The sequence below is a fragment of the Panthera tigris genome, chromosome A3, assembly GCF_018350195.1.
Source record: "Panthera tigris isolate Pti1 chromosome A3, P.tigris_Pti1_mat1.1, whole genome shotgun sequence".
Taxonomy (NCBI): Eukaryota; Metazoa; Chordata; class Mammalia; order Carnivora; family Felidae; genus Panthera; species Panthera tigris.
In genome coordinates, this window is record NC_056662.1 from 7709182 (window position 1) to 7781270 (window position 72089).

General features: G+C 41.5%; 1 long non-coding RNA gene across 2 annotated transcripts; it reads left to right on the forward strand.

Annotated features, from left to right (window-relative positions):
- Window positions 1-26932: 26932 nt before the first annotated feature.
- LOC122236944 lies at window positions 26933-32091 on the forward strand. 2 transcript variants are annotated; one of them, XR_006215122.1, is made up of 4 exons: window positions 26933-26997; window positions 27874-28054; window positions 30480-30641; window positions 31894-32091. It is a non-coding gene; the product is annotated as an uncharacterized LOC122236944 (long non-coding RNA). The 2 variants fall into 2 exon arrangements; XR_006215121.1 differs by lacking the exon at window positions 26933-26997 and having other exon boundaries at window positions 27818-28054.
- The last annotated feature ends 39998 nt before the right edge of the window (window positions 32092-72089 follow it).

Consider the following 72089-nt stretch of genomic DNA (forward strand, 5'->3'; position numbering starts at 1 on the left):
GGCTTGTCATGGGGGTCCCAATGGAGGCGATCTCCCCACCACCTGCCAGAATCTTACAGTTCCTAGAGAGGCGTCAATGGGGTTTAGTCAAATCTACGGTCCGGTCCAGAGCAGTGCTCACTATTGCTCTCTCAAGGCTGAGAACTTAAAAATGGCTCCAGGGCTAGGAAGCAGGAAAGGGTGGGCTTAGCGCACAACCCAAGGACAGGGGAGGGGCCAGCTTTCAGATCAGCCAGCAGGTGAGGAGTTCCCCTCTATGACCTCCTCTAACACTCCCTTCATCCGGCACCAGGGTACAGTGCTAAAAAATGTTACAGCAAAGGGTCTTCTGGGGTATAATCAACTGAGAGTCCCAGAGTTTCCATGAGGTCACCCAAGGGCCACTAAAGGGTTGGAAACCATGTTGGAGAAAAGTAACAGAAGTGAGATAGATAGATAGATAGATAGATAGATAGATAGATAAAATCCAGAAAGGGCAATTTTTAAAAGAACAAGGCAATTTTAGATAGAGGAAGCTAGGCTATGATATTTGAGCACGCTGAGCATTTTTTGTTCTGAGTCCATGTGAAGCCAAAATGGCTAGTCAGTTGCAAGTGTCACCTATAACAATAACAAAACAGGAGCAGTCATGACCTTCTCCTCAGCTTCTTGTTCCCACTAGTCCTGTGGACACAGTGCGGGCACTGTATGTGCTACCCATTCAAACAAGCATACACATAAAATGAAAACAGGTGAAGGCACTTGACACGAGAATGACCCTGAAACACCTCTCCTTCTGTCTAGTGCTTTCCATTTCCATTTTGACACACTCTCAAATAGTTTCTCCCGCTGCTTTCCTTCTTCTAGAACGAAGGAGAATTCTGACCTATGCTTCTCCCTGAAGAATCCAGGTGGCTCTCAAGGGAAAACCATCACAGCTTTCTCAACTCCATTTTCTGAAAGGATCAACACTCAATCTAGGTCAGCAATGACACAAGGAGGGGAAAAAGTGTTTATTTGCTACTTTGTCAGCTTGGCCTCTTGTCCTTGAAGAAATAAAAGCCCACTCTGGAGAAACACTTCAGAAAACCTCTATTCAAGGAACAATCGTGTACTTTTTCTTCTTCTTTCTTTTTTGAATTTTGTTTGTGCTTTGGTACTTGTCCACATATGTATTACTGTTGTTGTTGTTGTTGTTGTTGTTGTTGTTGTTTTAATATATGTGGAAAACAAAATAATGGAGCAAAGTTTTGAGATCTGGGCCGGACAAGAATTGGGATTAAAGCTTTGAGAAACAGATGCTAATGTTGTGTGAACACTGATCTGTTGAGGAATTTTATTTAATTAAATGGTTGGATTGGTTACAACTCGGGGCTTTTTAAATGTTTAGTAGTCAGATAGTTTTCCCCTTTCTCTAAATGCCTGCGATGGAGAAGAATGGTATGGAGCAGACAAAGGAGAGCCCATATGGCAAGACAAGCAGGTAGTTGGCAGAAGAGGAGGGGGCCATTGGTATAGAGCCTTTCCTACCTCCACCTGCCCTCCCTAGGGTGAAGAGCCAACCCACAGAGGAAATTTCTCGGAGCACCTAACATCCCTGGTGTGATGCTGTCTGGGATGAAATTGCCTTTTCTGGATTAGCTCATATTCCACATGCAGTTCAGCCAAGGGAAGAGAGAATCTAAGGGCTGTGGACCCTGGCACAAAGCCATCCATGAACTGGGGCAGCATAAAGGGCTCAGAAAAATATGCGCCTGTGGCTTTCCAGAAAGAAAATCCCTCATCATCAAAAAAGAGGGGGAAAAAAAATCAGAGAAAGTTGACTCTGGCTTTGTTTGAGGAGTGTGGAAGCAATAATTTGGGATGTATTGAAAATGTCCCCATAGGTAATCAGAATCAATAATCATTAGGGGTGCCTGGGTAGCTCAGTCTCTGCTCTCAGCACAGAGCCCGCTTCAGATCCTGTCTCCCTCTCTCTCTGCCCCTCCCTCCCTCTCTCTCTCTCAAAAATAATTAAACATTTTTTAAAAGACCATATTTTCCATTAAAAAAAAAAGAATCAATAATCATTCAACAACATGCATGTGTCTTGGTCCATACTTTAAACCAGAGGTTGGGGCGCCCGGGTGGCTCTGTCAGTTGAGCGGCCGACTTCGGCTCAGGTCACGATCTCGCGGTCCGTGAGTTCGAGCCCCACGTCGGGCTCTGTGCTGACCGCTCGGAGCCTGGAGCCTGTTTCAGATTCTGTGTCTCCCTCTCTCTGACCCTCCCCAGTTCATGCTCCTTCTCTCCCTGTCTCAAAAATAAATAAACGTTAAAAAAAATTTTTTTTTTTAAAAACCAGAGGTTACATCGTTGCACTATACGCTAACTCACTTGGATGTAAATTTAAAAAGTAAATTAAATACAAAATTAATTTTAAAAAAAACAAAAAATATATATGCTATGTTAAATGTTAACATAATACGGTCTCATACAGACATATTTCTTATGTGCCATCTTGAGACCACTCAGTCAGCTACTGAGGCATCGACCTCAGTGTCCTTCTTTCTCTTAACCCTCCTACATTCACTCAAGTCCACAGCCCACTGATGTTGCCAAATCTGTCTTTTGCTTCTCTATCTCCCGCCGCCTGTGTTCCGCGTATCATCACGCCTTGTCTAGGACGAAAGCACGAGCCTCCTGCCTGCATCCCCCATTCTACCCTTTAGGACGAGCCACTGTGTGGGTTTGATGTGAAGGGGGAGCAGGGGTTGCTACCCCGCAATGCCTTTACTCCCCCAAAATAACGAACCCAGGCACCATGCTTTGTCCTCTCCCTAAAGGACATGTTTTTCAAATTTTGTCAATCACTCACCGTGTGCTAGCATTAGCCTTACCATCTTTTCTAAGATGATCATCGGGGGTTAACCCCCTACTTAAAACCTTTCATTTTAAAGGCTTTGAGACCATTGAGAGCCTTGGTCTCAATGAGAGACCATTGAGAGCCATTTGAGACCAAAGCTTTTAAGATAAAGGGAATCAAGTCCACACGACTTTTTATGTGGGCTATAGAGCTTTTACTGACGTTGGCCAACCACCTCTTCTTGCACTCACTGACTACATTCCTCTAAAATGTAGTCTAGCTCTAGGCACCTGATTTAGCCCTGTTCCGTGACTCAGCTGTACAGCTCTTTTCCGCAAACTTGCACCTCAAATATGCATTCCTGAATGCATTCGCCAGATGGGCACAACGCTTGTTAAATTCTCGTTAGGGACCCTGTTGTCTGCTATGGACCGTGGTGCACAGGAAACATTCGACTAATAGTCACTGAGTCGTTTGAGTTGGACCTCAAAAGTTACAAATGCATTCCTCTGCTGACGTTCCCGATGCCTCTGAAGTGTTGGGAGTAGAGAGCATGGACGGGAGAAGAGGTAGAATGGATTCTGAAGATTCATGCTCTGACATTTATATTAAGAATCCGTCAGGGAGAGGGAACGAGCAGCGTATTGTGGCATTTACTCCACTGTGACTTTAAATGATATCCTTGTCAAGGAAAAGCATGTGGAGAATTACTTAGAATAAAATTATTAAAAAAAAAAAACAGATGCAACCATTAGCAAGAAGTTAATTTTGCTTTCAAATACTTGGTTAACTTCGGAGTTCGTGCGGATATGTTCATATGTATCTCTCTTTCAGAGTCAGATGGCAAAAGAAATATGAAAGGTGTGGAAATCATAAAGCTCTCTGTGGTAGAATACGATCGTTCTTGTGTGACAGGCTTGTGCCCCCCCCACACACACACAGAGTACACAAAACTTCACTGTAAGTTTATTTTGCTTTTCTAGATCTTCTAAATTAGCGTTCGCATTACCTACCTAGTACACTGTGGGCACACATACGGTTAAAAAAAATCACGTTCCACTTGGGGTGTCTGGGTGGCTCAGTCGGTTAAACGTCCGGTTCTCATTTTCGACTCAGGTCATGACCTCGTGGTTCGTGAGTTCGAGCCCCACATGAGCTCTGCTCTGACAGCACAGAGCCTGCCTGGGCTTCTCTCTCTCCCTCTCTCTCTGCCCCTCCCCTGCTTGTACCTCCCCCCTCAAAATAAATAAATAAGCATCAAAAATATATTTAAAAATCATGTTCTTCGCATGCATACAATCTTCTGGTGGCTGCCCACTGAATCCAGAGCATGGGTCACCACGTCATTCACCATCACGGTCATTCTCATCTCTCCAGTCCCACCAACCACCACCCTTTACTCTACAAGAGGCTCCCTGCAATCCCCAGACCGCCTATGATCTTTTTAACCTCCTTGACATGATGCCTATTTCTTCCTCCACTTCCCCTTTCAGTATGCCTGCCTATCTAAAAATGCTTCCTGTCTCTCAAAATGCCACTCCAACATCACTCCTCCTGTAAAACCTCGCCACCATAAACATCTCTTTTATCGGTTTGCCCCAGCCCTCTTCTTCCTTCTTACTTTGGGAAAACCCATTCCCTGTGGCTTAGTTGGATACTGCTCCCACACCCCCACGGACAGAGCCCAGGCTGGAAAATCAGAGACCTCAGTCCCCCCACTTTGCCCTGGTTCACCAGTCTCAGGCAGAAACTAGCAAGAGTTATAAAGGACCCTTTTTTTTTGCAGAGGAACTGGACCAACGGTGTGCAAAATGGAAAGCAAAGAATATAAAACAAGGTGACTCTCAAGGTGACTTGAGAAGCAGGATTTTTGTTTTAAAGAACAAGACAAAGGTACTGCTTCTGGAACCAGAGCTGGAAGTCAAAGAAAAGCCCTCAAGGCTGGTTTTGAAAGGCAACGATGAAGTGAAAGATCTGGAGGTCCTTCTGCTGTCTTACACCGTACATAAAAATCAACGAAAAATGGATTAAAGACCTGAAACAGTAAAACTCCTAGAAGAAAACACAGGCAGTGCGCTCCTTGACACGGGTCTTGGCAATGATTTTTTTGGATTTGACAACAAAAGCAGAGGCAATAAAAGCAAAAGTAAACAAGTTGGAAGTACATCAAATTAAAAGGCTTTGACACAGCAAAGAAAACCATCAAGGAAACAAAAAGGTGACATACAGAATGGGAGAAAATATTAGCTAATCATATATATAATAAGGGGTTGATATCCAAAATATATGAAGAACTTCACAACTCGATACAAAAAAAAAATTTTTTTAATGGGCAGAGGAACTAAATAGACATTTTTCCAAAACAGACATCCAACCGCCAACAGGTGCATGAAAGGTGCTCAGCACCACTAATCATCAGGGGAATGCGAATTAAAAGCACAATGAGATGTCACCTCGTTGAGAATGGCTATCATCAACAAGAAAAGAAATACATGTTGGCCAGAATGTGGAGAGAAGGGAACCCTCGTGCCCTGTTGGTGGGGCACCTGGGTGGCTCAGTCGGTTAAGCGTTTGACTTCAGCCCGCGTCATGATCTCACGGTCCGTGAGTTTGAGCCCCACGTCGGGCTCTGTGCTGACAGCTCAGAACCTGGAGCCTGCTTCGGATTCTGTGTCTCCCTCTCTCTCTGCCCCTCTCCTGCTCATGCTCTGTCTCTCAAAAAGAAATAAACGTTAAAAAACTTTTTTAAAAAAAGGGAATCTAAACTGGTTCAAACACTATGGAAAACAGTATGGACGTTCCTCAAAAAATTAAAAATAGAATTACCACATGATGCAGCAACCCCACACCTGGTACACATCCAAAGTAAACGAAAATAGGGTATCAAAGAGATAGCTGCGTGTCCATATTTATCACAGCATTATTCACAACACCCAAGTTGTGTGGTTTGGACACAACCCAAGTGTCTGTCATCGGATGAATGGATTAAAACAAGAGGTGGCAGGGGCGCCTGGCTGGCTCAGTCGGTCGAGTATGCGAGTTCGAACCCCATGCTGAGCACAGATCTACCTCTAAAAAATATAGTATATATACACGATAGATTGTTATTAAATCTATCTATAGATTTAGTTTCTATATTATTAAAATATTATTCAGAAATATAATAAGAAAAAGATATCCTGCCATTTTTGACAACGTGAATGCACCTTGAAGGCATTATGCTAAGTAAAATAAGTCAGACAGAGAAAGGCAAATACTGCACGATACCATTTATATGCACAATCTAAAAAAGCCAAACTCATAGAAACAGAGACTAGAATGATGGTCACCAGAGGCTGGAGCATAGGGGCAAAGGGAACATGCTGGTCAAAGAGAATAAACTTCTAGCTATAAGATGGAAAAGTTCTGGGGATCTAATGTTCGGCATAGTGACTATAGTTAATACAATATAATATTGTCAATACAATAATACAATATATAGTCAATGAAATCATAATATTGTATCATATACTTGAAGGTTTCTAAGAAAGTAGATATTAAATGTTCTCACCACAAAAAGAAATGGTAATTCTGTGATGTGATGATGCAGGTGTTAGCTAATCCTATGGTGTAATATGTAAATATATCAGTTCAACACATTGTACATTGTAAGCTTAACAATGTTGTATGTCGATTATATCTCAGTAAAGCTGGAAAAATTTTTTTTTAAAAAACATGCTTTATTTCCCAGCCAAAAAAAAAAGGTCTGAAGGTCTTTGTGCTAAATGACCTGGCTCTGGGGATCGACAAAAGTCCAGATGACCCTTGGGGCACCTGGGTGGCTCAGTCGGTTAAGTGTCCAACTTAGGCTCAGGTCATGATTTCACGGTTCATGAGTTCAAGCCGCGTGTCGGGCTCTGTGCTGACAGCTCAGAGCCTGGAGCCTGCTTCCGATTCTGTGTCTCCCTCTCTCACCATCCCTCCCCTGCTCATGAGTGTGCTTTCTCTCTCTCTCAAAAAATAAATAAACATAAAAAAAAAGTACAGTTGACCCTTGACCAACATGGGTTTGAATTGTGCGGGTCCACTTATACATGGAGTTATTCAATAAACACAGTACAACACTGTAAATGTATGTTCTCCTCTTTATGATTTCCTTAACAATATTTTATTTTGTCTAGTTTAATGTATTATAAGAATACAGCATATCAGGGGCGCCTGGGTGGCGCAGTCAGTTAAGCGTCCGACTTCAGCCAGGTCACGATCTCGCGGTCCGTGAGTTCGAGCCCCGCGTCAGGCTCTGGGCTGATGGCTCGGAGCCTGGAGCCTGTTTCCGATTCTGTGTCTCCCTCTCTCTCTGCCCCTCCCCCGTTCATGCTCTGTCTCTCTCTGTCCCAAAAATAAATTAAAAAAAAAAAAAAAAGTTGAAAAAAAAAAAGAATACAGCATATCATATATATAGCACACAAAATATGTTGACCGACTGTTGATGTTATATTTAAGGCTTCCAGTCAACTGTAGGCTATTAGCAATTGGGAAGTTATACACAGATTCTTGACTATGAGGGGATCAGCATCCCTAACCCCCACATTGTAATCAAGCAGGCCTTCATACATAATGGCACAGAAGCATAGTGGGAAAGAGACAGGCTATAGAATACACAGACTCTGGAACTTTCCAGCTTCATTACTTTGAGTAAGACGTCTGAATTTTCTGAGCTTTAGTTTGCTCCATATTAAATGGGGATAATAATGTGACAAAAGCAGACTTTTGTAAGGATTATGAATGACAGACACAAACCACTTAGTTCCGTGTCTGAAGCAAAGTAGTGTCTCCATAAATCCTAGGTTTCGTGACCATAATCTTTAAGGCAGGAAGGGCACATGGGTAATTAAGGCCGGTTAAGCGTCCAGTTCTTGATTTGGGCTCAGGTCATGATCTCAAAGTCCGTGGGTTCAAGCCCCGTGGTGGGCTCTGAACTGATAGCATGAAGCCTGCTTGGGATTCTCTCTCTCTCTCTCTCTCTCTCTCTCTCTCTCTCTCTCTCTCTCTTTCTTTTCCCCTCCCCTGTGTTTCAAAATAAATAAGTAAACTTTTTAAAAACTACTTAAAAAACAGGGGCGTCTGATTGCCTCAGTCGGTTAAGTGTCTAACTTCCCCTCAGGTTCGAGCCTCGCGTCAGGCTCTGTGCTGACAGCTCGGAGCCTGGAGCCTGCTTCAGATTCTGCGTCTCCCTCTCTCTCTGCCCCTCCCCCGCTCACACTCTGTCTCTCTCTCTCAAAAACAAATAAACATTTAAAAAGGTTTTTTTTAATTATTAAACAAATAAAAATACAAATGCCAATTCCTGAGCCCACAACCAACTACTGAGCCCACTGAACCAAAAACGGGGCCTCCAAACCTGCATTTTAACACCTTTCCCGGGTTCTTCTTAGATAAGAATCATAAACCTGAAAAAGGTCTAGACTATGGCAGGGATCAAAGAAATTAAGACAAAGGCGAAAGGTAAGGGGCGAGGCAGATGGGAGGGACAGGGGGCTCCCCACTATGCAGAAGCAACAGCAGCACTAATATCAATATGTTATTTGCCAGATTGTTCTAACTACTTCCCACATAACAATTTTTAATTCTCACAACAGCCCTAGGAAATATGTCCTATCGTCATTCTCACATTTCAGATGCAGAAACTCAAGTTCAGAGAGATCACGTAACACAGCTAAGAACACCCATTCAAGGGTGAAAGGTGAAGTTACAATTCAAACCCAGGCAGGTGATTTCCATCGGACAAGCCCTCAGCCACTGTGGCCCAGGAAGAGACGCCTCAGCATTGTCCCAAATGCTACCGTCAGCCCCACCAAGTATGTCACTATGAACACAAGCCTGGGAACCGCCTCGTGTTTGCTTTCTGTCTCCCCAGTACAAACACAACCACACACCCATGTCTGTCCCAACATGGCCGCACTCCCAGCCCACATGAATCCGCGGTCCGCGAGCCCCACGGGAGCAGGGCCTTGACTCCGTTTTCACCCAGCTATCCCCAGGGTCCATGGAACAGCATGCCATCAATAGGAAGGCACCTAATAAATAGAGCTGAGTAGTGGATACCCCAGGGCAGGCTCAGAATCCAACTTCCGTAGGTTCTTCAAACTACAGGAATAAACATTTGCAACTCCATTGCTCACTCACGGAAGTTCTTTCAAGTTCCGTACATATAAATGTCATCTAACCCATAAACATAGCTTCTCCTGCTTCTGAAGATCTTCAGAGGCTCCCCTTTAAAACATAATCATTGCCGTAAAGCCAGAGTCAGGTTCAGCTGGTGTTTATTGCATACCTACTGTGTGCCCAGAACTATGTGGGCAGTGTGACTAGTGCTTTTCAGCCTCACACTGCAGATGTTTAATCAATATTTGACAAACTCTCTGACTTTCACATGAGGATGCCCTTGAAAAAGAAACGATACAGTCCCAGATGATTTAAGAATTTACAAGACCCAGACCCAGGACTTCTGGGTGTCAGGTCAATGTCCTCTCCACCAGGAAACATAGAGACGGTTTAGTAAGCAAAGAGTATAACACAAAGGCACCGCAAGCTTTAGGCTGATCATCTAACTGCAACGGTCTCCATTTTAATTCAATCCTACGCAACACGGAAAATTAATTTAAAGCTTAGAGTGCCTTATATTCCGGTAGTACTTATTTTCTCTTGACTGGATTCATCTGAATTAATTTTCAAAGGGCATTTTTTTAGAAAGGTGTCAAGTCATTTATTCAAATGCTCTCTCCATACATCCTACTCTACCTTAAATTTGCATTCGTTTCAAATACGGGAAAAGCACATCTAAAATTTGACAGGGAAAACACCAAAACAACATTTGATACAATGGCTTATCATGACACTGATTCATGGACAATTTATCGAATGCTGCTAATGGATCGCAGAGATGACTACACAGATGGGGGATGATGAATCCTACCTTCCCAAGTGTAGGCTGGACCCAGTGACTCACACTTCATGAACAGAACACGGCGGAAGCGAAAGGGATGTCACTTGTGAGATTAGGGTACAAAGGACTGAAAGCTATCTTGCCGGCACCCACCTGGCCTTGGGTTTGCCACCCTGATGAAGCCGGCTGCCGTGCTGTGAAAAATTCTATAAGCAAGCCCCCATGACAAGGGTCCCAGGGCCCCTCTGACCAGCAGCCAGAGAGGGACTGAGGGCCTCGATCCAGTCAGTCATGAGCTAAATCCTGCCTACCACCTTGTGAGTGAGCCGGAAAGCACGTCCTTTCTAGTCAAGTGCTCAGATGACTTCAAGCTTGTAGGAGTCCCACCTGGATTTCTGAGCCACAGAAACTGTGACGTAATACATGAGATGCATGTTGTTATAGCCATGATTCATCACCGTTACGCGACACCAGAAGACTAATACGGCATGCCTTTGTCGCCTGGTCCCATCCGTGGGACCTCCGCTGGCATCAGCTGCAGCTGCAGTGAACAGTTCCATGGGAACTCAGACCCACCTCCAGCTGGCAGAATCCTGCCCAGAGCACACACAGCACTTCCTCCCCCCTTCTGCCCCAGGGCCCGCTGCGGTGCCACAGGATCCCTCTGCCGAAAGAGCAAGGAATTTAATGCCTCTGGTGCCACCACACAGAGGGGGGGACCCAAGCAGGTGGATAAATGCCCCAAACTTCCACCCTTCAGATGGACAGTTTTAGAAGGCCCTCTGCGCATTTCTTAGGAAGCTGCCAATGAGTCAGCGGAACTGAGCCGTCATTGCCAACAGCAGTAAGGCTGATCAAAATCCTCGTGGGGTCCTTCTTCCCCTCCCCGGAATGCTTCTCATATCCCCTTGGTCACGTTTTGCATGATCGCCTCTCAAATAAACCACCAGCATCTGAAGTCTTGTCTTAGGCTCTAATTTTGAAAAAACCATACTGAGGCCATGCTGATTCAACTGTCCACCGTGGTAGGACTCCCATAAGAAAAATGGCTTATGGAAAGCCAAGGGTGTGGGTGAGGGGAAGGAGTATGGGGCATATTTAGGGGATGGCAAAAGGGACGGTTTGCTTAGGACACAGTTTACAAACTTGTCCAAGAGACGTGGGTCGCTTGTTAATGCAGATGCCATACCCCTTATCAATTCTTAGAGAACCCAATTCCTGGGAATAGGCTGGGGGTATATGTTTGGGCGACAGTGGGTCTGCGAAGTCTGGGCCTGTCGGGGGTAGGGGAGGAAAGAATACAGCAGATCTGGTCAAAGCCATAATTACGAAGAACCTCAAAATCGTCCTTAAAATACTGGAATGTATTCTGAAAGCAACAGAGAGCCATTGAGGGTTTCTGAGCAGAGGACTATGACGATTTAGGCATTACGAAAGGGAGCAGTAAACCATAAACAGATTTCCTAAGGCAAGAGTTTGGAGAGCTATATCGGGGATATGAAGGCCAATGTAGAAGTTATTGCAGTAGTTCAGGTGATGTGGAATAGAAATTCAACTGAGATAATTGACAAAAAAAAAAAAAAAAAAAAAAAAAAAAAGAATAGCATTTTATAAAATCGGCCTGAAATTTAAATTAAATAGGCTTGCTTCACAACATTTTCCTCCCTGTGCTGCCTGCAGACTACGTTTGTAGGGCCTCTGTGCATTTCTTTATCATTCTTGGCATGCAGTATTAATCTCTTTCTGGTAATTAATTACTATTACATTACTCTCCGAGTTATAGAATTTTCTCAGGGGAAAACTCTACTGCGCACTTAAAAAAAATGGATGGTTATTTATGTAGCTGGACCGCTTGGAAACATTTACATTTTTCCTTTATGATGATTAAAGCCTAATGCAAATAGAGTTTTTAACATGGGTTCCAAACATATTTTTTTTATGTGTATAATTGGAAGTTTGACACTTACCTGAGTGTTAGTTTGGAAGTGAGGCAGATTTTCTAATTAAGTCAAAGAAGAAATTCATTACCGCTTTAAAACAAAATGTTAAAACAAAAAGGAAGAAAGAAAAAAATCCCAGCACTGCCTTTTCGTCTGGGCTGTATTTTGCTCACATATTTGTTTGTTTGGTGGGCGAAAGGATTGAACAGTAAACTATCAAGAGAGATTGCCCGCATTCTTGAAGACAAATTTTATTATTGTTGCTATTTTATTTTTAATGTTTATTTACTTATTGTGTGTGTGTGTGTGTGTGTGTGTGTGTGTGTGTGTGTGTGAGAGAGAGAGACAGAGAGAGAGAGAGAGAGAGAGAGAGAGATAGCATGCGCATGCAGGGGAGGGGCAGAGAAAGAGGGAGAGGGAGAATCCCAAGCAGGCTTCACATTGTCCGTGCAGAGCCCGACGTGGGGCTCAAACTCATGAACTGAGAGATCATGACTTGAGCCAAAATCAAGAGCGGGACGCTTAACCAGCTGAGCCACCCAGGCACCCCTACGGCTACTATTCTAATAACAAAGCCATCCTCTCTCTCTCCCCCCTCTCCTCTCATTGCCCTTCCTCTTCTCCCTTTCTCTCGTTTTAGAACACTTGGAAGTACGAGACACAAAAATATCAATTAACCTCCACTGAGACGCAGCCCCTCCCTTAGGCACATCCGAGTACAATGTAAGAGTGAAGACTGTAGAGGAGTGGGGTAGGCCCTGTTAGCTTTCATGCCAGCCACGATGTTTGCATGCTGTGTGCCATGGACAAGCATAGCTCATTTCAATCTCATGGGATATCTATACAGATCGAATTCAACAACATGGACGAGACTCTTGGAAGAAAGCCTGATGTCCGGGGAGCACTCCGCCCGTATCACACCTCACACCATGCCACAGAGGCAGCTTGCCACCATCTCGGCTGCAGGCAGTAGCAGAAGGGGTTCCGAGGCGCATGGGCTCGTCCACGTTCTATTACGGTCACCTTGTTCATAGATTCCTCTCCACCACCCTCACGGATAACGTGGAGTCCCCACGGTCAAGCATCCATGGTCTGTCAGGATAAACGGAAGTGTGTGTATTTACTGCAGAATGAGGGAGCTGAGGTCCTGCATGAATCCTTATACTTTTATCAGCATGGAAATAGGCTGTGCTTCTGTTTCTCACCTGACGCAGAAGTTATTCTTTCCTCATTATTTCTGTTGTAATAGACACTGAAATTAAGCAGCATATTATTGGACTTTTCAAAGTGGTCTGATCGGGGGTAAGAGGAATAAGACACTGCTATTCTTGTAGTCAAACTGGATTATCCTCAGAACAGAGCTAACTCAGGGGGATCCACACCCTCTCCTGTTGCCCTAAATCATCCAACTATGTATGTGCACAATCCCACAAACCCTCCACTCGTCGCGAGGAGGCCAACTGGTCAATCTATGAATGTGCTATTATTAAGCATTTAGTGTGATTCATGGAAACAGAAAACCTAATGGAGACCAGAAGGTATTCCAAAAATGAGGAGACAAGCCAGAGAATTAAGAAAGAAAGAGGCAGAGACAGAGGGACAGAGAGAGAGAGAAGAGAGAGAGAGAGAGAGAGAGAGAGAGAGAGAGAGAGAGAAGGGTTGAAAGAGAGAGAGAGAAAGAAGTTGACAGTGTTCAGTACAGAAAAGATCAGCAGAATAATTAGCTTTGGACACAGCATACCAGGTTTAATTAACAGCAAGGGAAAGCATTAAGCTAGTGAATTCAGGCAAATATATATTTAGGAAAACAGCCAAAGAAACAAGTAGGTCTTCGTGACGTTTATATTCTTGCAACCAGAGACGCTGGATGAGCCATGAGCGCGATTAGAATTCCATCAAATGAAGTGGGGAACATAACTGAGTCTAAAGGCACCCACCCAGTCCTGGTGGCCTTCGCAACCAGACATCCTTTTCACGCAAATAACATGGAAATATGAAAAGGCATATGTTAAAAAAATAAATAATTAAGCATTATTCACAGAAAGAGTGACACGTGGTGCAACCAGAGCCATATGAGGAATAGTCCAGAGAGGAATTTGGGAAGTGTGTCTGCAGTAGGCAGGGAATGAAATCTTGAGGGGTTTAGAAATGCAAACAGTTGGATGAACCCCCAGACTTGAGATTTTTTGTGTTGCGAATGCATATTAACTTCCTTTTAGTCCGTGTGCATAAAATAAGTGTGTGCAAATCGGTGGCCATTGCTTCCAAGAAGCAAAGTCCCAGTTCTGGGGAACACGTGGGCTCATTTTCCTAGGGTCAAAAATTTGCCTGAATAGCTAGAAATCTTGCCACTGTCCTGTACTGAATAACTTCCCTAGTCCTTCCTCCAGCTATGGACCAGGGTAGATGGACAGGGGCATTAGTAAGAACAGAGGAGAGAGACAGGATTTCCATCTGTCTTCTCTTCAAAACTGCCTGTTGGGCAAGGACTGTGTCGTTTCCCAAGGTGAGCCAACAGTGAGTGTGGCTGTGAACAGAGACAGGCTTGAAAAGTGAGTAAGATGAAGAGAAAAAGCACCTAATGGCCATCCTCGTGCGTTTGGAAAGGTAGCTGTGGAAGGGAAGAGGCCAGAATGAAAACGCACCAATGCTTTTAGCTGTGGTGGTCATCGCCAGCCTGTGAACTTGGTGGCAAAGGTGAAAGGGAATTTGCCACTGTCACATAAGAAGCAATACAGGCATATGGGTGCTGCTGTTGTTTGCTAACTTTGAGGCTTACTATCTGTCCAACGCTGTGCCAAAGAGTTATATGCACAATCTTATTCAGTCCTTAAAAGTCCGAGCTTTTAAGATAGATACTGTAATTATTATTCCAGTTTTACAGGTGAGGAAAACTTGAGCCCAGGAAATCTTAGAAACTTGGCCATAATGGGAAAAGTCATAATGGGATTCCCAAATGGCAGCACCGAATGCAAATCAAGACGATCTTAGTCACTCTTTTTCTTCCCTGCTATACCCCCTCCTAATTTAATCCTGCTAAGTGAACGTACTAATGTAATCTGTAGTGAGATCCTAAGCTTGTTATCAGATTCATCTACGATAAGAAATCCCAAAAGATTTAGGGGTAAAATATTATAACACTCAGGGCACCTGGGTGGCTCAGTCAGTTAAGCCTCCGACTCTTAGTTTCGGCCCAGGTCATGATCTCACGGTTTCGGGAGTTCGAGCCCCATGTTGGGTGCTGTGCTGACAGTGTAGAGCCTGCTTGGGATTCTCGTTTTCCCTCCCTCTCTGTCCCTCCCCCACTTGCGCTGTCTGTCTCCTTCAAAATAAATAAACTTAAAAAAAATTTTTTTAAGTATTACGACACTCACATTTCATAAAACTAATTACCTGGAGACACATGCTTTAGAAAGCAAACAAAGAAGAAAAGAGGAAGCAGTGACAAAGGATCATTTATTTGTGGAACTTCTCAATCTCCAGGAGCATGTAAAAGAATCCCACGTTTGTTACCATGGCTTTCCTTAAGTTATCTCCCTTTGGAGACTTTCTCGAAGCACATATCTTTTATTTTACAAGGGAAGGAGAACAGTAGGGCCTCGGTACAGAGATTAAAAAGAGAGCCCGCTGAAGGGACATACAAGAGAAAAGCAAAAGGAATCTTATTTTAAATTACATTTTCTTTTAATATTGAGCCCACTACCAAGATAAACCAGATTCTACTTCCAAAGAATAAATTTAATCTAAAGAAATCCAGGTTGGTTTTGTTTTTTCTTTTTTTTCCTTTTTGAAGCCACTGAGTTCAAGACAGCTTTATGAGAGCTATGCCAAGTGCAGAGTAGACACTGGGCTATGATAACACAAAGGTGTGGTTTTCTCTTATAATCATGTAAACCACAGGACTATATGCATATATATACATATATATATATCATATAGTATATATATATAGTAGATAGTGTATATATATTTATGTGTGTGTATATAAATATATGGAGAGAGAGAGAGCGAGCGAGCGAGCGAGCACAATACTGGTGCAGGCTTTGCTGTCATCAGGAAATAGAGAGAAAGGAACAACCGTGGTATTTAAAGAGAAATGACATAGTATGTTTCTAGTTCTAAGCAGCAACATGAGTTTATCCACTTACCTACACGCCTAACTCAAATTCCCAAAATCTTCTATTTCATAACAGAAACCATAAGGGAATCAGCCAAGTATTTGCAATTTTCTATCACCATAAATTGAAGTGAACATGAAGTTAACATACAAAAGAGATATACAAATTCAGTAATCTCAAAGCAAAGTTCTCCAAATGAAAGCAACTATGGAAAAAAAGAAAAAACCAAAAAACCACATAAAGGCACTACTGGAAAAAACCAAGTGGTGGGAACCAGGGAAAACCGAGTCATGCTATCTGGGGGTGGAATGGGAACAAATTTTAATCTTTGTGCACAAGTCAAGGGAAGTGTTGGCTCATTCTTCAAGGTTACATTTCGGTGGTATGATCAGTAAAAAAATAACAGAAAATATTTGAGTGAACAAATAAACATATACACACCCCCTCAAAACACAGATAAAAACTAAACCCAAGTACCTTGTGAGTAATAAATATGAAAATATACAGCCTTACTTAAAAGACAAAAGATCTTACATTATAATTAAAAAATTAACTTGGGGCGCCTGAGTGGCTCAGTCGGTTGAGCGTCTGACTTCAGCTCAGGTCATGATCTCACAGCTCATGAGTTCGAGCCCCGCATCAGGCTCTGTGCCGACAGCTCGGAGCCTGGAGCTTGCTTCAGATCTGTGTCCCTCTCTCTCTCTCTGCTCCTCCCCTGCTCACGTTCCATCTCTCTCTCTCAAAAATAAATAAATGTTCAGAAAAATTATCTAAATGCTCATTACAGGAAACACAAGTAAAAGATATGGTACAGGAGAAAAAGAAGAGTAAAAAAACATTTACGGAGCATTTAATGCTTGTCAGTCATGTTCCAAGCCCTATAAAGATTTTTATTTTATGTTATACTAATACCAACTACACAAGGTAAGTACTATTTTATTACTGTGTTGCAAATGGGAAAACAGAATCACAAGGCCACTAACTAACTTTCTCAAAGCCACACAGGTCACTCAGCAGGTGATCCATGAGGTTTCTGCCTTAGGTACAAAAAGAAAAAAGAAAAAGGTAAAACATAGCTGATGAATTCAAGCAAAAAAGGAACGATGTGCAATATTAACATAAACACTACCATTTCTCCATTGTTTGGTGCTGAAATATTTGACCAGGAAATTGTACACACGTTCCCATAAAACAAAGCAAAAAAAAGAAACAAACACAGAAGAGACATGACAAACATTTATAACAAAATTCAAGCGACTGAAATATCCTTATTAAAATATACAGAATACAAGGTAATTCAACCAGATCATCAACAGTATCTACAGAATTTTAAATTGACAAAAGGTCATATACGTAAATGCTATCAGTTTTTATAGGAGGAATAGCCCCAATCTTCCCAGAGAGAGTAAGGACCAACCATTATAATTTTCCATATATAAATGAAAGAATACACAAATGAACGGATAGCTCTTTCAATTTTTGACAGTTCAAGTTGATTAAAAAAATTATTTTGTAAACGTAATACGTACTTTGTTATTTAAGAAACCACATGCACAATTAAATTCAAAAGGCAGAAATTTCCTGACTATAATGTAATAAATAGTTTTAACTAGAAATAAGTGAAGTAAATCACTTGGTTTCAGGATGTATAATATGATATCCTATGAGGTAGGTAAAAAAAGCACATGTGTATGGTGGCACCTGGGTGGTTCAGTTGGTTAAGCGTCCAACCTCAGCCTAGGTCACGATCTCGTGATTCGTGAGTTCAAGCCCTGCGTCAGGCTCTGTGCTGACCGCTCAGAGCCTGGAGCCTGCTTCTGATTCTGTGTCTCCCTCTTTCTCTCTGCCCCTCCCCTGCTCGCTCTCTCTCGCTCGCTCTCTCTCTCTCTCTCAAAAAACAAATAAATAAACATTAAAAAAAAAAAAAAAAAGCACATGTGTGTGTCCACATATAAATGCAATGAGAAAAAGATGTGGGAACTGATGAATGTTAAGAACACATGAGTGAGAGACACCGGGTGGCTCAGTCAGTAAAGCGTCTGACTCGGTTTCAGCTCAGGTCGTGATCTCATGGTTCGTGAGTTCAAGTCCCGAGTTGGGCTCTGTGCTGACAGCGTGGAGCCTGCTTGGGATTCTCCGTCTCCCTCTCTCTCTGCCTATCACCTGCTTGTGCGCTCTCTCTCTCTCTCTCTCTCTCTCTCTCTCTCTCAAAATAAATAAATTAGCTTTAAAAAAAAAAGAACACGAGTGAGCTTTTATTTTCACCAATGCTTCCACGTGTGTGTATTTTTATGTATACACATTATACAGTTGGAAAAATGCATTAAATGTATCAATGTCTGTATTTCCTGGAGGGCATATCATGTCTACCTAGCAATCTGTACACTATTTCTCTGTAAAGTCTTCAAATTATTCTCAGAAGTAAAAGATAATTTTGTCATATAAATAATCTTTCACTCCCCCCACCCCTAAAAAAAAGCCTCACTGCATTATGATTTTTCAAGGAACGTAAAAGTAGTGAAATTAATTTGATAAGTAGAATGTGAGCCTTTTAACTAGGAATTACTGAAATGAAATGAATAGCCATGTCTCTATGACTGCCTTTACAAGATTCGTTTAAAAAAATGAAATATTACAGATACATTCATTTTTATATCCCAACATATTCCTTTAAAGAAAAAAAATATAGCATCTTTTTTCCCTAATTTAAAAGTTAATTACCATGCTGTAATTGTGAAGTTTGCTTTAGGAAAAAAAAAAAGGAATCTATCTCTTATCATCTTTAAATTTAAAATAACTTGATGACAGTAGAAGTAATCATTACATCCTTCCAGTGTCAGAGTCCCAGATGGCGTGGTAAAAAAATGAATAATCAATAACAATTTAGCACTCATTATGTTTATAGAAAATTATAATGATTAGATTCAACTTGTGCACATATTTTCCAAAAATGCATTTATGCATAAAATTATATTTTGTTTAATTTTAATTACACGTTACATTCTTTTAAAATGTAATTATCAAGGTATATTCTCCAGTTCCATAAATTACCCCATGAATAAAACAACAACAATTCAAACTACCATCAAAAAGGTACAAATGAAGGCATGTACATCCGAAAAGAGAAAGTCTCTTAAAGCTCTCGTGCATATGGTTGCAATTATTTATGCATGATGAATGGCGGACAGGGCTTCCAAGAATAAAGACAAAAGTTGTGACATAACGATTCTGGGGTGGGGGCGGGACGGGGAATGTCTTCTGTCCGCGTAAGTTGGTACTTTTACCAGGATCATGTGATTTGAAAAGAAAATTGAAAATAGAAGAAAAATTTTAATGAAGAACATGGCCAAGCCAATATTTTCAACAGCTACGAATAACTGACTCAGATGCTTTTACTCGGTTCAATAAGCAATGGGGAGTCATAACAGAAAAGGAACAGTGTGTATATATAGTGCTTCATTTGAGGGAAATTTATTTGATAATGTACTATTAAAAGGTCAAGGAGGGGCGCCTGGGTGGCTCAGTTGGTTAAGCCTCTGACTTCCGCTCAGGTCATGGTCTCATGGTTCGTGGATTCAAGCCCCACGTTGGGCTCTGTGCTGACAGCTCAGAGCCTGGATCCTGCTTCAGATTCTGTCTCCCTCTCTGCCCCTCCCCAACTCACATCCTCCCCCACTCTCTCAAAAATAAATAAACATAAAAAAAATTTTAAGGGCACCTGGGTGGCTCAGTTGGTTGAGTGCCTGACTTCAGCTCAGGTCGTGATCTCACTGTTTATGGGTTCGAGTCCTGCATCGGGTTCTGTACTGGTAGTGCAGAGCCTGCTTGGTATTCTCTCTCTCCCTCTCTCTCTCTGCCTCTCCCCGACTTACTTTCTCTCTCTCTCTCTCAAAAATACATAAATAAACTTAAAACATTTTTTTCAAGGAAAGGAAGCCTAAATTCAAGGCAGTCAATTGAATCATGACTATTCTGGTGGTTCTCAAACTTTAGTTTGTGCATCGGAATCACCCGGACCATTGTCAGAACAGAGATTGTTGGCACCCATCCCTAGAGTAGGTCTTGCATTTCTAGAAATTCCTAAGTGCTGCCGATGCCTCTGAGACCACACCTGGAGAGCCACTTATCCAGTAGTTCACCGAAAGCATAAGGAACACCTGCACTAGTATGGTTCATTAAGATCATATTGAACTAGAAATGACAGAAAATCTAACACGGTCTAGATTAGAGTGTATTTATTTTTCTCCCTTACAAATTCAGGAGGAATGTCTTCATGGCTCACACAGTTGCTCAAGAACATCACTAAAAAGCCAAACTCTTTCGCGCTTCAGATCTGTATGGTATGTGACTTTTATCCTCATGGTTGCAGGACAGCTGCTGCACCTCCAGTCATTGTATCCCTGTTCTGCGCAATAGCAAAGCAAAGCAAACCTCTCTCCTAGATGGGCTTTTTGTTTTTTGTTTAGAAGGATTATCTTCCCCGGGGGGATTTATACCAACATCTCAATAATAAAGTGCGCTTACAGGACTTTCTCTCTCCAACTCTAAAGGTGATTGGATAGAAAGCAAAGCAAATTATTGGCTGTCAGACCTGTCCTTTTGAACAAAATTAGGATTCGGCTAATAAAAAAGTAGTCATGACGGGCACCTGGGTGGTTCCGTCGGTTAAGCGTCCGACTTCGGCTCAGGTCATGATCTCACGGTTCCTGAGTTCCAGCCGAGCATCAAGCTCTGTGCTGACAGCTCGGAGCCTGGAGCCTGCTTCCGATTCTGTGTCTCCCTCTCTCTCAGCCTCTCCCCTGCTCACATTCTGTCTCTCACTCTCTCAAAAATTAAAAAAACATTAAAATTTTTTTTAAAAAGTAGTCATGGGCATTGGGTAGGGGATTAGCAACATCTGCCACACAGAAGAGTGACTGTAGACACGAGAGGCTAGAACAAGAATGCATAGATCTGCAACACTGATTCCTAAATTCCTCACATCTTTCCAACCCCAGCTTAAACAGAATTCCTTGATGAAGCCTTACGGGACCCACAACTTTCAGATTCAGGGCTCCTGGTATTTAGCCCTATGGCAACTAGAATAATGAGGCACCAGGAAGTTGATTGAAGACCAGAACATCCAGGGCAGATGGGGCTCCTATCCACAGACAGGAGGTTTATGGCAGCAGCTTTCAGCCTTAGTGGACCTGCTTTCCAAGGAGTCAAGAAGGCTGCTAGTATGAGTGTTGGAGCCCAGGAGACAGGTGGTAGATGGGCTCTGAAGCCAGGGGTGGAGGGAAAAGCATGACGAAGGAGTCTCTGCTCTGTTTGTCTTTGGGAGAAATATTATAGCCCTTAAAAAAGAACAGGATACTATTAAAAAGGAACGATGAGAACATCTTTGAAGAGAGAGTTTGGAAATTTGAGAATATGACACAGAAACCAACAGTTCTATGGAGAGACTGAGAAAAAGGTAGAGCTCAGCATCATGGTAACGTACTAGATGAAGGTGAGCACGTTTTGTACATGAGAAAGCCAAGGGAGAAAACAAGATAGGAACTAAAGAGTTGAAGACATGAATAAAAAGATCCAAGAGGCCCAGCATTTGGCTAACAGGAGTTGGAAAAAGGTAGGGAACAGAAATAACAAGAGAGAGATGATAACCAAAGAATAATAGAATACCACTTCCCTCGGTGAAGAAAAGCATCCGTCCTCAGACTGGAAGAATGTTTTGAAGTACCAGGTAGAAAAAATAAGATACAATCAGCATGCTAACGATGAAGAAGAATTAAAAATATTTACAGAAAAGGGGCGCCTAGGTGGCTCAGTCGGTTAAGAGTCTGACTCTTGATCTCAGCTCAGGTCTTAATCTCAGGGTCCTGAGTTCAAGCCCCACATTGGGCTCCATGCTGGGTGTGTGTGTGTGTGTGTGTGTGTGTGTGTATGTGTGTGTACGTACACACACACACACACACCACAGTTACAATTATATATATTTATATATACACACCTCACATAGTTGTAATTACATATATATTATAAATATCATATATATATATATATATATATATATATTTACAGAAAAGGGAAAACAAAAGACATTCTTCCTACCGAGGAACAAAGAAGACAGTATCAGAATTCACTAGAAACTTAGATAGTAGAAGACAACAGAGTTCAATGCCTCCAAGTTGTGAGAGGAAAAGTTGCTGAACTCAGAATTCCATAATCTTCAAATTGATAATAGCAATTTATAACCAATTAAATTTCCAACCAGGAGTAAGGGCAAAGGAAAGACGATATTAGACATGTAGGAATTTTTTAAAGTACTGTCAATGTACCCTATATATTTCTTCCAGTTTTATTGAGATGTAATTGCCTTCTAACGCTGAATTAGTCCAAGGCATACAAGATAATGATTTGGTATATGTATATAGCGTGAAATGGTTACCACAATAAGTTAACATCAGTCACTCACATATAGTTGCAATTTTCTTTTCCTTAATAAGTACTTTCGAGATTTACCCTCTTGGCAACTTTCAAATATGCATATGGTGGTATTGTGAACTCTAGTCAGCAAAGCTACACATTACACTCCCATAACTTATTTACCTGATAACCAGAAGTTTTTATCCTTTGAATGCATCCTACATTTAAAAAAAGAAAGGGGTGTCTGGGCGGCCCAGTCGGTTGAGCGTCCGACTTCGGCTCAGGTCATGATCTCACAGTTCATGGGTTCGAGCCCTGCATCAGGCTCTGTGCTGACCGCTTGCTTAGAGCCTGGAGCCTGCTTCAGATTCTGTGTCTCCTTCTCTCTCTGCCCCTCCCCAGCTCATGCTTTGTCTTACTCTGTTTCTCAAAAATAAATAAATGTAAAAAGAAAAAAAATTTTATAAAAAAAATAAAATAGAAAGAAAGAAAGAAAGAAAGAAAGAGACTCAAAGAGATGCCCCAGAAAATTTAAAGGAATACCACCCAAAAAGGAATACCACAGGAGAACCTGTTGTATGTTTTTTTTTTCTTTTACTACATACATTGATTACTTTCATTTCTTTTTTTTAAAAAAAAAAAAACAACTCTGAACATAGGAGTTGACAGAGGTGTTAAAAGAACCAAGGGAATACACAGAGAAACAAGAAAAGGAGATGATTTCGGAAGTGGTGAGGAAAAGCCAATGTAAAAATTAGTGCAGACATTTTTAGCAGTTGTGTTCAGAAAAGTTCATGGGATTGGACCAATATGCCACTGTCATCACCAGAAGGCCGAAGATCTCTTTAGGGGTGGAGAGGAGCAGGAGAAACAAAACCAGATTTAAGAGGCGAAAAGTGATAGGGGTGAGCAAAGAGGGAAAGGCATGAAGCCACTGAACTCTGAGGAATTATTTTATGTTTTTAGAGGGGACAGACATAGGGAAGGGCAATGGTAAGGTGAAAACAAGCCCATGCTTGACTAAGGAAAAGATTTGCTCTTTTTTAAAATTATTTTTTAATATTTATTTATTTTTGAGAGAGAGACAGAGGAGGGGAAGACCAGAGACCAGAGAGAAGGAGACAATCTCTCCTCCAAGAGGGAGAACCGATTCTTTGGGGAGGTTAAAAAAAAAAGTGTATTTCTCTCATGCATGAAGCACAGGCCTACATATAGTTCAAAACCAGGGGTGCCAAATATTTTGTGGTGTTAAAACTTTCATGGGGCAGGAAGATAGGAAAAAAAAAAAGTGTCCAAAAAGCCTCCTTAGGTAGATGGTAATGAAAACAAAACAGAAACCTGAGAAACCCTACTGTCGTTCAACACCCAGACATAGCTCGCGCTGAAGAATATAAATATTGAGTGCAAAAAGTCAAGTCAGACAGAAATCACCAGCTGAGGTGTGCGCCAGAAGGCAGACTAACCTTGCACCCCCTCTCATGGACCCCGATGGAGCATTCTCACTTTGCTATCCTCGCCAGACCTGGAGCAGGAAGAAGGACCGACTGAAAGGCAAGACAGGATCTGTTGGGAGAGCTCAGTGTTGCCTTTCTTCTCTTAAATTCATATCCTTTTAGATGTTGCTTTCTAAACAGCAAACACTATCAACAGTGCAAAGAAGGGAATTCCCAAAACGTATGTAGCTTGCGGTGTAGCTCAGGCTTGTAAATGCAGCCGATGCCCAGGGTTGTATTTCAGGTAACTTTCTGGTTTGGATCCGACCGTGACCTTGCTGAATGCCCACAGCGCCGTACTTTCCTTTCACGAAATTTCCAAGCTTAATGTTGCTACTGCTTGTGTCCCACTAAATGGAAACCTTCATGTGAGCAGGGCCCTGCTAATTATACAAGATGAAGCGTGTTCAGACAGAGCCCAGCATGTCTGAAACCCTCGGGAATTATTAGCCATTGATATTTTTCTAACAGTAGTGGTAGCAATGCTGTTAGTGTCCCTGTGACCAACCCCCTCACCATGGTATCGGCATATAAGTAAGCACTTGATTAATACCTGACAAATACATGAAATAAAATTCAAGCCAGGGATTCCCCGTTTTCTCCATTTTGACCCTTTCACTTTTTTGAAACCGACATCGGACACAAACAAAACACCCCCGCGCCTTCATTTAACATATTTGAAACCCAGGGACGCACCTGGGATGGAGTCTCAGCTGGCTCTCACTTGATCTCAGGTTACACAGGGTATGTTTACGACTCTCAAAATTAATGCAAAACTTATTATCTCATTTTTTTGTTTTCCCAACGAGCATGTCTCCCTAAATCACAGCCTTCCGATTCAGACACAGCAGCCGATAAAGTCCACACCTGACCCGGCATAATCGTCCCCACTTACTCACGATGAGGCTGTCATCATAAATGCCACCAAATATTAATGAGAAGGGACTCAGGCTTGTGGCTGCCTCAGAGAGCACTCAGGATGGAAAATCAATCTTGGGGCCAGCGTCAGAGGGAGACGGTCCCTCTCAGCAGCGCGCCGTGCTGGATACATTGCGAACACGCAGTACCTTTTACTTATCGGAGAAGACAAATGAGCCTCGGATGAAATATGTCTGTCAGGTTTCAGCAGCTCGACCGTGAGCACCCAACTCTGAAATATGATAATTATCAATCAATGTTAAATGCAATCTGGAATCCCAAAAACAGATTGTCATTTGCAGATGATAGTCGACATAAGAAATTCATGGGCGTCGGCTGTTGGGGCATGTATGCAACATACATATGTCCTTTCCTTAGAAGATGTGTGGGAGTGTTACTGATAGCAAGGTCAGGCATCCAGACAGAAGACCTGTGTGCCCCTTGCCCTGCACCCTCATAAAAATCGTGACTCCTTCTAATGGTGTCTGTTTGCATGGATTATAGCAGGAAAATAGAAAAAACAACGACAACACAGAAATACTCATTGAGCATTCACTGTGTGTCAAATGCTCCATCAATCGAATTCACATTTCATCCTTCCAACAGTCCTATGAGGTAGGAACGTCTACCTCCATTTAGGAGATGGGCAGACAACCAAGGCCCTGGAAGACTGAAGGCTGGCCACACACAGCAGACCCGGGCCTATCTCAAAGCTTATGGTTTCCATCACCGCATTACATGGAATCATTCGGGGATATCCTAGAACAAAAAGCCATTCTTCCATGGTAATAACCAATCACAAAGTAAAGAACATGGTGAATTACCTGGCTATATATCTGTATCCCTGTCTTTCTATCTTTCTATATCTCTATCTCTCTCTCCTTATATTTAGCAATATAATCTGAAACAATTTAAATGTGTTTCATCGTTGCAACTGTAATATATTGCCACACACTATTAAATGGTTGCAAAGCTTGTAAATAATACATTGGGGCCAAGAATACAGCTTGAAATGAGATGGTTTCCTGGCAACACAGGGATCCAGGTGGGACTCCACACGGAAAGACACTGGGCGTTGATGCAATAATGCCAAGATTCTGCATCTGGCATAACCATTCTCGGAGGTGACCAGGTGAGGATCATTTATAACAAGTAAAAATCCATAGTACCGTTGTTCCCACGCCATTTGACCCACCCTTGGATAACCTAGTGGGATTAAAAACATACAAATATCTGAACCCCACTCCTAGGAATTCGGATGTGGTTGATCTGAGGTGGGATCCAGGTATTTGTATGTTTTTTTTTAAGTTCCCCCAAGTGATTCTAAGCCGCATCCTCAGTTGCCATCTACAGATATTAAATGAGATAAAAGGACCAAGATGAAATTTAAATAATGGGCAGAATAGGAGAAAATATTCTTGCTGTTATCTCTGGGTATGAGGACCATGTTCTTGAAATATTAACCATGTACTTTCCCCTACTATTTCTCTTTTCTCCTTTGTCCTTAATCGCTGGGCCCTACAATACTTCTCTGTGCCAAATGAGAGAAGGAATGTAATGGCAGAAAGCAAGAATAAAAGGAGCCTCCCCTGGATTTTCTCTTTTTATAAAAATTGGGGAGCAAACCTTGTCCAACTCTCTCTGGTAGAGAAATTTCCCAGCACAGACAGAAGGGTGAAAGTTGGAGGTTGATAATTTAAGTATATGCATCTGTAGTATAGACTTGGTATATACATCTTAGTATAGATTGAGTATAGTATAGATTGAGTATAAACATAGTTCAGAGAAAAGAGCTATGGACTATATTCTTGAAGAACGAAGATTGGCCAACTCCCCAAAGTATCCAAGTACAGAGGTATCCAAGGACAGAGGTGTCTTAGACCTCATTTTTTAGATGGGATCCCAGGGAGGCAGATGATGCCAGAGGTAGGTAAAGACAGCATTTACCTCTAGACAGTGGATTTAAACAACTTCCTGTAAGTGTTTTATACAAACAGTATGGACTAGAACAGAGAGACTCTATCACCCAAGAGGTACTGAAATAGCAGAGGATCCCTGACTCTGGAAAACTGGGGCATCTCCATGGTTATCCGTGCAGATGGGCGATAGATAACTAGATTACCTGGGGGGGGGGGGTCTCAGCAGACACTAAGAACAAGATGTCCATCCCTCCTCCCAAGGCCTTGGCATTTTACAATCCAAATTTTAGACATAATCCCCAAAAGAAGGTTAGGAGTCTACAGATTGCTGTATTAAATGTCTGCTACCAGGACAAAATGAGGAATTTCAATAAAAATTAAAATTTTAGGAAGAAGAGGATTTCGCTCTGCATCTATGGGCTGACATTGGTACCCACCATACTTCAACTCCAGTAAACTTGCTTTTCTGCACTCACGTTCCCTGATTCATTCACCACACTGGCCCAGCTTCGGTGTGCTTCTGCCTACAAAGGCCACCCTTGTGTTTCTCTTCAGAAAACTGCCCTTGCACTGTGCCCACTGAAAAGCAGGCCAGGAGCGTTGGGTCTTTCCGAGGGCAGCCTTGAACCAATGACTGACTGATGCAGGAGTATAAAAGCCCAGCATCCCCGCCTGAGGCTAGCGTGACTCCCAGATGGGGCTCTGGAGTCCCATCCAGGGTCAGGCTGAGCCTGCCCCTCGTGGGATTTAATTTCTCTTCCTCTGCTATTCTGTTTCTGTCACTTCCTTACCCCTTTCTCCCAGGAGCACATCCTCCAAATGACTTTCTCAAATGACTTTCTCATGGAGCCTCATCTCAGGACCTGCTTCTGAGGAGCCTGCCATGAGGGGAAGCCACAGCACAGCCCCGTGCAAACTCTTTTTCTTCAGGACTCCTGTCACCTCATGCCTCCACTCCTGCCATGTTTCCTTTCCACATGCCAACCTCTTTCTGTGACATAAGGCCTTTATTAACCAGATTGGTACCCATCACTCTGGTTTCTTTCCTTTTTTTTTAAGTTTACTTATTTTAAAAAGAAAATTTTAAATGTTTTTTGAGAGAGAGAGAGAGAGAGCATGCACACGCACACACATACACACACAAAAGCACGAGTGGGGGAGGGGCAGAGAGAGAAGAAGACACGGAATCTGAAGCAGGATCCAGGTTCTGAGCTGTCAGCACAGAGCCCAACGGAAGGCTGGAACTCACAAACTATGAGATCATGACCTGAGCTGAAGTCGGTCGCTTAACCAACTGAGCCACCCAGGCTCCCCTCTCTTCTTTTCAGTCTTTGCCTCACCCTTGAGATTCGAGCAACACCGAACTATAGTCCCTGAAGGCACAGACGACTTCACATGTCCCTGTGTTGATTACTCTGCACAGACTACCTCTTCCTCCCTGTCCTCCTGGAAACTCCTACGTCAACCACAACAACACACAGCCTTCTCAGAAAACCTGCTTGGAGTTCCGTAAGTCACCAGCCTCAGCCAAAAAAGAAATCCCCCACTTTCACAAAGATTTAATCCCTCCGCCTTTGGCTTTACCTCCACCTTGTTCACAGTTCTACTTGATATTTAGCACACTTGATTTAAAAAATTTTTTTAACGTTTATTTATTTTTGAGACAGAGAGAGACAGAGCATGAACGGGGGAGGGTCAGAGAGAGGGAGACAAAGAATCTGAAACAGGCTCCAGGCTCCGAGCGGTCAGCACAGAGCCCGACGCGGGGCTCGAACCCACGGACCGCAAGATCATGACCTGAGCCGAAGTCGGCCGCTTAACCGACTGAGCCACCCAGCGCTCCTAGCACACTTGACTTTAATTTGTTTATCTGCCTTTGCTACTCGATAGGAATTCTTTGTTGGCAAAAACTGTACTTGCCCCGCACTGTCCTCAGTACATAGCAAACAGCCTATAGCACTGGAAATGCTGTATTATTTCTCTCTTCAAGAATGTTTTCCATCATCTCTCAACATGAATAAACCCCAGCAATTTACCCATAAGTCCACCCCCTGCTAGCAAAATCATTTCCTAAAACATGCAAATATATGCAAATTTTTGTATACATTTGAAATTCTGCCATTCTTGTAATCTATAACACTTACTCTACCATTTCCCTCATGCTTTTCCATGCCACCTAACAGTTTTGTAAAATCTAGGTTTACCCCCTCTCTGATGAGGTCAGGGATTATATCATATTCAACCTTGCTCCCTCTAGCATGCACTTGGCAAGAATGTGTCAAATGAGTAATGAATGAACGAGACACATAAACGAATGTAACTCTTGCTTTCCTGATATTTCAAAAAACTTCAGATGCAGACTTATGACTCAAACTTTCTCATGCCCCCACTAGGGAATAGCGCCTTGTAGATGCTCAACAAATAGTCGTTGAATGGAAATATTAAGTGTTTTAACAGTCAATTTCCACATGAGTTAATTCCACACTACCTAATTTTACAGGAAGGGGAATGTAAGTTACGGAGAGCCGTCAGGAATTTCAAAAAGCGCCCGTGAAAAACTAAAGATGAGAGATCACAGCTTTTGATTCATGACCAAGAATTTACTCCAGAAAGTCACTGGGTCTCTTTAAATTATATATCGTCAGCTTCTCATTACACCTTACAATATTAACCTCATGAATTATTCACGAACCTTGATTTACTCTCCATCACTGATTCCCAGCTGGTTATCATATTGCCAACATCAAGGCCACTACTAAAGAGCCTGCATTCAGAAAGAGTAGGACAGTGTCTGAGCTCTTATCCTCAAAAAGAACAATATACTTAACACCTACTCTATGCTAGGCATTGTGTTGGGTGGTTTATTTACATAAGCTTGTTTCATCTCCAACAAGCCCTTGGGGAAAGATTCGAGTATAATAATTAAGGTGTAGGTCTTTAGATAACTAGACTTCATAGGAGTAGAACAACGGCAGTCTTGTCCATTTAATCCTTAGCGCCTGCAAATACTATACTACAAGACAGTGTGCAGTAAATATGCACTGAATGAATGAATTTGCCTGAGGCTCCCAAGTTCATAACCTAGGAGCTGGGACTAGACTGAGGTTCCCCTCTTCTTCCCATCATGCCACGCTGTGTCTTCTGTAGTTGGCACCTCGGGGCACGGTGATCAGCATCCCCGGGGAGCTTTAGAGAAACACAAGATCTCATTCCCTCCACCTTCAGAACCACTGAATCAGAATCTGCATTTCACAAGAATTCCAGGGGATCCTTGTAGAGAGGGAAGTTTGAGAAGCGCTGTTGAAGGACGCGTTTTATGGGAAGCATCCAAGATCTGTAATAACTCTCATGTTTCATCGACACCTTATCATTTTCCAACAGAAGTGGAAGACCCAACTGCTAATAATCAAAAATGTAAATGGCCAAAATAGCCAATTATGGGGCACCTCCCCTGTGCCAGATGGTGTATCAGGGACCAGAATTACGAATATCAATAAGGACGGTGCCTGCCTTTAAGGGGCTCAGAGGTCAGTGCAGTTCTCAACCTGGGACCCATGCATTTTGCTTCCCCCGCCATGGGCAATCTGACCTGTCATACACACCACATTTTGCACTATGCACGTGAGTGAACTGAGGTACATTTTTCATCTGCAAAGGCCCAAAACTTTCATCGGACTTACAAGGGTAACTAAAAGTCATTTCCTTAATATCAAAAATAAAAATAAAAAATGGACCACTAATGCTAGCATAGAGGAAAATCATTTAAAATTTTTCACTTGAGTTTAACAGAATTCTATATATACCTATCTAAATATATATCCCCACACATAGATATGCTTCATGTATACACATATTATACCTACGTATCTGAAACACATCTCCATTATGGATACATACGCATGAACACTGAACTCTGTGTTCTATTTCTCTCTAGCCATTTGTCCTTACAAATAACAACAAAGCAGCGATAACAGCTGATACTTTTGAGACTCTACCGAGTGATTTTAAGCACTGCGTCAAGTTCATGACAATTAGAATTGACATGACAACTGGACATCATTCCCATTTTACAAATTGGTCCGCTGAGGCTGTGGAGGTAAGCTAACTGCCCAAGGCCACACAGCTGGAAAGCGCGAGTACCAGGACTCAAGGTGGGGGGACAGTCTGGCTCCCGCCAGGCCGTTAGCCACCACCCAGCCTGTTAATAAATGGAAATGTGCTGAGGACCATCAGCGGGGTTAACAGTGATGCTGCTGCTGGAACCAGAGAAGGAAGAAGAAGTTAGACGTGGAGCCAACCTAGTCCCCACGGGGCCATTAGAAGACCAGCTTAGGTTCTAGAAATCTGTCGCTTCGCTGTGTCAGACACGTGTGCGTGCACCAGAACAGACCGTGTATGTGTGTGCACGCATCACGCAACTCTAACTGGATACACGCAGATGTGTGCAAACGTGCACGTGTGCAGACACAGACGCGCACACTGCCGCACATTAGTGGTCCTGACTCAGGGGTGGAAATCGTTTCAGCCTCTCTTTCCGTTTCTTTGGCGAAACCTGTCTGCATATTCCATGGTAACCAGATCACTGATTCTGCAGGGGTTCTTAACCACATGCATCTGAATTACTGGAGGGGCTTGTTAATAATTCAAGTGCCTGATTCACTCTTATGTGGATCCTGAGAAACTTGGCGGAAACCCATGGGGGAGGGGAAGGAAAAAAAAAAAAGAGGTTAGAGTGGGAGAGAGCCAAAGCATAAGAGACTGTGAAAAACTGAGAACAAACTGAGGGTTGATGGGGGGTGGGAGGGAGGGGAGGGTGGGGGATGGGCATTGAGGAGGGCACCTTTTGGGATGAGCACTGGGTGTTGTATGGAAACCAGTTTGACAATAAATTTCATATATTGAAAAAATAAATAAATAAAATAAAATAAAAATTAATTAATTAAAAAAAATAATAATAATAATTCAAGTACCTGAAACGCAACCTAACCCACTGAAAAAACTATCTTCAGGGTTGGGCCCACGCAACTATAATTTTTAACAAGCTTTGGGAATGAATATATATATATATTATATATATTATATATATAATATATATATATATATATTTTTTTTTTTTTTTAAATGAGCTCTTCAAGCGTTTGTAAGGCTCAGCTAAGTTTGGGAACAAATGCTCTCTACTGACCCTTAAAGGTACCTTCAGACTTCCTGGCCATCTTATTAAGATGTGGCTTCCAGTCCAGCAAACCTGGGCTCAGGCCTGTGAGTCTACATGTCGAGCCAGCTGCCGCCGGTCTGTACAACACGCTGTGAGTGGCGAGGCTGAGTATCATTTTAATATTTATTTGCAGCATACGCGGTGGCCCCAGTTTTAGCACCCTGCAAAACTAGAAACGATGCCCTTTACCAGTCTGAGGACCAAAAGCACTCCGGAGGGTAAGAGCACCCTGGACTTCTCAGGAACCAAATGGAGAGATTTTTTTTTTTTTTTTTTTTGCTTTGGGGGGTGTCTGATGTGAACCAACTGAAAACAGGTTATTCACTGCAGACAGGAGGGCTGTTCCATGTCTTTCATACCAAAGTTCCCTCTGTAGCTTGCCAGCGTGGTTACTTGCCAGGACACAAAATGACAATCTAAATGTTAACAAGTTGTCATCAAAGAGTGATGACCACTTTCAAAGAACAAGTAATCCCCGACATCCTATAACGAGGTGATGGAAGACGTGATATTTTATTCATCCCGAGGCTTCATTAAGAAATCTTCTTTAAGGCAGCTGGGACTCTAGCACCTTATCTGGAGAGCTTTGCCACTGACTGGTGTAGTGATGGGTCAAACCTAAAAATTGCGAAGATGTATTGGCAAGAGGTAGATTTCGTGGGAAGAAGGGAAGCACCTTTTGAATGGAAGCATGCAAAATTTCTCTTGCCCACTGTACTCACAGAGGTCTGATTTCGCATTGCCGGAGGCATGCTGACCTAAGATCCTACCCGTTCATTGTGCAGCGGTTAGAGAAGCGGGGTGTGGGAAAGGGAGCTAATTCCCACCTGTGCCGCCCACGTTTCCACGTCCACATTTTCCAGGGACATGGAAAATGTCACAGCAGCAATTGTCACACACACAGCACATTGTCACAGCAGCAATAATAGAAATAACAGCAATCATCATCATCACTGTCATTATCACCATCATCCTCACCAGGCATGGAAGTTATAAGTGATAAAACCCAACTCAAATCGGCTTAAGAAAAAAAAAAACGAATAATTTATCGGCTTATAGAATTTTAAAATGCCTAAGTGGAATGAGGGGCCTTGATGACTGACACGGTATTTTGCTTTCTCTCTTCCTACTGTTCAGTTTTGTTGTCTTCCTTCTTGGGGTTGGAATCTCTCACAGGCAGACCCTCTCCAACGGAGACTTCTAGAAACTTTATGTTTACTAGCAGTACTCCCAAACGAATTCTTAACAACTAGGGCAACATTCCTGGGCATCGGGTCTCATTGGGCCAATCTGGCACCATATATTCGTTCGTCCATGAACCAGTCAGTTTGGCTGGGGGATGGAATGTACCCAGGGGCCTGGATCACAAGACCAACTCATGACTCTTAGGTGGGAGTCAGGGTAGCAGTTCTAAATCAACTAAATGACAGAAAGCAAAAGAAAGAACTGTTATCAGAAAACACTGGGGCGCCTGGGTGGCTCAGTCGGTTAAGCAACTGACTTCGGCTCAGGTCTTGATCTCAGAGTTCGTGGGTTCGAGCCCCGCGTCGGGCTCTGTGCTGACAGCTTGGAGCCTGGAGCCTATTTCAGATTCTGTCTCCCTCTCTCTGCCCCTCCCCCACTTGTGCTTTGTCTCTCTCTCTCGCTTGCTCTCTCAAAAATAAATAAAATGTGGGGCGCCTGGGTGGCGCAGTCGGTTAAACGTCCGACTTCAGCTGGGTCACGATCTCGCGGTCCGCGAGTTCGAGCCCCGCGTCGGGCTCTGGGCTGATGACTCAGAGCCTGGAGCCTGCTTCTGATTCTGTGTCTCCCTCTCTCTCTGCCCCTCCCCCGTTCATGCTCTGTCTCTCTCTGTCCCAAAAATAAATAAAAAACGTTGGAAAAAAAAATTTTTTTTTAAAATAAATAAAATGTAAGAAAAAAAAATTTTTTAAAGAAAACACTGTCTAGAGCAGACTACAATTCCATTTGATCCTCATAACACTAGGAGATAGATCGATGCACAATAGATATGTTCTATATACAAAGACAGACATATTCTGTTCCTAAAATGTGAAAAACGAAGCATAGAGGGATGTATTAGCAGGACTCCTTTGGTTTCAAGACATGGAATCTTCATTCAAAACAAGAGTGAAAGAAAAAAAAAAAAAAAAACCCAGAATCATAGGAGAGAAATATGTATTGGTTCACATAATGGAAAAGGGGAAAGTGCTGTTTCCTGTCACAGCTGAGTCCATAAGGCTGTCTCCCCCCCCTTGTGCTCAGGCACTGTCTTCCCTTACGGTGGTAAAGTTAATGCCGGTAACCCTATGACAGTATTGTCTTTGTGGTGACACCGGAGATAAACTTAGTGGTTTTTAACAACACCTTAACAATTTTTCCTAGAATGACTAGGATTTGGGTAGTGTGTAATCTAGACCCATCTTTACCCCAGCCACTGTGGACGTGGGTTATACCGACCAGCCAGTCTGAGTCACATCATTTTGTCACAAAAAACACAGGGATGCGATTGTCAGTTCCATCAGGTAAGCAAGAGGCAGTTATGGGAAAAAAAATAAATAGCCAAAAAAAACCTTTTAAGAGCCTGCTGTCTACTCCAAGAGATTAAGTAATTTATCCAAAGTCAAACCACAAGAAAGGACTTTCCATCTAGTTAAAATGGAGTAACAGGGACCAGGCTGACCGTCCCACCTACAGCCACAACCAGAACGATAAAAATAAAACTGATCAAATGTATGAAACAACAGTTTGCAAGACACTGGATTTCAACAACAGAGGACACTGATTCCCTGAAAACATGGGAAGCAAATGAAGTAACCCCTAGGACGTCCCCAGTTTACGAGATTGAGAGTTTTCCAGCCACAGAAAAGGGAGAGAGCTTGGTGGAAGCCCATGGACTCCCTGAGTTGAGGAATCAGAGAGGAGACAAGGAGACAAGGGGCCAGAGTTCACAAGACAGAACACTGGAGAGGAGAGAGATGCACACAGAGAGAATCCCAGAGATCTGCAGAGATCTACTGAGTACTTACACAGGATCAGACACAGTGCCCTCTCTATGAGCCAGACTGAAAATCCCTCCTCATTTATGGGGTCTTTGGTAGGGTACTCAGAAGGGTCTTGATTCAGGAGTTGTAAATAATTGATTAGCCCTAGGCAAAAAGCTACTTAGGTCCAACCTTACAAATATTAAAAACAAGACTTGAAAGGATCAAACTATCTCCAAGTAATTTAACTTAATTCTAGAACAGTGCTCAAGAATATATTAGAAAATAGGTAGTACCCAACAAGATCAAGTCTATTTGACACCATTTTTTTCTTTCTTAGGGGCACATAAACTAAGGTGGCGTATTTTAATAAGTGGTATCTTAGAGTTGCTGAAATATGGTTTTATTATAAGTTGGTCTTTCCCTGCTTTTCCCATTTTCTGAATCACGTTGCCCCACTGCGTCTTTCATAACATCCAAAAAACCCCGTGATGTGTCAGTTCACCGTTCTCCTGCCTCGACTTACCAGCTCTGTATCTGACATTCAACCAGGGCACCTTGACACGACAGAATGCTCGAACTCATTCTTTTATTAGCCACTTCCTGACCCCAGCTCACATGCCCAGAGATAACATATCTTAAAAGCAAAAGGAAAATTTTATTGAGAGAAATAAATGGATTGGAAAAAATGAATATAGAAAAATTAATTTAGAGGAAAAGAGAGTGATAGATACCACTTCTGCTGGCTCGGCATGCGGTCCAGATCTCCTCTACTGAAAAACAGTAAATCCCAAAACACATTCTACAGACAGCTTCTCAAGTGGCCTTTAAAGTAATTAGTAAGTCTAACGAATTCCATACAAAAAAATGGGTGAAAGCTCTTCTAATTTGGACATTTCTATAGTGTGTGTGTGTGTGTGTGTGTGTGTGTGTGTGTGTGTGTGTGTGTAAAAACCACTTCATACCCTGAAAAATGTCGACAATCTCTGGTTCTTGTTGTTGTTGCTGTTTTTATTTCTTTTTAATGCTCATTTATTTATATATTTGGGAGAGAGAGAGAAAGAGGGAGGGAAAGAGAGAGAGGGAGAGAGACAATCCCAAGCAGGCTCCACGCTGCCAGCACAGAGCCCTATGCGGGGCTTGAACTCACCAACTGTGAGCTCATGACCTGAGCCGAGATCGAGAGTCGGACACTTAACTGACCGAGCCACCCAGGGGCCCCACTGTTGCTGTTTTTAATGTAGACTCTTCCTGCACCCTTTCCTTCCACATTTCCTTAAGTGACTCGTCGTCTCAGTGCCTGACCAAAGGGCCATAAACTCACAAGTGCTAAGTTTAAAACAGTTACAGTTGAAACTCAAACATTTCTTGGGGACCATGTAACTAAGCTTCAAGTACTGTCTCTCAGACAAGTGTTGGCAGAATATTCCAGCCAGAATTAGATTTATGAAGAGTACAGGATGAAGTGACTCATTAGCAAAATAATGAAGATGGGGAGGCAGGTGGAGGGGAGGGACTGGTGGTGCTTTGCTTATAGAGTTAAGGTTCTGGAAATAACTGAGGATACGATATGTTCCTCAGACATAAATACTTATAATGATCATAATAACACATAAAGAAGAACCTACTGAAACACATACTGCCTGTCGAAGAAAATGAACAGATCAGGACTCCTAGGACTAAACCATTGCTTCTGAGGTAGCAAATTTTGTGCTTCCCAGAGACCCCTTCTAAGAGATGTCACTTAATTAGCATTCCACTAAGTCTACTCCATCACAGGTGAATTTGACCCCTTTCTCCTCCAAATTATGAAGCGGACCAGGAGGAAAAAAGTTTGCTGCCCCCAGAAAACGGTTTGCAAAAGACGACTTCGGTTGTCCATATAACACAAATCATTCCAGGCTTCACTGGCATTGAGAAATAATTAAGATTGCATGTATTTCCTTTTAAAAAAAAATTACAGCGCTTTCTAGGTACTAAAACTCATATAGGTACTTAACAAATGTTTAATCCTGTGAAATACATACTATTATTTTCCACGTTTTTCTGATGAGGATATACTGAGCTGTGAAGGACAAAAGTGATTTATAGCTGGACTGGGAAAGCTCTGTCTTTTTTTTGCCTGGGTGCCTGGGTGTCTGGGTGCGACTCTTGGCCAAAATAAGGGTAGTGGGCTTTGTGAATACTATTCAGAGTCCAGTGTCAGAGTCCTCGAGTCAGAGTCTCAAGGGCCAGTTTCCTCACTGATGGCTCTGTGACTAGCCGAACTCAGCCGAACTCATTCAATTAGCTTGGCTAACACCTGGGAACTTTGCCTTGAACTTTCCTGAAGCCAAGATTCTTTTTTTTTTTTTTAATTTTTTTACTGTTTATTTATTTTTGAGACAGAGAAAGAGACATAGCACGAGTGGGGAAAGGGCAGAGAGAGAGGGAGACACAGAATCCAAAGCAGGCTCCAGGCTCCGAGCTGCCAGCACAGAGGCTGATACGGGGCTCGAACTCACGAACCTCGAGATCATGCCCTCCGCCTTACTCGAATGCTTAACTGACTGAGCCACCCAGGCGCCCCCAAGATTCTTCACACTGATCTTGCTGGTCTCACCTGGAGAGAGAGAGAGAGCAGCCAGCTTCCCCCGTACAAATGAGGACCAGGGGAGTACATGCCAAGACGATGTCTCCTGAACCCTCGATGCTTGGCTGGACTTTCTTTCTCTTGCTGCACCATATCCTGTGCCTTGAAATACAAGATTTACAAGGGGCGCCTGGGTGAAGGGGCGTCGGTGAAGCGACTGACTTCAGCTCAGGTCACGATCTCACGGTTCGTGGGTTCGAGCCCTGCGTCGGGCTCTGTGCTGACGGCTCGGAGCCTGGAGCCCACTTCGGATTCTGGTTCTCCCTCTCTCTCTGCCCCTCCCCTGCTCACCCTCGTCTCTCTCTACCTCTCAAAAATAAATAAACGTGATAAAAAAATTAAAAAAAAAAGATTTATGTGAGGGGGCTCTGTGGAACTGGGCAAATCTTTTCAAACACCCAAACTCAGGAATCTCTACAGGAGACACAGAAGTTAGCCACTGGCCGGAGTTCTGAGGGCTCCTTAATGACAGAGCCAGGCTTTGAAGTTCATCAGTCTGGCCCCATAACCACAATGCGATGCTGCTTGTTACGCACATCAGTACCTAAAATATAATGGTACGTGGACCTCCGGAGATGTCTACCTCTGCCCTTTCTCAAGTATCCACAAGTATTTTTTTAAGTTTATTTATTTATTTTGAGAGAGGGAGAGAGAGAGAGCGAGCGAGCACAAGCAGGGGAGGGGCAGAGTGAGAGGCAGAGAGAGAACCCCCCGAACTCATGAACCATCAGATCACGCCCTGAGCCAAAATCAAGAGTCCGACTCAATCTACTGCGCCCCTACAGGTGTTTTAGTGAGACCCTAGGCTTGTTCCATACGGGCTTCGTGCCTGTCCTCCAAGGTTCTTCTAGATGAGACTCCTTGTTGATCTCCCTGCGGTAGGCAGAATTCCAAAACATCCCCTGAGATTTCTCAACCCCCTGGTATACAAGCCTCATACAATCCCTTGGCTGAATATGGTAGATTTTACCCTGTGGTGACGTTACATTATACACATGCTATATGGAACAGCTGACGTCAACGTATGGAGATGATCCAGGTGGGCCTGACCTAATCAGGTAAGTCCTTTAAAAGCAGGGAGTTTCTCTAGGTAGGTGGCAGGTGAATGCTCAGAGATGAAAAGGGTCACAGGGATAGGAAATGAGGACAGCCTCTCAGAAGTTTAGACTGACCCCCACAGACCAAAAAAAAAAAAAGGAGGGGGGGACCTCAGCTCAGTCCTCCAGCTGCAAAGACCTGAGTTCTTACAGCCAACTGAGTGATCCTGAAAATAGATGCGCCTCCCACCCAGTAATCTGGCCTCCAGATCAAAGCCAGCCTGGCCAGTCTTGAGTTCAGCCTGGTGAGATCCTAAGCTCAGAACTCAGTTAAGCGCACCCAGACTTCTGCCCTACAGAACTGAGAGATCATAAATGCGTGTTACGTTAAGCTGCTAAATTTGTGGCCACTTAGCATGCACCACAGAAGATGAATACGGTCCCCAAGCCATAGTCACTTGAGGGAGGGGCCCAGCATGGCCACTCCTGAAAGCACCTTCCTTGATAACATCTCTGTGTTCCGGTAGCTGCCATGCTACAGAAACTTCAAGGTGGCAATCCAGGAGGACTTCCTGCAGTGCTCCCTGGGGCAGTCTCTGCCTCTCACAGAACTGGGGAGAAACTTCCCACAGGAATCTATGAATCCCTCTGCCCCCGGGGCCTCGAGCAATACTGTCTAGGCCTGAAAGCAGTCCGTCTCCTGAGGAAAACAGCCTGGCCACCTTAACTTTCAGCTGTCTTTCCACAGACATTCCCAGGCTTGACTGAGAGAGCCTGAGCTAATATCGCCTTCTGCTTCTTCTCTCCTCTCATCCCGGCCACAGCCTCAGGGCATCAGAGTCAGACATCCATCCAATTCCCAGATTTTTGAGGAACAATGTGAGCAAGGGAATGTTATAGACAGCAGGCTCCTGTCCTCAGAAATTCATATAGGGAAGCCCTAACCCCCAGGGTGATGGCATTTGGAGGTGGGTCTTTGGGAAGGGTTAGGTTTAGATGAGGTCCTGAGGGTGGGGCCCCACGACGGGATTAGTGCCCTCCTAAGAGAGGGAGAAGCCAGAGCTGGCTCTCCCTTGTGAGCACACAGCAAGAAGGCAGCCGCCATTCACAGAACAGGCAACGGGTTCTTACCAGACACCGAATGTGCTGGGACCTTGACCTTGGACTTCCCAGCCTCCAGAACTGTGAGAAATAAATCGTTTAAGCCACCCAGTCTGTGGTATATTTCTTACAACAGCCTGAACTGAAAAAGACAAAGAATCTCTTCGGTTTTTTTTCCCTCCCTGGGGCTCCATGAGAGCCTGAGCAGTTTACAGTTCCCAGTTCCCACCTCCAGGAGACCCTGCCTGAGAAGGAAACCAGCCCCGGAAAAGAAGAGCCAGAGTGGGTGATGGGGGAGGGAGGCTGTGGGGGAGACGGCGGGGGGTCTAGGACTCAGATCCCATCGTTTAAGGTAAGAGTCCGTGCATATTCTTTTTTTCTTTTCTCTATCCTCTTTGGCTTGGGTTTTTGTCATTTACACCGAAAAACTCCCCGCAAAATGTGGTTCATTCCTGTAGAATTCCTGCTGGCCACCTCCCCAAGCTCAGTTAGGTCACACCCACCCTCCCCCTTCACTACCCTTATCCCATCTCACTTGCCAAAAGGGTTGGATCCTGAAAGGGACACTGTTTTCAGTCCCTGCTGAATGTTTGCTTTCTGGCTGACGGAGCTCTTTGCATTTTTTTTTTTTTATTCTTTTACTTACTTTTAATGCTTCGTAATCTTGCATATGTCATCTCTCCATTGTCCTGGACAAATGCCACCCACATAAAAGTTTCCCAGTGTGCCTTTAATTAAACTTCATGAACTACTTCTTCTTAGAGAACTTCAGCCAGCTACCACGGTCAAAGGTTTTATGATCTTTCCAGGCAAGAAGTGAAGGAGAAAGGAAGATGGAGAGGCACCGTAAACCAACAATCGCCCAAGGTACTTGGTTTGGGAGATGAGACTGTCAAGGGAGAAATAGTACATATAAAAGTAAAAAACGACCTTGGTGCCTGGGCAAACCTGTTCGTGTTGCACTTACACTGGAGGTTCAGAGAAGCTCTACGAAAGCTTTCGGCGGAGAAGAAATGCCACCGTGTCTGAGAAATTACCTCTGCAGACGTGCGTCTTGCACCCAACGAAGAGAGCCGCGCGCTGGGTGACCGAGAGAGTGGCCGTGAACCTTAACTCATGATTTGATTCACTCCGCTGCGGCAAAGTCAAACCTATTCTACAGGTGTGTGTGTGGCCGTTGGAAAATTCAAGAAGGAGCGTAATCCTGATGACGTAATCTCAGCGCCCCGTCCGCATTCACCGTCACTTACTGGGCACTTTGTAGGCAGCAGGCATCACCAAGCGTCACAAAAATCTGCAAGGTGAGTCTTAGACCTCTGGTGCGTTTCAGGCAGGGTAGACCACTTACATCAGTTAGCTAATCGGTGTGTGAGGCATGCTTTGAAACTAAGTCTCTGATTCCAAAATCCTTTTTTGGGGGGGGACCCCTCCACACGTGAAATGTCGGGTATACAACTGCTGTTTTCCTAACCCACACCACCATCTTCTACACACACCCACATACACCCAACATGTGCACACACATTTCCCTGCACCAAGGGCTCTTTTTGCTTACAGACTTTTGTGTTCTAAGAGGAAGACCCCAGACACAGCCTGAAGGGTTACGTATCGATCCATGTGAGAAAATCATGGCAGTTTAATCTCCCTTAATTCGCTTAGAAAGTAGTCTAGGACCCAATTCTATCAAAGGAGATACAGTGAGAATACACTGCCAGAACTTCAGGAAAATGTTTCTTAGCTCTTCAAAAAAGAAGAGATGCAAGGAAGAGACAGGCCCTTTTTCCTACTTCTGAACAGCGATGTGTGCTCAGGAGCTACTGCAGCCATTGTGTGATCCTGAGGAAGTGAGACGGCATGCGGAGGATGACCAGGTAGAAATTAAAAAAAAAAAAAAAAAAAAAATCTGGGCTTCTATTAGCATCATTAAAACTCTGAACTGGCCAAGCTAAAAGCTATTCCAACTTGAGATTTAATATCTGAAAAATAAATCCCTTTATTTATTTTATCATTGTGGCTTAGATCTGGTGGCTCTTAAAAGTCAGACACTTTAAGATACTCAGAACATTTCACTGCACACTTGTGAGAACTGGAATAAATAAGATGCCCGCTGATTTACATTCTATTCCTCTAATCCTTACATTTGACTCCTCCCATCCTGTGGGCCTAAAATAATTTTTTTTTCCTACAAAAATAAAAGAATGCAGCAACCCAACCCACCACGTGATTATTTGATTAGGTTGCATAAAATTGTAGCATCATCTTGCTGGACTCCTTTATTCCCATGACGGCTTTGAGCAAGCAAGCACAGTGTTACGGAACCCCAAAAAACAGGGAATGTTAAGAGGCGTCTAGAAACTCAGGGTGACCTCCAGCAGACAACCAACAAGAAACGGAAACCCTGAGTCCCGCAGCTGCAAGAAAGTGAATTCTGCCAATTGGGTGGGTTTGGAAGTATATTCTTCTACAGACAAACTTCTGGATATGTCCTCAGCCCTGGCTGGCACAATAAAGACAGTCTTACAGAGGACCCAGCTAAGTCATGCCGAGACTTCTAACCCCCAGAAACTTCGGGGAAAGGAATACATGTTATTTAAACCACTGTACTTGTAGTCATTTGTCGGGCAGCGATGAAAACTACCACAGAAGGTGGCTTGCACAGGCCTAAGAAGAAGCACTTCCAGCAGCTTCCTTGCCCCCCCCCCACCGCCCCCACCCAGTTCCCTCCTTGACACAACATATTTTGGCAGCTACAGAGTTTGGGAGAAGGATTTGACAGAAGTGAGTCATATCTCAGCTGTTCAATTAAACTAGCATTACCGTTTGCCCCTCTTTATAAAGTGTTAAATACAAAATGGTTAAGAATATTTAGCGCTTGGTCGTATTGAACTAATTACATTTTACAAACAGCACAGGTTCCCCCACCCCCGAAAAATACCAGTAATTCCTGGGTTTGGTCTATATCCGTTTTTACAACCACTCATATACACAGCCTAAGAAAAGACACAGCCTAAGAAAAGAAAGTGCTTTATTTCTTGCCATCTCTGCCCGGTCACCGTAAAAACCCAGTGTTTGAGAAAAGAATTCAACAGTGATCACGATGCAAGCCACAACAGTCGGAATTTCCAAGTTTTCTTTTTAATATAAAAATTCCAGAAGATCCGCAGTCAGAAAAATGTGGGTTTAATTCTGGCTGCTCTATAATTCACAAGGTGTATGACTTGAGAAAATTATTTTTCTCCCAGCTTCCTGTCCCTTATCTGAAACACGCAGAGACTAATAATGCCCGCCACATCGGAAGACTTTCACGAAATCATACCAATAAAGTTCTCAGCATGGTTCCAGGCACAGAACATGCAGTCGATAAATAACAATGATTGAAAACATTTAATAAATACCAATTATGTGTTAGCTCCTGAACCAAAGCTTTACTTCCATTAGTCCATAAAACTTTTATTACAAACATGTAGTTGCATTATACCCATTTTACAGATGGCACCCTAGAAGTGTCACCTTACAGTGAGCCCTAGAAGGAGCAAGTAACTTACCCAGAGTTCTATCGATCATTAATGAATCAAAAGAAGGCAATTCAGTATCCAAGCCGTCCCCACCATGCTCCTCTCTCCTGCCCGCTGCCCCACTGTTAACTGTTACTCTTTAGTAAGATGTGATTTCCCTGCACTTTTTTTTTTTTTTTTTAAGAACGGGCCTCTCTGCTAACATTAGGTCCCCTGTATTATCAGGTAATGATACAAGGAGATGTGTCGCAAATTGTCTCGAGATTGCTTTGCTGTAAGTAACTTAGGTCTCCTTAGCTTTTTTACTTTTCTTTTAAAGGGACAGATCTGGGCTTCTTCTCAATTTTAATCACTGTTCTTCTCATCAGACATAATCTTCAAATGGAAGTTACAAAATATCCAAATATAAATTAGTGGAGTCATTGGGCACTCCAGCTGAATGGTCATTTTCCTTCACACTTGCCCCGAAGGAGACTCCCTCCTCTTTCTCCACCCACTCCCACCCACCCTAATTCACTCACACAGAGTAGGAAGAAGAATTTTGTGGCTCTCACCCCACCCTCTATCTGCATCTGAATAAACAGATTCCTCCTGAGTGAACTTTAAAGAACAAAAAAAAAAAAAAAAAAAAAAAAAAAAAAAATGTAAAACACAGAAGCCAGAAAGACTAAAATACAATGATTTTGAACGGGAGGAGAGGGAGAGTCTGGTCCAGATAAATGTATATTAGTCATGAGTTTCATATATATCATAAATATTTCCTTCTGCTTTCGCCCACCGAGGTGGAAAATTGATTGACCTGCTCTGCCAAGGAGCATTGTGTCTGTTCTCTGTAATCCACTGGCGATCTTAATTGATGGAGAACTGACTGTCTCTGGCTGGACACATAATCAGAACCCTAGTCCTATTAAGTATTTTCTGCTGCAGGAGGATGAGGAAAACAATCTTCAGGTGTTACACTGAAGAATTTCATTAAATTATCTCTCCAACCTGCCCTCAAACCAATCCAGCAGTTTATTAATTTTGTAAACCTAGATGTCGTTCATTTAAGGTAGGACACTCAGGTATTAAATTCTACTGATCATACAGGACGGACCAGTTTAAAAAGAATCTACTTTTTCACAGAACTTCAATTTAGAATTTGCCATGAATATTTGCATCTTGCCTCCTCAGCATTTATTTACCACCTACCCTCCCCCATTTTTTCCAACCATCTATGGATTTTAAAGGGAATCTTCCCACTTTCCATTCTCAACATCCATGACCAATCCCCAGAACTGGATCAAACAGCAGAACAACTTGTCCTGAGCAGACTCGGATTTGGGCATCATGTTATCTAAGCCCAATGAAAGTGACCAATGAAAGTGATCATGATCTAAGACCAATGAAAGTGAAGAGTGGGGCTTTGCCTAGAAACAATGGGGAGAAAGGGCTCATGTTTCTTTACTAGATTTGACCTTGGAAGGATAAGGGCTCACGTTTCTTTGCTGGATTTGACCTTAGAAGTATTTTAGCCTCGGGTTGTTATGGCAACCATGCTGCAAATAAAAAAGAAAGGTTGTCTGGGAATGGAATCAACAGAGAAGACCCAGACTTGAGTGATGAAGAAAGAGAAGGGCGCAACTTTTGTCAGTTTGAGTACCTGCATCCAGCCTGACCCGAACTGCATTTTGTCCTGTTCTGTTCAACTGTGCGAGCCAGCAAATTTAATTTCTCTGCCTAGGACAACTGGAATAGATATTTTGACACTTGCCACTAAAGGAGAGCTAAAAGATATAATGTGCATAATTTCCTTGTTCATTTAGATTAAAGCAAACAAACAAAAAGATGCCCCGATGCACATCTGATAGGCATGGCTGGAAGCACTTGTTTAAAAAAAATATTTATTTTTGAGGCGGGGAGAGAGAGAGAGTGGGGGGGGGCGGGGCACAGAAAAAGGGGGAGAGAGAATCCCATGCTATCAGCGCAGAGCCTGATACAGGGCTTGAACCCGTGAACTGTGAGATCATGACCTGAGCCAAAAACAAGAGTCAGACACTTGACCGACTGAGCCACCCAGGTGCCCCCTGAAAGCACTCTCTGTCAGAAGCTCCCTACCCTAAGTTCTGACTGTTTCGTCCATCTGATTCATATGACCCATAGAGCATGAGCTACAAGCTCAATCTATGCAGCTAGACCAGCTGACTCAAATCCCGTTTCACCAACAAGCCCTTTCACCCCGCTGTGCTCCAGTCTCCCATCTATAATACAAGTATATTCCTCCTAAGGGTGTTATAAGGCGAGAATGGGCTAATTTATGAGAACCATAGAACAGTGTCTGGCATGCTCTTAATGTAAATGAATAAAATGTCAGTCTTAAAATCTCATTCACCTGAGAGTTGTCATATTTATAATAAATGTTCTATACCAACTGACATGAATATATATCGACCATGGATACCAAATTTTGTAAATTTTTAAACATGTACTTCCTTGTCTAATATCACCTCTTCCTTGCTAGGTACCCACTGCCATTTTGCTCCCCATGGTCCCCCATACCAAATTTACATCCAAAAGAAACTCATAGAAATTGTTTCCCCGCTTCTTCCCATTCTGTACCAAACAAATTAAACTTAGAAAGGCACTTATAAAGGGAGTCACACGCATACGAAAACAGGTGGTTATAATTAATGCATTGATCTTACTCTCTACGTATTTATCCATGTGTTTAACAATTAAGAACGTACCCTAACACAGAGGACTAGGTCAACAATATTAGAGGCTGAGGGACCCGAAATGGATTCGTGGAACAGTTTTTTGTGACCGAGGGAAATTACCAGGATACAAGAAATAATTCTGCTTCAGTGGTGTCCTTTTTAGGACCTACTTGGATCCATGATCCCAAATGAGACATTTCTAGTTAAGGGGCTTAATTAGCAGAGCCCATCATTAATCATCCTATACCCCCACACTTATTGGCATCTACTTGTGTGACAGGCACTCTGAGGGGGGAGGTACAAAAAAGAATAGTGTATTATCCTTATCATGAAGTTGCTCCCACTCTAGTGGAGAAGACAAACCCCGAATAATATGAAAGCAATGTGATAAGATGTTTCAATAAATACATTCCGATTCTCTCCTAGGAGCTGTATTAAATGCTAGTGATCCTAAGACGAACTTTCACATAAATCGCATCCTTGAAGAACTCACGGCCACATGTCTGTGGCCTATGCAATATGGTAAAGCCACTTAGAGCACACTACGGTGGCACAGAGGAAGCAGTCAGTGGTCTCTAAAGAGGAGACTGGCTCGAAGGATTGGCCAAATTCTGTAATAGATTTTTAGTGGGATGCTCTCTGGCGACAGGTGGTTTAAGAAGGTTTTGAGTGTTCCCAGACTAATGAGAAAACTAATCATGGCTGGGATCCCCCATGTTTAGGATGGTCCTTAATAAATAAATCTCAGCTTAACATGAAAAACACAACTGCATGTCTTCCTATCCCCGTGAGCATAAATTTTACTGGCTGAGAAGCCATCTTTACAGAACTTGGTGAAAAGACCCACTCATGCAAATAGATGTCAGCTTCCCCCTTCACATAAGGCAACCTCACTGAGCAGAAAGGAAAGACCACAAGACTTCACAGGCTGAAAATCACATGAAATCCAAGAAGTCTGTAGAGTCTATGCTCCATAAACAAAATTAAAGGTTTATCACAAGATAGGGTTACATGTTTGCAGAAAAGGGCTTGGCATCCTTATAAATCAATGAGCAGAAAAGGAACACTCCCAGAATAGAAACTCCAGAACAGGGCCTGAGTCTGTCCGATGTGCTTACGTCCTTGGTGCTGAACAAATGACCAGCACAGACTAGGTGTAGTCCCTGCATAGAGCCCTGATTTTTAATCCAAATTATTGATGATTTACAGACTATCATTTCCAGAATGAAGAGGGAAAAATGATCTCTCAAATGCCATGGTGGAAATACAATTTGATATGAACAGTAGAGCTTTACAGAGAGCAAATTGGCAATATGTATCGAAAGCTTTGCACATGTGCTTCGTCATCATTTCCATCATTGTCATCATCATTAAAGCTCAATACCTTTGAGCTGACAAGACAGGCACTGTGCGGCCACACACTTCATATGCACGAGTTCATTTGATCCTCATCACGGCCTAAGGTGCTACATACTCATATTAACTCCAGGCTTACATGCAAGAAAGCATTCTTGGAAACACACATGTGCAAGCAAGTGGTAAAACCAAAACTCTAACACGTCCACTTCCGATTTGAGACTGAAGCATCTCACCGCTATGGTACATTGTCCCCAGACAGATAACATAATGCATTTTTTTCATGGTGTGGTACCATTTCTACTAATTAGATGAGAATAATTAAGTCTGTGCTTCAAAATCCAGTCAAAGTGTAAGTTTTGCTTAACATTCTTGCCTCGTCCTTCTGTGTCTTGCTAAAATTATATTACGCGAGCCTTTTTTTTTTTTTTTTTGCAAAAATGTTATTTCCCACTCAACATCTGGAGAATTTGGGGGGGGGCAAGAAACAGCTTAAAATTAAATATCAGGCAACCTATCTGTTAAAATCTATTGGTGCTCCACACTGTAGACCCCCCTACCGGCTATCTCTCTTCTTGGATCACCACGCCATTATTTTCTTTTTTTTTTTTTTAATTATTTTTTTTAATGTTTATTTATTTTTGAGACAGAGAGAGACACAGCATGAACAGGGGAGGGGCAGAGAGAGAGGGAGACACAGAATCGGAAGCAGGCTCCAGGCTCTGAGCGATCAGCCCAGAGCCCGACATGGGGCTCGAACTCGCAGACCGCGAGATCGTGACCTGAGCTGAAGTCGGACGCCCGACCGACTGAGCCACCCAGGCGCCCCCATGCCATTATTTTCTAGAATGAGCTTCTTCCATACCTAGTGACTCCTCTCATTTGTTCTTATATTCACATCTGCAGACCCCTACTTTTGGTAAATAGACCATTCAGTGAACTGGCTTTCAGCGAACTAGCCCATATTTTCTACTCTAGGGCCACCAAGGGAAAACATACTGAGTTACTTCATTATGCAGAACAATTGACCTCCTTCAACTCAGTCACTCCGTTTTAGATCAGACTCTGAGATTGGCTAAATAATTTATGGTATAGTAATACAACAGAATATTGCAGAGCAAATAAAAATTATATTGTACAAAAACAGTTAATAATCTGGCAAGACATTTCAAATATACTAAGTGAATAAATATACTAAGGTTACAAAAAGGAGCAAATATATTACAACATTTCAAAGGAAAAATTTAAGTGGCATTTGTGTTTCTAATGATATACAGCACAGTTTTTAATAATAGCTTTTTCTGCATTGTGGGATTATAGGCTTTTGTTAAAACCTATATAAATACACACAACTGCATACCTTGATGAAACCTGGAAGAAAATTCAAAATACTTACCTGTATTGTCTAATTATTCTAAAATAAATGCTTTAGGATGTGAGTCCACCAGGACAGGAATTTTTGTCTGTATCCCCATTCTCTAGAATTGTCCCTGAAATGTCATAGGCACTTAACCATTTTTGAATGAATAAACATATATTCTTTTATAATATCTATTTTTTCATTAAATGATGCTGAGACAATTAATCATCTGTCAAGTAAAGGAACTGGGCGCCTACAGTGTGCCATGTGCCAAAAATTAATTGCAAATAGATACAAGGCTTGAACGTAAACTACGAGTCTCTTGTCCTAACTCCAATCTGTTCCTGACACGGTCTGTGTGATCTTTCTGCGACACACTCTTGGTCGTATCACTGCTCTATGTAAAAACTTGGAAGGCTTTCCCACTGCATTGGTATCAAAGTTCAAAATGTACAGTAAACTCAGCACAGCCTCGAGGCTCTGCATGGTATGCTACCCGTCCACCACCCCAGTGGATCTTGTTGATGAACCCAACTGCATATTTGAATGGGATTTTTCTCTCCTTCTCTGACAGCCCAAGACCCTTGGCCTTAGGGACTTCCCATGTGCCATTTCCTCCGGAAACGCCTCCCAACAGAATCCCTGTACCTAAGCAATCACTCCTCATTTCTCAAATGGGACTTCCTGGATATTTGCATGGTTTCAAAGTATCACCCCACAAAACACACAGTTATTAAAGAGGGGAAAACAGTAACTCGGCAGACACCTCCTTAATCAAGTGGGCAAATCTTCCTGAGGGTACAGACGGAAAAGAACACGACGTTACTCCTATAGTGTGCCCCCCACAAATGCATAACGTGAAGCTAATCATGAGAAAGCATCATCAAACCCAAACAGAGATATTCTATGTACAGCCAGTGCTGTTCGAGAACAGCGAGGTCATGAGGTGCCTGGGTGGCTCAGTCGGTTGAGCATCCGACTTCGGCTCAGGTCATGATCTCACGGTTCGTGGGTTCGGGCCCCGCGTCGGGCTCTGTGCTGACAACATAGAGCCTGGATCCTGCTTCGAATTGTGTCTCCCTCTCTCTCTTCTCCTCCCCCGCTCATGCGCTCTCTCTCTCTCTCTCTCTCTCCCTCTCTCTCTCCTTCAAAAACTAAATAAAAAAACATTAAAATTAAAAAAAAAAAAGAACGAGGTCGTGAAATAAAAATACTGAGGAACTCTTCCAGATTAAAGGAAATTAAAGAGACTTGACAAATAAATGGAATGCAGAATTCTAGACTGAATCCCAGACCACGGAAAGGACAATGGTGGGACAACTGGGAAAATCTGAAAAGGTATGTTGACTGAGCTACACAGTTACTGCTGTTATTAATTTCCTGGTTTTGTAATTTGTACTCTGCTTATAGGAGAGAATATCCTTGTTTTCTAGAAAACACACATTGAAATCTTTATAAGTGAAATGGCATCATTTCTTCAACTCACTCTCAAACATTTGAGAAAATAAAATATATAGATAAATACGCGTATATACACACACACACGAGTGCATGCACACACAAACACACACACACCCAGGGGCAGGTCTAGATTATAAGGCAATGTACTAAAATGTTAATATTTGGGGAATCTAGACAAAGGGGATATGAAAACTCCTTATTCTATTTTGGCAGGATTTTAAGTTAACCCTTTTATTTTCAGATAATTATAGATGTAAATTTAGTTATAAGAAATCATATGGAGAGATGTCTCACACACTTTATCCAGTTTCCCCTAATGGTAATATCTTGTAAAACCATAGCACGGGGGCGCCTCGGTGATTCAGTCAGTTAAGCGACTGGGTCCTGGTTTTGGCTCAGGTCATGAGCTCATGGTTGTGAGATCGAGCCCTGAGTCAGGCTCCGTGCTGGGGGTGGAGCCTGCTTGGGATTCTTTCTCTCTCTCCCTCCCTCTGCTCCTCCCCTGCTCACGAGTGTAGGTACTTTTCTCTATTTCTCTCTTAAATAAATAAATAAATAAATAAATAAATAAATAAATAAAAGTAGAATAGCACAGCCAGCCTATTGATACTGATGCAGTTGAGACACAGAACTTTATCAGCATCATGTTCCTCACTGACCTTTGATAGCCATACCCCTTCCCACTCACTGGCACTCTCTGACCCCCATTAACCACTAACCTTTTCTCCATCTCTACGATGTGCTCCTTCTAAGAATCTTCAAAAAAAAAAAAAAAAAAACAGAATCATACAGTCTGCATGCTTTTGGATTGACTTTTCATAATTCCCTCAGCATAATTCCCTGGCGATTCATCCAGGCTGTGGTTGATATCAACAGTTTGTTACTTTTCATTGCTGAGTAGTATTCCATGGTATAGACATATTAGTTTGCTTAAGGTAACTGAATATTTGGGGTTTTCTTTTCAACTTTGTGCTGCTATGAATAAAGCTGCTATAAACATAAACGTACAGATTTTTTAATTGAGCATAGGTCTTCATTTATTTCAGATAAATGCCCAGGAGAGTAATTGCTGGGTCATAGGATGGTCACGTTTGTTTGTTTGAAGTTTTTTTTTTTTTTTATTTTAAGAGAGCATGAGTGTGAGCAGGGGAGAGAGACAGACAGAGGGAGAGAGAGAATCTCAAGCAGGCTCTCACTGTCAGCACAGAGCCCTATGTGGAGCTCGAACCCATGAACCCTGAGATCAGGACCCGAGCCAAAATCAAGAGTCAGACACTTAACTGACTGAGCCACCCAAGCACCCCCTCACACGTTTTGTTTTTTGGTTAAGAAACTGCCACTTTGTTTCCCAGAGTGGCTATACCACTCAGCAATGTATAAGTAACCCAGATTCTCCCCATCCTTGCCTCTATTTGGTACTTTTTTTTTTTAATTATAGCCATTGTAATAGATATATAGTAGCTTACTGTGGTTCTAATCTGCATGTCCTTAAGAGCTAATGTTGAATATTTCTTCATATGGTTATTTTCCATCTACATATCTTCTTTCCCTCTCGGACTATTATAAACAATGCTTCTAAAAATGTCCATGTTAAAGGCTCTGTGTAGACATTTTTCTTAATTCTCTTGGGTATAAACCTAAGAGCAGAATTATGGGGTCATAGGGTAACCCTATTTTTAACATTTTCAGAAACTACTAAACTGTTCTCAAAAGTGAACTGTACCAATTTCACGTTCCCACCAGCAGGTATTAAGGTTTCAATTTCCCCAAACCCTCACCAAATCTTTTTGTCGGTCTTTTGGTTTTATCTCTTCTAGTGACTATGAAGCAGCATCTCACCACAGTTTTAATTTGCATTTTCCTTATGATCAATGAAGCTGAGCAGATTGCCATACGTTGACTGGTTATTCAGACATCTTCCTTGGAAAAACAGCCAGTCAAATCATTTGCCCACTTTTTTTAAGTGTTTTTTTTAATGTTTATTAATTTTTTTTTTATTTTTTAATATATGAAATTTACTGTCAAATTGGTTTCCATACAACACCCAGTGCTCATCCCAAAAGGTGCCCTCCTCGATGCCCCTCACCCACCCTCCCCTCCCTCCCACCCCCCATCAACCCTCAGTTTGTTCTCAGTTTTTAAGAGTCTCTTATGCTTTGGCTCTCTCCCACTCTAACCTCTTTTTTTTTTCTTCCCCTCCCCCATGGGTTTCTGTTAAGTTTCTCAGGATCCACATAAGAGTGAAACCATATGGTATCTGTCTTTCTCTGTATGGCTTATTTCACTTAGCATCACACTCTCCAGTTCCATCCACGTTGCTACAAAGGGCCAGATTTGGTTCTTTCTCATTGCCACGTAGTACTCCATTGTGTATATAAACCACAATTTCTTTATCCATTCATCAGTTGATGGACATGTAGGCTCTTTCCATAATTTGGCTATTGTTGAGAGTGCTGCTATATAATGTTTATTAATTTTTGAGAGAGAGAGAGAGACTGTGAAAGAGCAAGGGAGGGGGGGGGGCACACAAAATCTGAACAGGCTCCAGGCTCTGAGCTGTCAGCACAGAGCATGACACGGGGATGAAACTCACCAACCCTGAGATCATGACCTGAGCCTTCCCTTATGGTCATCTGTTGTGTTTATTAAATACCACATATTTGTAAAATCATATGATATTTGTCTTTCTCTGCCTGACTTATTTCACTTAGCATAATACACTCTTCTTCTATCCATGTTGTTGCAAATGGCAAGATTTCATTTTTTTTAATCTCCAAGTAGTATTCCATTGTAGGATAGGTAGGTAGATAGATAGATACACATCAGAGGTATTTTTAATTTATATATATAAGAAAAAATACATATAATTTATATTTGTATATATATATGTGAAAATAACTATTTGGAAAAGACAAACTGAAATATAAACGTGTATTTGTGACAAAGTTGGCTTAAGATCACAGAGCTCAAGTAAACACAACATACAGTTAGTTATAAGGGAAGCAGTCATAAAGAGTATCCATATCAATGTATCCATTTGAAGCCTCATTATGAAATATGTGGCATTTTTATATACACAAATCCCTGAGCCTGACATAATATCACTATCCTACCAGTTAACATGAGCTTTCACCCAGTTTAAAAGTCAATCTTCTAGGTGAACCATAAGGAATGACACTAATGAGGACCACATAGGATACTAAGAAGCCAATAGTAAGTAGAGATATTTTTGTTATAACTGAAGTCCACTGAGATATTCTTATTAAAACCTGAAACTTTTCACACCAGGAATCTTTTTACTATTTATTAGGTCAGCTTTTGAAAAAGGTGTGTATGAAGTGAAAAACAAAACAACATTTCTCCTATAAAAAAAATTATCCTGAAATGGAGAAACACCTATCACAAATGAAACCTAATAAAAAATTGTATTTCAAGTCCAATTTATGAAAGTCTCTAGAGAAACAATATTCTTTAAGTTTTTTTAAATGAGTAGCAAACTGATGTTACCAATACCACACCTGTTTTCAGCAATGAATAAATATTTAAGAATTTGAACACTGAAAATAATGGCAAGTGGATATTCAAAAAACACATTTAGAAAATTAGCCTTTAAAATTGTTTTTCCTCAGAAAAAAAAAATCATCTTGAATCATCAACGAAGAATAATATCGCAGCCCATCTTTTCTCAGTACCTACGAAATGGAGAACTAAGCCAATGTTAGTTCCATTCAAGAAATGTAAAAAGCCAATAGTTAGATGAGAAATTGCATGCAGATGGTCTTATCTAGAAGAAGGATACTGTGCCCTAAAAATGAAAACCAGACTATAATTCCACTAGGAAACTGTTCAAATGACCCCATCAATAATTTATACACTGGGAGGTTGAATGAAATACTTTATTTTAACAAAGAACACTTGGTGTTGCATGTTTAATAAGGAACGAGCATATTTGGATATGTTATAAAATGTTATCCTACATTGCCTTGCTTTTTTCTCTTCAAATAGTCATTAATAAATTATCACACTCACTTAAACTGAACATCAGTTTATAAAGTTCCAATTATTAGCGTAATTATTTGGGGATAATCCCTGGATATTTGCTGACCTGGAGATACAATATTTGTTCAGTGAGGCAAAGTGGCATTGTCCTAGGATATGTCTTTTAAACATCTACAATTTGAGATGAAGTCTTTCCCCTGTCAAATATTATTGGCTATTTGATGAGCAAATTCCATATGAAGCATTAGTCTTGACTGCCCCCTTTTCGATCCTATATTCAACAGATTTGTGAAACACTAAGAGCCTGGAGGTGGGTATGTTACCAAAGCTTGTAGAAGACTTACTAATGTAACATTTTAAGCACTATGTATATATTCTTAGAATAACTCTGTCTGAATGAAAATTAGTTACTTCATTTTAAGAAGCATAAAGAGAATCAGTAGCTTTCTCAAGGGGTCATACCTAGTAAATGGTGAAGTAGGCTTTTTGTCTTTAGAGCTCAACTCGTAACAACCACACCATACCACCTCCTTATTAAAAATTTAAGTGTCTGGCAAGTAAATGCAAGTCTACAGTCCTTGATCGGAAACCCAAGGGGCAGAATTTGATTCTATGTTGAGAACTTGTCAATTCCAGAAGAGTAACAGAGTTGCCCAGTAACCAATCACCTTACTGTTTCTGCAGTCAAATGTATGAATGAAGGGTACTCTTGCTTCAAATCAACTTAGGTTATGTTTTACCACCAATGGTGAATTTTGGCTACAATTTCACCAAAAACACAAAGGTTGACCTTCAGAGCCTTTTGGACTTGAGAATTACAAATAAGGGATAAGTGGGCCCATTTTTCAAGTCAGAAGTGCCAACTTAGTGTTTCATAGAGTTCGTCTAGAAGCACGTGACACATTCCCTGATCCTGTCTGCCTTTCTGAGTTGACTCTCCCGCAAACCACAGCCTTTTCTGGACAGGTTGCTGCCACACACACTCAGATTCTGAGTTTCCACAGCCTGTTGACACAAGCCCTCATCTAACAACCTCACACTGGAAGCATCCGTGGTAACCTGAATTCAGTGGGGAAAAGATTCTCATTATCAAATGATGGTTTTTTTAAGTAAAAACTTCAAAACTTGTTTTTTAAAAAGTAAAGGAAAATGCTTATACTTCTACATATAAAGAACTAATCTCACCTTAGTCTAAAAGTATACATCTTTTTTTCAGTTTTCTATGCACATTTTCACTCACTCAATAAACATTTTGGAGCACCCATCTGTTACTTGCTGCTCAGTGAAGGAATGAATGAATACTGGGTGCTTGGAATACAACAAAAAGTTACTGATCTCCTAATGTCCACAGCCTAGTAGAAAACTAAGAATGAATTTCATTAAAAAAATATATAGGAGGGGCGCCTGGGTGACTCAGTCGGTTAAGCGACCAACTTCACCTCAAGTCATGATCTCACAGTTCATGAGTTTGAGCCCCGGGTAGAGCTCTGTGCTGACAGCTGGGAGCCTGGAGCCTGCTTGGGATTCTGTGTCTCCCTCTCTCTCTCTGCCCCTCCCCCACTTGCATTTTTTCTCTCTCTCTCTCCCTCCCTCCCTCCCTCAAAAATAAACATTAACAAAAAAAGAACGTGGGGCACGTGGCTGTGAGCGTCTGACTTTCACTCAGGTCATGATCTCGAGGTCCGTGAGTTCGAGTCCTACATCGGGCTCTGTGCTGACAGCTCAGAGCCTGGAGCCTGCTTCCGATTCTGTGTCTCCCTCTCTCTCTGACCCTCCCCCATTCATGCTCTGTCTCTCTCTGTCTCAAAAATAAATAAAGGTTAAAAAAAAAAAAGAAAGCATAGGAAAAAATGCGAAAGTATTTTATTTTTATTTTTTTAAGATTTTTATTTTTAAGTGATCTCTACACCCAACACAGGGCTCAAACTCACAACCCTGAGATCAAGAGTTGCATTGCTCCACACACCGAGCCAGCCAGGCATACCCCACAAATAGAATTTTAACATCAGTACACCTGGGTGGCTCAGTTGGCTAATCATCCAACTTCAGTGGAGATCATGATCTCACAGTTTGTGAGCTCGAGCTCTGCATTGGGCTTGGCACTGAGGGTGTAGAGCATGCTTGGGATTTTCTCTCTCTCTCTCTCTCTCTCTCTCTCTCTCTCTCTCTCTGCCCCTCCCCCACTCACACTTTCTCTCTCAAAATAAATAAATAAATCTTGTTTAATAAAAAAAAGATATACCAAAGCCTCACTCAATTACTTAATATTAGTAGGTAAAGACAAATGTGAATTAATTTAAATGTATGTTTCTTATAACTTAGAAAATGTTTATAGTTTTATAACTTTCAACAGTCTCTACTAATATACTCAGGGCATGGAACTTAAAAAGCTAAGACTTTACGTGAAACTGGAAAGTTTTAGTACATTCCAGGAATATAAAAGCTATTGCATTGGAAAGTTGATTAAAATTTACTTTTAGTTATTTATCTTATTTCACTACTAATTTCCTTTACAAACTCCTTTTAAAAGTTGTGCAAAGATATATTTACCACAGAGGCCTGAAATATGGCAATTTTCAAAAGAATGAATTCCGGGGCGTGTAGGTGGCTCAGTGGGTTAAGCATCCAACTTCAGCTCAGGTCATGATCACGTGGTTTGTGAGTTCGAGCCCCGCATCAGGCTCTGTGCTGACAGCTCAGAGCTTGGAGCCTGCTTCCGATTCTGTGTCTCCCTCCCTCTCTGCCCCTCCCCTGCTTGTGTTTTGTCTATCTCAAAAATAAACAAACATTAAAAAAAAAAGAATTAATTCCAAATTAATATGGAACCCAGTATCATCTGATTAACACCTCGTAAGTGATCAATACCCACTGAATAAACCAAAGTATAGCTACAGTATACCATATACAGTTGACCTTTGAAAAGCACAAGGGTTAGACGCTTTGACTCTCCATGCAGTGGAAAATCTGCATTTAACTTCTGACTGCTCTAAAACTGTACTAATCAACTAATCATCTACTGTTGACTGGAAGCCTTACTGATGACATAAACACTAGATCAACACACACTTTGCACATTATACATATTATATACTGTATTCTTAAAGTAAGCCAGAGAAAAGAATGTCATTAAGAAAATCATTAGGAAGGGCGCCTGGGTGGCTCAGTCGGTTAAGCGTCCAACTTCAGCTCAGGTCATGATCTTGCGGTCCGTGAGTTCAAGCCCCGCGTCGGGCTCTGTGCTGACAGCTCAGAGCCTGGAGCCTGTTTCAGATTCTGTGTCTCCCTCTCTCTCTGACCCTCCCCGGTTCATGCTCTGTCTCTCTCTGTCTCAAAAATAAATAAACGTTAAAAAAAAATTTTTTTTTAAAAGAAAAAAAGAAAATCATTAGGAAGAGAAAATACATTTATAGTACTGTACTGTATTTATCGAAAAAAATCTGCACGTAAATGGACCCACACAGTTCAAACCCATGTTGTTGGAAGGTCAACTATATAGTGTATATAGTCAGACAGCATGTATCACATCTAGCTACAGAATACTTTAGTGCAGCTAAAATGACATCTTGAACAAAGTCAGTAACAGTTCCCTGGCCCTAACCTAAGCAGTTTCTCTGTTTATAGTTTTACAATACTCGATAGAAAAATGCAGTCAAAACTCCATCTTTGATCTTAAACAACAAAAACACAAATATATATATATATATGTGTGTGTGTGTGTGTGTATTAATTTATTCATTTACGTACTTATTTATTTATTTTGAGAGAGAGAGAGAGAGAGCAAGAGAGAAAGAGGAAGCCGGGGAGGGGCAGAGAGAGAATCCCAAGCAGGCTCTGAGCTGTGAGTGCAGAGCCCAGCTTGGGGCTTGAACTCACGAACCGGGAGATCATGACCTGACCTGACACCAAGAGTAGGATGCTTAGCCAACTGAGCCACCCAGGTGCCCCCACCAAAAAAATATTTAGAGTGATTGACCATTTTCTTATTGAACTGATCATTTGTTTACCCATTTGTGGTCAATTGCACAACAGGAACAATTGTTTTAAATGATGAATTAACTGGACATGTAGATACTATTTCTTTTTTCCTGAGCAATTACGATGTGCCAGGAAGTATTCTAATATTACAGAGGACTGTTTCATTTAACCTACAATGTAACCCTATCATAGAGCAACACTTTTATAGAACCTATTTTATAGTCAAGGAAACTGACATACAGAGAGCTTAAATAATTTGCCCAAATTATACCACTAATAAACTGTGGAGCTGGGATTAGATTCTAAACAGAATTATTCCAAGTAAATTACTTAGTTAATTTGTAAATCGGCCAAGAAGAGCTGAAAACAGAAAATTAAAATGAGTTTAGTGTAATCACTTTAGAGGACTGTCCAGACATCCTCCCTACAATTCCTCCAGAGATCTGCTTTTCTTGCTTCTGAAAATAATCAGAACCTTTAGAAAAATTGAACACTGTTCTACTCTCCCCAAAACAAAACAAAACAACAACAAAAAAAACCGAGGTAGATATATGCCAATTTATTAATTTGACAGAAAAGTCCAACTGTCAAATGAATGATAAATGGGTTGACAAGATTGTTTCCTTTGTTGCCAAATAAAAATCAAGCTTCATGTAAAATCAAGTCATAATCAGAAGACATTTGAAGAATATGCCAAGAAAAATTATTCTCCTATAGACTGAAATTATTCAAAGTCCATATGTTGAAACCTTCAACAGATTACATAGAAATCATACTATTGTTGATAAAAATGCAACAAACGAGTAGTGTGCTAGCTGAACCAAAAATGCGTTGGCATCAGTTAAGATTTACTTAATTCCACAAGCATCGACTTAAGTCCAGCAATATGACAGAGACTGGGACTATGACAGTGAACAGGACATACAAAATCTGATAAAGATTTAACCTGGTGTCTAACAAAGACATAATGAATTCCTTCCACCCAACAGAGTATTTTACTTATTTAATAACCACTTACGTAAAAGACATTGTAACTAAATGTTTTACAAGTATTAACTTGGTTATTACAACCATCCCATAAGGTGGTGTTAAAGAAAAAATTATTCATGATACTTGTTAAAAGGGTAAGGCCCACTTTATTCGGGAGATTAGTATACTGTGGTTTTGCAGCAGAGGAGAGAGATTAGGTTCAGTTTTGAATACAACAAAGGAAAATGGGGGTTTCCAGTCAGGGACCAGAGTGGGGAGGGGTAGTTGGCAGATGGAAAGTTAGTAAGGGATTAGGGTAAGCCTTGCTAAGTAACCTAACAGGTGAAGACAAGTCAGGGTGATAAGATACTAAGATAATACCTGGGGATGAGGAATGTGGTCAGATATCAGGGAGATCATGCATCAGGGATGGGAGATTCTGGCTAAACTGACTTAGCAGGATTCTTGCCAAGGGTAGAAACATAAGATCAAGGTCAGGCAGAGGGCTCAAAGGAGCCCTACTAAAGTTTGGTCAAGGAGAGACTCTCTATCGGTAGGTATTATTATAATCCCATTGTACAAACCAAGGCAAAATGTGGTTAAGTAACTAGGTTAATATCATCAGCCGGTAGCTAAGGGAGCCAGGAAATCACTCCCAATGTTGCTTTAAGAATAGAACTATATTGGTGGAGCCTCCGACTCTTGATTTCAGCTCAGGTCATGATTTCACAGCCGTGGGATTGAGCCCTGCATCAGGCTCTGTGCGGGTCATGGAGCTGCTTGGGATTCTCTCTCGCCTTCTCTCTCTGCCCCTCCCTGCTCACACGTGCTTGTGTGCTCGCTCTCTCTCTCTCTCTCTCTCTCTCTTAAAATAAATAAACTTAAAAAAAAAAGAATAGAATTGTATATTCTTTTGCTTTCTTTCCCCACACCATGCACGCCATGTCCCTCCCCCTCCCCCAACACACACACACACACACACACACACACACACACACTGCATTATCTTCATTCTTCATATAAATGCATGAAGCCCTTTCATTCAGATTTCCTCTCCAGGGCAGTTCTTGGGGTGGGAACTGCCAACATTTCTCCTCAACAATACTTTTACTATGTTCCTTCTGCTTGCTGGCATTTTCTTTATTAAATAAAATAAATCAGGTACCTAATCTGAAATGAGTTGGCATTATTTTCCGGCCTGTCCAACAACATGTCGATTTTCTATGTTAAGAAAGGCACTGTTAGTCGTACACAAGTATCTTTCCACTGAATTTGTTGATAAAAGGGGCCACCTCCCCAAACTTTCTTGTAGCAGCAGTGGACATGGGACAGCAGTTCTCATCTATAAGACTTAAGTGGGAATCTACGGCATGGAAAGTGATTACGTTCCCGAAAGGGGCTGGAGACGTGCGTGGCACTTGCCTTGTGGCCTCTGCCCTTCCCCTCTCTTTGCCTGGAATGCACATGGCATGGCCATGGCTTCAGCAGCCATGCTGAGACCATGGGTGGAGGCCACATGGCCGAGAAAAGCACAGCAGAACTACAAATGTCACCTGGATCCAGGCCAGCATCACAGAGCCACCATTTCACCCTCGGGTTTCTTCTTCAACCCACTTCCTGTGTGAGAAAAATCAATGCTCATGTGGTTAATCCAGGACAGTAGAGTCTGCATCTCACGCACCTGGAAATAAGCAAAAGTAAACCACACACCAACTCTGAAATGGAAATTACTGATGTGATTTTCTCATTCTTGGTGAACATCTAGGTATCGCCATTAAGTGCTTACAGTAAATATTATCACTGACAAAATTGTATCCAATAAAATGAGGTACATATTTTAAGCAATAATATGCAAAAAAAAAAAAAAAAAAACCACATTACTTAGATATTGTTTTCCCTGTTGTTTCTAGCACTCTTTCTCCTTCTAGTTATTTTCGTTATTGTACCAGATGACTTTCTAGAGAAATAAAAGTTGCATTTTGTATTTAAGCCCTTTGGTGTTGATCGGTTACTTGGAAAGATGGTGACCCTAGAAAAATAAAAATGGAGGTGGTAGAGATTAGTATTCTGAAATATCTTTGGAATAAACTGTAAATTGTGCAGCCTCAATCTCAGATATGATCTGATCTGAATTCAAAGAACTTGAATGTTCGGCCACTTAAGTTAATTCTCAATGAAAAGGAGTATGAGACTTTCAAAAGATAACACAATCAAGTATATGCTCACTTTTCTGAAGGCCCACTCATTATTTTGCAAGCACCTTTGCTTCAAAACCAGCCTTTTCCAGAAATGCAGTCTTCATTTGTGAGTGATTTGATAGCCACGATTAAGGAAGGGAGTTCAGAAAAATCCAGTGGTCCAGATTATCTGGGGAGACAGTTGGCATGAAAAATGGTCCCTGGCATAAAATTTCACTTTTGAGAAACAGAAAACCTAGGGGGAAGAAAAAAAATACAGACGCTAAGGTCTCTGAACTGCCTCAGAAAAACATTTTAGATTGCTCTGCTGCTGTAGCAAGCAGCAGAGTTTATTGTTTTGTTTGCAGACTGAGGTCTGCAGAAAATAAATATCTGTAGCAGAGGAAATCCAGAGATAATGAACATCCGGACTACACCCCAAGGTATTTTGGGAATCGCCTTACTGACAGAGAAAAAAGGAGATAAAGTAGCAGAGGAGAAATCTTCTCGGTGGTAAAACAAAGAAGGAGAGGTTCCGAGAGAGCAGTTGGTGGGGGAAGGAACAGAGTTCCATCCCCAATCAGCAGCCACAGCCACTCAAGGTTTATTAAAGAACACGACTCACTCAAGTTCTGCTGTATGGCTTTCAGCATCCGGCATGGTAATCAACCAGAGAAACAGTTACAATTCCACCAAGCTGAACTGCGACCTGTTTCATTCTCTTTCATCAGCTACATCCCCTTGCAGAGAGCCCAGTAAGACCATCACACCCAGGAAGGTGCCATTCATATTCATTTTTTAAAAATGCTTCTAAATGAAAGGTGGAAAAGAGTTGGTGGTACTAGAAAACTCAAGCCAGTTGAGCTGGTTCCTCTACTATTTTTATAAATTATGTATCACTCTACAACACGATTTTTAAAAATGCTGTGTGGGAGTTTTTGTTTCTAATTTGTGTCTCAGGTCCCAGATTATTTCCCATACCTTGGCGATTAACGTGAAACATCTGGGTTACTGGGTGTTCTAGAAAGCAAAATTTTAATATTCTAAGGTGAGGCCGAGTCATTGCAAATTGGCGAAGGGTCTGATGAATCACGTACCTATTCAAATTGCCTTTATTCATTCACATATGACTTTATTGATTCCACAAATGTCTACCTTGTACCTCCTATACCCAAAGCATTCTCCCAGGTACTGATCCACACAGGCAAGTGTACTAAACACGGGATGTGTAAGGTATGATAGGAGGGGGAAATAAGCTTATTTGTAAGGAAGTAAAAACTAGATGACTTCGATGACAGAAAACAACCTGGGAATTCAGTATGGGAACATTCACAGCTATGCAATCAAGGAAAGCTTTACGGACACAGTGCATGAACTTGACCTTTGTGACTATTTGGAATTTAGTTACGATGAGATAGGAGCAAGAGAGAAGAAACAGTAAGCTATTGTAATTGGAAAATGTATTGTTCATGGAGAAAGGTAAGCCTATGTCTGGAGAGCAGCATTCATCAAAAGTCACAAAGTGAAATCATGTCCTATGATTATCTTTGTTATTATCCAGTTATACGGGTATTGCCGATAGGAAGTTTGCGTATCAACTCACTTTCACGGACTTATATTTTGTTATTAAATTGATTCACTTTTCTAACCAACGCTTTATATTTTACTTAGGAATATTATAAACGAGTAAAAAAAATCAATATCACTTGACACAAACAGAAAGTAGACATACATAAAATTTAACTGAAAATAAAGCAAAACGTCTCCAGGCCTTATCGGTTGCTTGAGGTCTGTTGTCAATGTTAAAAATGGAGATTAAAGAGAGTTAGGGAGGACTTAGTACCTCCTAGGACCAAACCGGGAGTTTCTCCTTGACACGGTGCAGAAGGAACCAATGTCTCATCGTTGAATGCTGTTCAACGTTATGTCTGAATTCCATAAAAATACAGCTTATATGTGCCAAAGATATAAGTGGCACACTTTGGGAAAATCGACCTATAGGAAGGCTTGGATTCAAATTACAGCTGTACAGTAAAATAACTAACAATTCTATGTGTCAAACTTTCCTGAAAAGGTGTCTGTTTCTCTCTCTCTCTCTTTCTGTCTCCGTCTCTCTCTCTGTCACCATAGATAGGGGTGTGTGTATCATATATATAATATATACCATTACATACAATCATATATGGCATTATATATATACTAGATTTATAAATAATCGGTATCATATGTGTGAGTATATAAATATTGATGTGTACAGAGATAGCTACACTTAGCCCTGTAACAACACAGGTTGAACTAGGAAGATCTACTTACATATGAATTTTTTTCAAAAAAAAAAAAAAAAACAGGACAGTAAAGTATTTTCTCTTCCTTTTGATTTTCTTAACATTTGATTTTCTCTAGCTTACTTTATGGTGAGAATACAGTATGTAATACATATAACATACAAAATGTGTTAATTGTCTGTTTATGTTATCAGTAAGGCTTCCAATCAACAGTTGGCTGTTAGTAGTTGAGTTTAGGGGAAGTCAAGTTATATACGGATTTTTGACTATGGGTGTGGGGGGGAGGTAAGGAAGAGGGGAACTCACCATCTTTAACCTTTGTGTTGTTCAAGGATCAACCGTACATATAAAAAGAAAAAGTGACAGAGACACAGAGACATGTAAATGTACATTTGTATCTATATCATTTAATGTCAATGTATACATATATACAGATATTGTGTGTGTGTGTATACATGAGACATATAGAGAGAGACAGACAGGTAGAGAGACATCTGAATGTACAGCTGTCTATCTGTCACAGAGAGAGAGAGAGAGAGAGAGAGAGAGAGAAAGAGAGAGAGAGAGAGAGAGAGAGAGAGAGAGAGAGGGGTATATACCAAGTCTTCAATATAGTATTACAATCCTAAAAATAAAGTTAGGTAAAAATTTGGGATCAAATCATGGAGCTTCAGACCAGACATCACTAAAAGTACATATTTCAGAAAAACAAAAGCACATCAGAATGTTAGTACATTGTCATAAACAAGAAAAAATGGACGTGGTTAGTGCTCAAGGGGACACAAAATGTCAACTAAATTCCAAATTTACAAAATTCAAATTTAAGTGCTAGCGAATATTCATGTATTGTTTGCGGGTTTATGTGTGTGTATTCATGTATTGTTTATATACACAAACATACATAAATTTGTTTTCATTTCAGAAAAGTTTGAAATAGGTTACATATATTTATCTTATCCAAAATCGAAGTGACGCTCTAAGATCTTCCAAACAAAAAGAGAACGATTCAAATAACCATCTACATACCTCATCAAGCAATAATTTGTCCTTTTGGTGGGGGATGGGATTTCCCCAGAGATTTTACTGATCTCTTTTTTGTTCGGTAAAATGACTAACTATTTGAGTATTCCAGCAAAAGAACATAAATGACTGTTGCTTACAGTCAAGACTCAATTATCCATATGCAAATAATTTCCTATGTGTTCGTTATCCCTGTCTGCCGTTATCCTTCTGCCAAGAAGAGTTTTCTAGGCCAATTTTCCCCACTGCTGATTGGGATATACTTAGAAAATTCACAGAGGTTTCAGCATGAGCCTCAGCAAACCATAATTAGGTGAGACTGCTAAAACAAAACACAGCCAAACTAAATAATGCATTCCAAGACCAAGTATCAATTACAGTAGATGATACAAGTCTCTGAGCTGCCATCCATTGGCACGGATAAATGAAACTCACATTTTATCTTCATTTTATACTTGAGTCTCTATGAAAATTGGGGAATAAAGTGCTTGATTCTCACATCTGCCCTTCACACCCTAGGTATTCATTCAAAAAAGAGAGTTGAGAAACTATTTATGTGTCCAGAGGAAATCTCTCTGTGATTTGATACACCTGACTTGTCGTTCTATCTTTCTTTACTTTCTAATTAGAGAAATCATACTTTTTGACTTCCATTTCCCCCCTTACCTCTTTCCCAGGGGAAATAAAAACAAAAGACGATGCATCGCACTTGATGATACGAGTTTATAGGTTCACAAGTCAATCCGTAGTTGGCTTGTCCCTGTAGTAATTCTAATTGAAGACAAACTGATGATGCCCTTTAATTGGAAGAACACACTGTATGCAAATTATAGCATCTTTCATTTTCTGACTATTGTCTGAGCATTTACTATGTGCCAGACACTTTGCTAAACCTTAGTAAAATGAACTGTGCTACATAACACAGCACTCTAAGGTAGGAACTGTAGGTATCCTGCAGTTGAAACATATTCAAAAATATTAAGTTTCTTGTCCAAAGACATAGGGACAAGTGGTAGAGACAGGGCTTGAGCCCTAGGACGCCTGACTCCAATGCCTACGTTCTTCTACCCCCTTGCTTGTTTCCAGATCCACAGACAGGATGGCAATAACTGATCCACAAGCCAGAAAAGTTCACTCTGATCAGTTAACAGTGAAACCTAAGAGTTTACATCCTCAAATGTGACTTAAGCTTGCAGTGCTGACAAAGCAGAGAAAAAGCCGTTGGAAAATAGCTGGTGGCTGGAGGGCAATGAAAGAAAGTCCAGAAGCCTGAAGGCCGTGTCCTCCCCCAACGCAGATTTCAGCTGTTTCAAAGTTGCTGCTTAATGTTGTTGTCTTTTCTAATCTATTTATTCAAAAAAAGGTCATTTCAAACTCCATGTCTTCTTGATGGTGACATACTGATCTTTATCAGAATTTCCAACTGGATTTACTAAAGCCTGAGAAGGTCAAAGGCACTGAGTCACAGTCTCTGACCACCCTGGAGTTGAGACTACTTGGCCCACTGCTCTTTGCTCTTTGCTAATCACTCCCACTATTTGCTTAACACTGTGGTTCATCAGACAAAATTCCTCGTGTTACACTGAAGGACTCAAAGATCCAATGCTATTTCCCATCTGATGTCTGCTATAATCAAGTTTCGATGAAATAAAATGCACTGGGAAAGTAAGAAATTGTATTTTATGTAAGAAGAATCTCATGTATTAAATTTATGTTAAAAGAGTGCCAAAGAGTGTGCCAGGTGGTACGGAAGGAAGAGCCGGAGTGATAAGTTTTCTGTTCACATGGAGATTACACGCTAGAGGGCATCTCGTAGGTCTACCCAGTGCCCCCTACTCATTACTCTTTCTCATTCCTGAAAACTGATTGTTCTCTCAGGAACCACTGCTCTGCCTCTCTGAGTCCATGTGGTTTGGGTAAAATCTGGCCCAAACCTGGCTGCTGAAGAAGGGTGGTGGATGAAAAACGATGAAGCACATGACCCGGCCCTGGCCAGTCAGCACTGTCCACTCCGTTAGTCATACTGATGGGTTCCAAGACTGGTGTATGACCCAAGTGGGGCAAATGAGACTTATTTTAGAACTTCCGGAAGTTTGAAAACACCTCCGCTGCTGAATAGGGTGGCAGAATGTAATCCTGGAACGGCTGGTAGCCATCCTGCCACACCACGAGGAAAGAGACCGCCTGAGGGAGAAGAATCCAACACACACACACACAACGGTAAAGAGAAGGAGAAAAATTCCTAGGATGCTATATGAGCCCATACGTCCAACTGAAGTTGTGTCTACCTCTGTGCCTCTTAAGTTACAAGAGAACGAATTTTCCTTTTTTCTTCTCAGGCTAGGTTAAGGAGGGATTCTGTTCACTTATAAGCATAAGAGTTCTGATTAATAACTCTAAGAATAATTTAGGCTTTATCTTTTTAAAGGTTATTTCTAAAATGAAGAGTTCTACCTTCCCGCCATAAGAAATAGAGGCATCATAAGCTTTGCTTGCTAAGTTAGGGTCTTATGCAGAACATCAAGTCTCAAACTTACAGATGGAGGAAGAGAAGGAGGTTGGCTACAATCATTTTCGGCTCTGAAGCCACCCTTGGAGTAAGGGATTATTCAACAAGTAGCTGATACCCATTTATTTCTAGTCATTTTCCTTTTCCTTCTCTAAAAATCAAAGGGAGTAATAAAAAAATGTTTATATATGTATGTATTTTATTGTATTATATGTAATATATACTTTGGCAAAGCTGGCTTACACCTAATCTGATTTGTCCTCTCAGTAGCATGTTTTCTTCCATGTCCCAACTTCCTAAAAGTTGGAGTGGCCAATGTCATATTTAGTTTGGTGAAAAAGAAACTGGAAGAAGACAGAGCACCAGCCAATTACCTGAGGTCCTAGAAAAAGATCTGTAATTGTTTTTCTCTAGTCAACCAAATCAGCCATTGAAAGCCAAATGATGGGAAAAGGAAAGAATGAAAAAGAATGAGAGGGAAGGAGGGAAGGAGGGAAGGAGGGAAGGAGGGAGGGAAGGAAGGAAGGAAGGAAGGAAGGGAGGAAGGGAGGAAGGGAGGAAGGGAGGAAGGAAGGAAGGAGGGAAGGAAGGAAGGAAGGAAGGAAGGAAGGAAGGAAGGAAGGAAGGAAACCAGCTATGTGGGGTAAGCCTATAGATGTTTGATAACATAAAGGTTACAAAGTCAGACTGTCTAAGCCTCAATGGCCTCAGGGACCATCTAGTTCAATGGTTACATTCCACCACCTTGGCTCCAGACAGCCCATTTTTCACTCACCAGCAGAATATCTGAAGTGAAATGAAGGAATACAATAGAAGAGAATACAGTAATAAAACAAAATCTTGAGATACCCTATTGAAAAACCTCCAACACTTCCCCACCATGTTTAGGATAACATAAAATCCCTTAACCTGGTCTATCAGATGGCCCACATTCTGACTCATTTCTACCTGTTCTCTTCATCTCTCCAGACTGTCCTTACTGCCTCGCTCTCTGGTTTTTCTCATTTTTGCACGTGAGTTCCTTCCAGACTCAGGCCTGTTTGTTTTATTCTCTTTAATCCCTTTCACTGGACAATTCCAATTCCTCCCACAATCTCGGCTTATAATTAATTTAGAAATTTTCTTTGGCATTACTAAAACAATTAAGACCTCTCGTTTAAATGTTAATTGAGCATGCTATATATTCTTTTGTTTCTTGTTTTTGTTTCTTCTCATTGAAGATTTTATTTATTTATTTATTTTAAATGTAAAGTTTAGTTAACGTCCAGTGCAATATTGGTTTCAGGAGTAAAATTCAGGGATTCGTCACTTACATCCAACACCCAGTGCTCACCCCAACAAGCATCCTCCTTGATGACCATCCCCCATTTAGCCCATCCCCCCACCCGCCTCCCCTTCACCAACCCTCAGTGTGTTCTGTATAGTTAAGAGTCTGTTAGGTTTGCCTCCCTCTCTGTTTGAGCACACAATAGATTCTTTATGTTTCCCATAATCCCTCATTATATGTCTGTTTGCCCACTGGTCTTTAAGCTATGAGCTCAGGGAACGTGTTTGTTTTACAACAAGCTAATGGTCCCAGCATATAGCAGATATTCAACAAGCTTCTTCAAAGAATTAGTAAAGTAAGTGGGAATGTCTAGAGAAGTGAAATAACTCGCCCTTAGATGTTTCCATATTTTTGAGCCATAGAGTCCAATGATTCTTTAGCATTTGTTTTTAGTGGTAATGAGATGTTGGCATACATGTGTAAATCAACAGATATTTATATACACCGTAATTCTCTTCAATTTTCTGCTAGTTATATTAACATGCAACTGTAGGTTGTAACAATACCATGTTATGAATTAAAATATAAAAAACATAACTGAAAGTATCAGAATGCACTGTACGTAGTAAGGTGGGGGTTATCTCATATACTAATGTTTTATACAGAATAGACATGTATCTCCTCCACATATACCCACATGCATATATATATACATATATATATATATATATACACACACACACATACACACATGCACATATACACACGCACACCCGCACCTACACACATACATCTATACACACACATATGGGTACACTAAGTCACAGTACAAAATGTGTTCTCATTATGAATTGCAGAGTGCTTGAAAACCACTAAATTTGTCTTTCAATGATAAACCCTCATTAGCTTCTAACTCTTAAAAAGCATTTTTTTCTCTAGCCTACCACCACACTTAACAAAGTCACTGTTGGCATCCTGTCTTGTATTTTGTGTCATTTATAACCCAAAAGGGTACAATGAACTTGAGATTCACAGCCAACTAATATTCATGGAGAAAAAGCAAGCATCCTCATTGTCTGAAAGTACCTTTCAGTATCACGAAACCACAGCAGGATCAATAATTCAAAGCGCACATTCCCAAATCCACCCAAAGGCTTAGAAGTCCTAAGGTTTCTAAAAGAAATAGTGTGTGTGTATGTATATATACACACATGTATATATACATATGTATATGTGTATATATACATACACACACGCATACACATACATATATACATATATACATATGTATATACGTATATATAGGTATACGTATATATATGTACATATATATACGTATATTATATACACACACATATATACACACACACACACACACAATGTCTTCCAGAAATATATGTGTATACATACATACATACATACACATACACACACACACACACACACACACACACACACACCACTAAATATTTCTTCTCCTTCAGTCCCTCAGGGAGTGCCTGCCCACAGAGAAACTAGTTCATTGCTCTACTGAAAAAAAACACAGACCTGTAAGCCCAGGAAACAAGTACTTCTTAGGTGAGGTTTGGGGGAACTCAACAAGGAATTCTAAATGAAAGAAGAACAAAAGTCCTGTGCTTGAAAATCCTTCAGGAATCTGGCTCCTATTTCCAATTAGTCTTATTGTCTCTATGGTCTTTAGAAGCCAGGCTTATACTCTGTCAGATCTTAGTTAATGAATTGTAACCGGACCCTTAGCAGAGAATATATGATGGGAAGAAAGAAAATTAACAATGGCAAAGAAGGTACTTTCTAAAACCAAACAGCCTGAATTTAAATTCCAATTCTGACACTTCCCACAAGGGAGATCTTCAGCGAAGTGCTTAGGCTCACCTGGTCTCAGATCTCTCATCTGTACAGGGGACATCACCAGTGCCTTGCCATAAGGACAAAATGAGGGCATCCAAGTAAAATTATAAGCTTAGCAGCTGGCATGTAGAAAGATCTAGTGTGTATTTGCTACTGTTATCTTTTGTATTTATGAATATAAATATAAAAGTCTTCCCTGACTAAAATATAACTCCTCTAACTTGTTATTGGATCTCCATATTTAAATTCAATGTTTATGTTTCAGTATATTGTTAGATCTAAGTTCCAATTCCAGTCAATACCAATATTCAATATTTGTTAGGATCTACTATGTATAAGGCAATACACTATGTAATAGCGATACAGACATGAAGAAGACACAATGCCTGTTGCTTTTTTTTTTAATTTTTTAAAGTCTATTTAGTTTCGAGAGAGCGTGAGCAGGGGAGGGGCAGAGAGAGAGGGAGACACAAAATCTGAGCTGTCAGCCCAGAGCCTGACGCGGGGCTCGAACTCACAAACTGTGAGATCATGACCTGAGCCGACGTTGGACACTTAATTGACTGAACCACCCAGGCGCCCCAATGCCTATTTTCTTAAAGACTCCCTTTAACACTGTATTCTTAAAAACCTTTTGGTATGATGGGTGATGGTACATTCTGTGTCCACAGTTTCTTCTCTTTCAGAAAGGCTGACTCTCACTAAATACCACTACAATATATTAGCCACATAACAACAGTACAATAACATTGATCAATTCAAAAAGTCAACAGTTGATTACTACATTTTAAGCAAAGCTTTACTAACCACAAAATTAAACATACTCTATTATCAAAGCCTATCTTCTCAAAATCATTAAACCCAAATGAACAAAAACATTTTTAGGTGATTATGTGTTTGCTTTCATCAGATTAAAAAATAATAATAAAATTTGTATTTGAATTAAATTTTACCAAGAGAAAGGACATCTGAAGGTGACTTTGCCCATTATGTGATTTCACAGAAATAATCCAGAGTTTATTTCTACAACTAGTTAAGAAAAATTTTAAGTACTTATTTGAAAATAAAACCAGGGCGCCTGGATGGCCCAGTCGGTTAAGCGTCCGACTTCAGCTCATGTCATGATCTCATAGTTCGTGAGTTCGAGCCCTGCATCAGGCTCTGTGCTGACAGCTTAGAGCCTGGAGCCTGCTTCAAATTCTATGTCTCCCTCTCTGCTCCTCCCCAGCTCACGCTCAGTCTCTCTCTCCTTCAAAAATAAATTTAAAAAATTTTTTTTTTATTTTTTAAAAAATAAATAAATAAATAAATAAATAACAAAAATAAAACCTACACAGCTACTTTCCAGTGAGTCCTTTGAACTGACTGAGGGTTTCAATATCGTGGGGTCAATCCACAATGTTGCAAGAATAAAAATAACTGAGGATGGTCAAAAAGTATATGATTAAATACATCACTTACTTCTAGAAGGGTCAGAAATCAGTTCATCTTCAATATTTCAATTCTTTTTTTTTTTTTTTTTTTTTTTCAAATTGGAGAAGTCGAAAGGGGGAAACATGGCATGGTCTGCTCACATTCAAAACAGAGATGCTCACATTTCAAATACTTCACCTTGATCCCCATACTGAGTGTGGTATAACTGGGCTGGGTGTTCTTGAGAGGGAGAATGGGAAGACCAACAGTTTGGAAACACCTGCCCTATCTCAGGCTCAACAGCTGTGACCTCACCTTACCACTGAAACTGCCTCCCAGGTCAAACATGTTGGCTGTCTCTTTGCAGAGAAAATGCCTAACATGTTTAGGCTACATCTTTACTTAAAACGATCCACTGTTTTTGCTGTTCCTGCAGCTGGATTTTCTATATTCCTTAGCAAGGCTTGACCTCCTTGGGAGTAGCCAATTGCTGAAGAAAGAAAGGGGCAATGAGTTAAATTAGAAGTGGCCACAGTGCAAGGGGCCCAGGCCAGCCTGAAAAGCCACTAAGATACAGATCCACACCACCTTCCGCATCAGGATTTCCCCCACGTGGGAAAGCCCCCAGCTGGAATAGACGAACAAACCCTTCTATTGCAACTAAACCCATTCCCTCGGGATCTCGTTCTGTGTCCTCCGCCCAA